Genomic DNA, 71,296 nt, shown 5'->3' with positions numbered 1-71,296 from the left:
AGGGACCAAATTCTTACTCTGCTAACCTACACTGAATGTCAGAAGCATACAGATGCATGTTGATAAACAGATTTTCTAATCACTTCAATAGCTGTATAATATTTCATTCATAGTTATATCTCAATTTGCTTAATACTCTATTGTTGGACATTGAATTTGTTCATAATCTTATGAGAATTATAAGAAATGCTTTGATGAGCATCTTGGTGCCTAAGTCTCCTTTATCTTCTATTGAATGATTTCCTTTCAACTTCAAGGAGGGAAAGTGCTGCCTTGCAGGACACGGGAACATTTGTAGTTCTTCTTACGTCTGACGAACTGAATCAACTAACCTGAATTTTAGACAATGACTTCAGCTTTGCTGCTATTAAACACAACTGTATTAGTGGGTTATTTTTTTATTTTAATATTTTCTTAGACAATCCTTTGTTCAGTTTTGTCTGCCTTAAAACAGCCTCATTTATCTTTCTCACAATCACAGAGAAGGAGGCATTTTAAAACATTTAGAAGAAATATATATATCTACATCTCATATTTAAATTCAGATGAAAACGACTTATCACCTACCAGCTCACATGGTAAATATCACAGAAGTCAGTCTATATGTGCCACTTTCAGTAATCGATTTTTCTCCTTGCGCCAAAGGAATGAGTTTTTGTATCCAAATGCCTCCCTCCCTGACTTCATAGGCCTAAAGGAAGGAAGTATGGCTATTGAGACAAAAAATTTCCAAGCCCCGTTGAATCAGAATCTCTAGGAAGGGCCTGGGAATCTGTTTTGTGTGGGTTGGAGTTGGGTTGAATTTTAAATAAGTGCTACTTGTCCTCAGGGGAGTGTGAAAACACCTGCATTAGACCTTGGGTCAGTGGGTGAAGACCGCGGGAGACAGATTTCTGCTCATCTGAGAGAATTCATGAACAGTCAGACCCACCTAGTGGTGAAAAGGCTGCCTGGAGTCATTCCCTGTCCCTGAAGGTGTCTGCAGTCCAGACAACCAGAGCCAGCTCCCCCTGAGGCTCCGGAGTGCCTCACAGAAGCTCTGGTCCCCCCCGGAACCTGGGAGCCCCCTCCCGGCACAGCTCCAGGGCTCCTGCAGAGCGCCTCACAGGAGCAGTAGGACTAGGGCTCTTTAAGCACCCTTTCCAACCTAGCGCGGCTCGGTTCTGCAATTTTGACTAATAGAATAAATAGAGTACAAATGCAGCTTCAATATTTCCCTACGCACCCTTCCAAGAAGACACACTACAGACTTTATTGAAATGGAACTGGAAAGTGAGGGCTCCTTGAGACTCACTACCCTCGGCATATTCCAGGTCTCTCCACCGCCCTCCCTTCTGATGCTCGAATCCCCTTTATGACACCTCAGGAGGTGACCCTCCAGCCTCCAGTGCAGACTCGGTGGCTGAGCGCTCCCTGACTTCATGACGACCCTTTCACAGGAACATGAAAATCATTCTTTACCAACACTCTATACTAACCTGGGGGAAACTGAGTCACCGGCCTAGCTGAGGCTAAAGTCCTGGCCTCTTGACTTTTATCTAAGTCCCGTTCTGTGAGTTCGCCATGCTGTATCTGCCCGGGGAGTAAATGGGCTCGAGTCCCAGAAGCTGTCGTCTAAAGGACTAACCGCCAAAGGGCTTTGGTTCGCCCAGCAGCACGTGTAGATTCCAGCTTTCTTGGAAACTTGCTACGGAACCATCATTCGTTACTCTCACTGCTCAGCAAAATGTGAAGACCTGTAAAACGTGGGGGTCGGGGGGCGATGAAAAGCAAGGACACGGGTCACAGCTATCCACTATCACTTGCTTCTTCGGAGCCGGGCGTGGATCAGCAGCATCCCCTAGAGAAGCAGCACCTCCCTCACCGCCCTCCCCCCACCCCAGCCCCGATGAATCACAACCTGCTGGAACACGCTCCCAGGTGATTTCTAGGCAAAGCACGTTAACATCTGAGAAGCCCCGCTCTGGAGCACTCATAGAGATAAAGAACGTTATTTAATAATTTTTACAATAAAAGTAACAAAAGCCCATTGTAGAAAATTTGGAAAGCGCCCCCCTACCCCACTCCCATTGTTTAGGGAGGAAGATGGAGGCAGAAGGCAGCTTGACTGGGAACACGAGGCTCTTGCCCGTGTTGAGGGCAAAGCCTCTCCCAGCTCCTTGTGTAATAAGGGGGCACCCATCCTCAATCCAGAGCCGCTGGCCTGGGGCAGGGTGGGCAGCGATCGGTGAGAGGGGTGGAGAGAGTTTCTGAGACGACCTTGACTAAGGACACGCAGCACTCCCAACTTTGATGACAGGAGCAGTTTGTAGACCCGGGGGCAGGTAGGGAAACGTGTCCCTTCTTCCCCGTGCCTGCGTCTGGACTGAGTCCGGGGGTCCTCTGGGAGCCGCCCAGACCAGCGAGCCCCGCCGAGGAAGGGACGTGACCCTGGAAGGGAGGACGGCCCCCCGCCCGGGGTTCCCAAGACTGTGGAGATTCTGAGGGAGTTGCTAAGAGATGAGGGGGCTTTTCAAGACGAGAACAAGGAACAACAAGGTCAGGATATGAGATCTGTTTACCTGCCCTTGAATATGGGAAAAGCAGATGCCGGGCAGAAGGGGATTCACCCCACACTCGGCCTCTCGCACCCCCCTTCATCCTCCAGAGCCCAGAAGGGTTTCAGTCATAACCCAGCCTCCAGTTCTGCCCCCAGTGTCGCGGTACTTCACTCCATTAACAGCGTGACACCAAAAGTCTCCCACATGGTTAAAGATTCTTTGAAAACATCATTTAAAGACAATATGATGACCACATTTTTGGGGAAGTATTTCCCATTTTGGACTGCTATATTATTTCTATCTTCACTATTATACGTAGTGTTGCCATAAAGATCTTCATTCACACATCTTTATCTATATACCCAATTATTTCTTTTTTTATTTAAACTTTTTTCTCATTAAAGTGAACCATACATATAGAAAAATGCATAAATCAAAAGTGTACAGTTTAATGACTTTTCACAAAGTGAATGAATACTCCCTAGAGCCACCACCCACATCAAGAAATAGATTATCAGAACCCCTGTTCCTCTTGTACCCCACATCCCATCACGACACCACCCGCCGGTTGCATTATCCTAACCTTCAACACCAAGAGATTGAATGTTATTTATATAAATGCAAATATTTACATAATACCATATTTATATGCTGCATTTATATAGTATATAAAACATTATATATTTCTATATTTGCTTATTTCCATTGTATAAATAAAAGCATATATTTGTATGTTTACTTATATTTTTGTACTCATACATCTTATGTATATTTATATCTTATATATTTATATATCATCTCTATATAAATTTATATTTGAAGGTATATAAAATTCAATATGTATTCAATACAGTATATTTTATATATAATATATATAATTTTATATTATATATAATATATTTTTATTTATATATTATATATAATTTTATATATAATAAATTTTATATAAAATTCACATGTAAAATTGTACAGGCCTCACATCTGGTTCCTTTTGTCTAGCACTGTGTTTGTGAGATTCATGCACGTTTCTGCTCGTTGCAGTCTCTCATTTGTTTCCATTGCTGCATATTATTCCATTCAGTGAATAGCCACAACTTTTCTTTTGTATCCTATTCAGTGTTTCTAGTCCTTAGCAGCAAAGCTCCTCCGTCAGAGGTGGAAGCTGAAGTCCACTTCGTTCTTTTTGTTAAATTCTAAGAAGTAGAATTCCTAGGCAAAAAGCAGCAAACATTTTTTAGGCCATTGCACACTGCATACTGCTAATTACTTTCCATAAGAGCTGTGACAATTTACACTCAAGGAAAAACATCAAATCCTTTTGAGGGGTGGGTGTCAGGAGGCCTCCTAAGGAGAACAACAATTTGTAAAACCTCGTACTATTTCATAGTATAAGTATAACTGGCATGTAAATTATAAATATTAAAATGCTGATACCACATTTTATAAATCCCTATGTGCTAAATTATCTTTTCATGCTCACGGTCCTCTGAGAGGTAAATGCTATTAGTGTTCCATTTTATTTTATTTTTTTAACTTTCAAATATGCAATACAGTATTATTAACTATAGTCGACATGCCGCGTCTTAGAACCCAGGTAATTGTTTCATAACAATTTTTGATCCCCTTCACCATTTCACCCACCCTCACTTCTGGCAACCACTCCTCTGTTCTCTGTCCAAGGTTTTTTGGTTTTTGTTTTTAAGATCTTAGTGTTCCATTTTAAAGATGAGGGAACTGTGGCTCAGAAAAAGCCAGGGGCCAAGTCACATGGTTTAACAAACAGTAGAGCCTGCGCTTGGCCCAGTTTTTCTGCCTCCACGGACAGTCCTCTTGATCTAAACCAGGCTATATCCTGCCTAAGTTGCTGAAGAACTACATTCCTGACATGCAGGATGAAACTGGATGCCTTAGAGGGGGGCATGTCACCCTCTGGTATGGAAATGAGCATCTTTGAAAGACCAGTTCAAATGTCACCCCCTTCTGATTGGGACCCTCCCCCATTCACCAAAGTGGAGCCACACCTTGTACCAGGAAGGAGCTTTTGCCAGCAGATCCCTGGAATATCATTGCTGGGATCCTTTAGACCAGAGATTGCAAGCAGGGAGCACACATTAGCACCACTCTTCCCTCCCATGCCAATAGCAGACATAACTAATCAATCACCAACCAGCCACTGTCTCCCACTCTGAGCCCACCTCCATCTCACTGTGACCCCGGCCCTGCCTCTGTTCCTTGGACATGCCCACTTCCATTCTGCCTGTGCCCGGAGCATTTGCTGCAACCAGATGTCCTCTGGACGGGACCTCTTTTTGTCATTCAGGTCTCGGCTCAAAGATTACTTTCTCACAGAGGTTTTTGCTGACCCCTCCCATACCCAATCTAACATAGCATTGCTTTTTCTGATTTATCTTCCATAATATCAACATTTTTAAGAATTTAATTTATTTAGCTGTCTTTGTGGCTGTTATTGTTGCTGTTTCCTGAAAGCCGAAGCCTCTTCTGATGTGTTCACTTATTCCTAGTGACTAGAAGAGTCCCCAGTACTTAGTAGTTGCTCAGTTAATAGTTGCTGAATGAGTCAGTTAATCAAATGCATTTTTCTGCTGAGTCCAGGTATGGCATTAAAACCCTTACCATCACACCATTATGGCACTCGCTACCAGTAATCAGAATTGAGACAAGGGATAAAAATTTTTTCTAAGCCTAACTCCCTTAACTCCCCATTTTATAGATGGGGAAACTGAGACCCAAAACAAGAGATATGCCTTTCCCAAAGCCACAGTATGAGCGAGGGCCAAGGTGGGACTGATACCAGCTCTTCTCAGCCCTCCATCCTCCCCACCCACCGCCACCCCTACCCCACTCCCACATAGCCATGCCAGAAAGAGCTGTCGTAAACTGTCAGCCTCAAAGCAGAAGAGCAGACCCATTGTGCTCCAGGAGCTTGACTATGAATTACGCACCTAATTACCAGCTGCCTTTTTTTTTTTCCCCATTCTGCGGGTAAAAGTCTGATCACATATAAGATTCTCCCTGTGTTTCCGTGGATACAAAGTGATCCTAATTTCAAACTCCTTTGCAAATGGCAAATGAGTGAACTTAATTTTAATAAAAACAAGGAAAATCATACGTGTGAGCTTAATAAAATCTAATTTGGGCAATTTGGAGCTCATAAAATAAAGCCTTTATGTAAAAACTAGCAATTAGCTTCATGAAACAATACAATAAAACCTTGGCTTTGGGGAGGGTTGGGGGCCAGAGGACTCCAGGGATAAGGAAATGTGGCAATAACGTAGAAAGGCTAAAGAGGCAGAAGTGCAGGGTTCTTGGTGTCAGAGGATTTGGGTTCAAGTCCCCAAGCTACCTTTAGTTCTATGACCTTGAGCACGTCACTTTCCCTCTCTAGACCCCAGTGTCCTCATTTTTTAAATGAGGTTAATAAAACCTACTTTACTTCGTAGGATGGCTGGACAGACAAATAGAAAGTGAATAGAAAAGGGCTTTGTGAAAGTGTCCAACAATTACTGTTCTATCGTCTCGCTCATCTGCATTCTTCCCAGCAAGGAGGCGCAGGGACCACGTAAGCCAGGGCACGGGCTACGGAGTGGAGTGGCGCTGGAGGCCACGTGTGGGACCCTCCACATTCACCTTGCGCTAAAGCATCAAGGACCCAGAGAGCCCGCAAGAAACAATGCCCAGAGGTGGTTCACGGGAACCAGAAGCAAATCCACAAGTCCAGTGAGCCTGAAGACATCCTGGGTCTCTCAGCAGGCAATCACTCTGCACTCGCAAATCTGCTCCACCGAGAGATCCCTGCCACGCACAGATCTTTGCAGGCAGACTGTGTTGTTCCCATTTTACAGGTGAGAGAAATGAACCTCTGGGAGGTGCTGGGGGTAAACTCAAGTTCCAAAACCAGGTGACCCAGTTAAGACTCAAGCCAGGTGATCTGATCTGATTCACCGCCCCCCCGCCCCCCCCCCATCTGCTCATCACCACCTCCCACAGCTACAAAAGCAACTGACCCTGAGACTGAGAACCTGGTCTCTGTTTTGTCTCTTCTTCTCCAAGGGCCCTGGCAGCTTCTATCAGAGCCGCTGGGACCCACATGCCCAAAGAGCATGGACTTCATCACAGAAGCTCTAGCAAGCAGGGGCTTTTCCCCGTCTCTCTCCCAAGCAAACACTACTCCAGGCAGAAAGCAATTTCTTCTTAGTGCCTTCCCAGAAGCAAAGTGGGTAATTAATTGCACTGAATAACACATTAAATGTACTAATAATTGGGTAGTCACAGCAAAATGATTACTTTGAAGAAATATTACCAATTCCCTGTTGTACTTAACATTTCTCCTTATTTATCATTACCATTTTAATCAATAATAGTCACAATACTAATAAATCCATCTTAATTTTAATTGTGTTCAATTGGATATACCAGTCCTTGAGTATTCTGAGCATACTTCATTATTTATATTAGTTTAAGATCACTTAAAGGCAAATTACGTAGTTTGTACTTTCAAGGAGGGAGGTAATTATGACAAAGTTTCTCCAGATTCAGCATTTTCAAGCACAGAGGACTGTGAGGTGTCAGACACCTGCCCTTTTCTGTTAGGCAAAAGGGTCACGGATGGAGAAGATGAAGGAAGACCCTCAAAGACCCCACTTGAATTAGCATATCCTGGCCTTTTTTAAAAGGCTTGGGTCTCTGAAAGTATGATTAATAGCTAGGCGGCTTTGTCTTTACTTATGCGGCCCCATCATTAACACGGCATCCATCCATTCATCCAGCAGCACCAAGGGCCAGACTCCATGCTCCGGACCAGGAGCCAGGGAGATAAATGAGTGAGACGAGGTATAAAGCACCAGAGGCCCCAAAAGAGATTCAGGTAAAGAATGTCAGCAGTCAACAGGCAGAAGAGGTCAGTGATGTGGAACTGGATGCGGGGATACTTCCAGGGACGGAGGCACTTTCCTAGGTCTTAAGGGTTGGGTAAGAGTTGGCAGGGAGCCAGCTAGGAGGCTCCCAACAGACTGAGGGTTTCCGACGTGGTAGTAAAGGACCGGAAGGAAGAACATGGCAAGGGTAAAGTTGACCCCCAGGCATAACTTTGATTGAACGATTGGGGGTGAGTGATGCCTCAATGAGGGAGGAGGGAAACTAGGAAGAAGCAGCCAGGTTTAGGAAGTAAGAAAATGGGTTTTCTTAGGGACACACTGAGTTTGGGGGGCCATGGAGCGGCCAGGTGGAGACAACTAGCAGATGAAGTGGAGAAGCTGGCTAAAGCCCAGAGCAGTGTTTAGCACTGGAGAAGGAGGTCTGGGGAGCTCGGGAAGTCAGTCCCCTGGGAGATATGGGTGACAGTCGGAGTCCTTGCCTCTGTGGGCTTCCACGTCACGGGTATGGACATGGTCATGTCCGTGAGTCCCTCAGAGGGCCCCGCCTAGGAAGCTCCTCTCCGGGGCCTGACATACAAGGCATATCTTTTAAATCAAATCATATTGAATTGAAACTACACAACAGCGATGCCCTCCCTGGCCGCATTTTGTCAGGGCGTCTGAATGCCTGAGGGAGTAGGTACAGGAGTGACCTGCCCAGACCCGTGGTTCTGGGAGCCAAGGGTGTCGGCGGCCGTGGGCGGGTCCCTGTCTCCAAGCCGCTCTGCCGAGCTGGGATTCTGAGTTCCTGCACCTGCAGTGATTTGCTGGGGTGACTGAGACAGATGCTAATGATTTCTAGAAAACTATGAGTTGTAGGAGGAGAGGAATTTAATGTGAAAGAGGCTCCACCTCCTGGTAATATTCAAAACCAACATTTCTTCAGCACTTTACAGTTTATAAGCTAATGTCGGCTTCTAAAGTCTCATTTAGCTCGGTATCTTGATCTGGGTGGTGCTTACCCAGAGTACACGCAAATGTAAAAACAATGACCAAACTTAGCTAAGATTCCGGCACTTCATTGTATGGCTGTAAAAACCTCTAAATAACCTCTCATTTCATCCTTGCAACCATCCGATGAAGTCAGCGTGCTCGTTAGCCACAAGTGAGGGGACTGAGGCTGGGCAACTCACCCTAGATGCAGGGCACCGCCCGGCCCAAACGCCCCAGGTCCGATCTAGATACCGCGGATGATAATGACATTAGTAGGGCTTGGAGGGACCGAGGAGGGGGCCGTTGTGGTGTCAAAAGGGGCTGAGACCTACTGTCTCCATTCAGGCTTCTTCTTCCCTGGGACCCAGGTTTGGCCTGGGAAGACATTTTTGGCGGGGTGCCCATTTCTGCTTGGACAGAAGCTCAGGATGGACAAAATGCCTGGAGCCTCTGCATCTCAGGAGTCCTCCAAGTTGCTCCCCACTGATCTCTCAAAGCTCCCTTGGGAATTTGTACAAAATAAATAGTACAACAGAGATGGCCAACAGGTTAGATGTCATGGCTTACTGTTCATTCAAAAAGGAGCAGCGAGCAAAAATCAGAATCTGCCAGGTCCTTGGGCCTCTGGGAGGGAATAGGGCTGGCTGCTCCTTTCTCTGCCCAGTGTGGAAAACAGACCTGAAAAGAAAAGAAAAGAAAGAGAAAGGAAAAGAGAAAAGAAAAGAAAAGAAAAGAAAAGAAAAGAAAAGAAAAGAAAAGAAAAGAAAAGCAATAGAATGTGAGAAGAAGAAGAATACACAAAGTGCTGTGGAAGTTCTTGAGCACAAATTAACCAGCTCTGCCAGGAGGTGTTCAAACCATGGGGCTTGAGCTGGGCTTCCAAGTCTAAGTAAAAAGCTTAGTGAATGGAGAAGGATGTGCACTCCAGGCACAGCATGCACAAATACCCAGAGGTGAGAAGGTAGGAAGGAGGTCAACCAAAAAGGGCCCAGGAACCTGGTTTCTCTCTCTCTCTCAGCAAGGACCCATTCAGGGTACCCCATGCCTCTCAGGTGGAGAAGAAGTACCTGTGGTCTCAGTGGACCTTTAAAAATGTTTGCAATGCAGGTGCAGCAAGCCTCTGTTCTTGTCCTCATGCAACAGCCAAGCCATGAGCTGGCACTCCCTGATGGGGAAGCTGTGTCGTAGCGCCATTTGTGTGGTTTATGATACTGCCTTTGATACTTGGGAACTTTTCCCTCTGGAGTTTGAGAAAATTAGTCCCCTCCATTTATCTCCAAGTTTCCAGCCTCAAGATGAGATTGAATCTCTGTCAGGTATCAGCTTTCATTGTGATGAATGGGCTCTTGGTTTCTGTCTTCATGTCTGCAAGGGCCGGATTCCCAACTGGGGTGACAGATCCACCTGGGGAAATAGCATCTGATAGACATGAGGGACAGAGACTGACCCATAACTCCCCGGGGATCAGCTTGCAGACAGGGCTCTGACAACAAGAAAAAAAAATTGTCATCTTTTTGCCCAAGCTAGATGCTCTCGAAACAGTATTCTCCCAGCTCTCTAGACCACGGATTTATTAAGATATCAGCAACTGACTGAAGTAAACCACACCCACGGCTTTATATTCTCACTTGTCCTTCCACCTTTCCCCCCACCCAGCCAGCCTCCCCCCAGTTAATCTGAGGCACTCCAGGGAGACCACAGACCACTGGGGTCCTATGGTTTGAAAACCAGAGCTCCAGTCTCTTCTCTGCCAAGTTTTTAAGGCAAGACTCTCCAAGGAGCCTGCTTTCCCATCTGCAAAATGGGTGTGCAAGCAGCTCCCCTAAGTGTTGACTGATTTATTTGTGTATTGTTCATCTAATCCACTGTATGCCTCAAGGCCAGATGCTGGACCAGAGGCTATATAAGCTGCCACTCTAAGCTGCCCCTTCACTCTGGAGGTCCAAGGAGAGAAGGAATGCCCTGTGGCGATGTCAAGTGCACCACCATGCATCGTAATCAACATTAGTCCAGCGGTCTGACGCTCAAAGCGCTCCCGACTGGAAACCACCACAGCGTTTAGGAGGACAGGCTTTGGAGTTCAACCCGGGCCACTTACTGGCTGTCCGACCAGTGCGGTATCCCTAAGTTCCCCAGCCTCGGTGTTCTCATCTATAAAACGGGACCAAGAGCTCTCTCCACAGAGGGCTCTGAAGGAGTTACCGGACTAACGCACCTCAAGTCGTTACCAAACTGGCTGGCACGTAGCAGGTGCTCAACAATGTCACGATGAGGGTCGCCATCGGGATCACATTCGCGAGCATCAGAGCCCAGCAGCCCGAACCACTTTGCTCGCAGGGAAGTGGAAATAGAGGAGTCAGCGAGCCGGCGCCGCGGGCCGCACGTACGTAGTGCCACGGATTTCTCTGTTTATCCCTCGAGGCTTCCTTTCAGCGTCTTCTTCCCCGGCAGCTGCTCTGTCAACAGTCCATATGCCACCTCCGCTACGGAGCAGCTTTCGAGAGGGGCTGCCAACCCTGCAGGAGAACTTTGACGAGTTCAGGGGCGCGCACGATCCATCCCTCCGCCCCCCGCGAGCCTCTGGTTCCTTCCTGCTCCTCCAGCCTCCCCCGAACCCCTCCGGGAGCGCAAGTGGGCCCGGGAGCCGCAGGCAGCCGGGGCTCGGTTCCCAGCAGGGTGTGCACGTGGCAGGGAGGCCAGCTGGAGGAACAGGAGGGGACAGATGCCACGGGGGCCCGGATTTGTTCCTGCAGGAAGAATGCAAGGAGCTAATTGTCTCATTACCGGGGAATCGATCTCTCCATGGCCCCGCCACGCCTCGTGGAAAGATCTCCCGGGTTTGTGCGTGTCAAATGGCAGGTGGGCCGCTCTGGGACGGAAGGGGGGGCGGTCCTTCTGCGCCTGTACGGCAGCCTAGGTTCTACTCTGGGCCCCCGGGCCTCGGAAATACTGCTTCAAAAAACTCCACCGAGGCTCCACATCCTTTCAGCTTAGTGGACTGTTGGAGAAAATTCCACCTTGGTGCCCCTCTCTCCCCGGCAAAACCCTCCACATGAGCGCGCGTGCGCACATGTGCGCGGACACACACACACACACACACACACACACACACACACTCCTTATACCCTGTCACCGGTCATTTACGCTGGTTTCCAATTCATTCTTTAATACATGGAAGGATGGGGGTCCTGGCCTGGCCCTTTTCTGCGCTGGTTCTTAGCCCTTCCTGCTGCCTCGCCTTGGCTGTCCTCCCTACCCCCCCCCCACCCCCGCCTGCCCTTCTGTGTCTGCCCCAGCATGGTCAGCACCATCCCTCAGGGGCCAGGTCAAGATCCACCTCTTCCTTAGGCTTTTACTATATGTATTCCCTGCCTCACTAGCTTAATTTCAGATTTCCTGGTATTAGAAGAAAGGTAACTGACCTTGGTGCCTCTCCTTAGTTTTTATTTTTATTTTTTTTTAAAGATTTTATTTATTTATTTGACAGAGATAGAGACAGCCAGCGAGAGAGGGAACACAAGCAGGGGGAGTGGGAGAGGAAGAAGCAGGCTCATAGAGGAGGAGCCTGATGTGGGGCTCGATCCCCTAACGCCGGGATCACGCCCTGAGCTGAAGGCAGACGCCCAACAACTGAGCCACGCAGGCGCCCCTCTCCTTAGTTTTTACAGAATTCCACTCACACTCTCCCGTCACCTCTTCATAGGTGAGGCCCTGTGAGGTAGGCACGATGGCACAGGGCCATGGAATGGAAGATGGGAGGAATAGTTACAGCCACTCCCACGTGCTGCCTCCCCTGGGGAGCCCTTGAAACACAGCAGACTAGACCCTGCTGTTCTGGCCAGCCCTTGCAGACATAATTCTGGAGTCTTGTCGGTGGACCATGGCTGGGATCGCCCCTCCCAGACTCCTAGCTCCCATTCAGAAAATTCTTGCCTCACAATCTCACATCGAAGGCACGAGTGAGTTTATCAGTAGGAACTACATTTAAGAGAGTCAGTTATGCTCTGTTGAACCAAAGAGAAGGGGCTTACTTTTCTCACTTAACAATGCCTCAGGGGCGCCTGGGTGGCACAGCGGTTAAGCGTCTGCCTTCGGCTCAGGGCGTGGTCCCGGCGTTATGGGATCGAGCCCCACATCAGGCTCCTCAGCTATGAGCCTGCTTCTTCCTCTCCCACTCCCTTTAAAAAAAAAAAAAAAACAATGCCTCATGGCCACGCTGAAGCTGCAAGATGGCTGCTCCCTCCCAGCCTCACCTTCCCATTCCAGAGGGAAAGAAAAAAGAAAGGAAGCCGCAAGATGGAAGGAACAGCACCCACGTCAAGAAAGCAAAGCCTGTCCACGATACCCAATAGCTTTCCACTTACGTTTCAGCAGCCAGAATGTCGCATGGCTACCCTCGGCTGCAAGGGAGACTGGGAAGTAAATTTCAGCTGGGTGTATTGCCACCCCAAACAATAGCAGGATTCTATTACTAAGAAGAAAAAGGAAAAGGACACGGATGTGTGACAGTGACTTAAGATGTGTCTCCCTCACTAGAGAATAGGCTCTGTGAGGTCAGGGAGCATGTGTGTTTAAGCCCACAATTGTATCCGCAGAATCAAGCCTAGTGCCTGACACACTGTGGGGACTCCATCAATAGGCAGAATGAATGAATGAATGATTGAGTGAAGTGACTGCTAAAGTCATCGTTTTTAAAGCCTTTTTAAGACCTAGTTGGGCTCAAATGCAGGCGCTAGAACTCCTGTCCATCTTTCCACACAGGCTGTATTTGCCAGAGTTCAAAGCCTCTCCCTCCTGCAGCTGCTGGTGGCGTCCCCCTGAGTTCTCGGGGCATTACTGGGATGACCTCTAATGCACATCCTCAGATCACAAACAATCAAATCTGCAGCGGTTCATTCTGGGTTACCTGGGACATCGACTCCATATTTTAGTTCATAAATCAACAGCTGATTATGAAGCACAGGATAAAAAATATCCAACACTGGTACAGATCATCTGTAATTACAAAGACAGGATCAGGTGTGTCTATGCATAACAATTGACTGGAATTCAGGTTTTTAATGCAAATATTTATTGCCAGATACATATCACTTTGAGGAAAAGAGTAGTTTTATGCCTCTTAATAGAAAAGACACCTGCATAGATAAAAAAAAAAATACCATCTTCATAAAATGCTGCAAATTTGATAAATGAATAGAAGCATAAAATTTACCCAGCAGTGCTTTAGGATGAATAAGTTTTAAAATAGCTAAAATGGGTTTTTTAAATGACAAAAAAAGAATAGGGCACCAAATCAGAGACAGAAACCCTTATTAAAAGATCACATCTTGGATGAACTGTTTTTAGAAAAAAAAAAAAGGCACTAGTTTAATTATCCAGAACCTCCAGGAATGGGTTGTGTAGGCTCTGGGAAGGCTAGGACAGCCCCAGCGCCAAAGACGTCAGGGGTTCTGATGGCCTCTTCTTTTCCCAGTAGACTGCTGAGTCTCAGGTCAAGGTCAGAGCTGGGGGTTCCATGGACGCTACTGATGCCAGCAATGTTTGTTGACTATACACACTAACAGCACTTCATTTCAATGCATGTGGGATTTCATTGATTCCTCAGACTCTTGGTCCTTTGAGAAAATAAAAGGGCAGCCGTATGAGCCTAACTTAGGAGCCTCAGCTTCTTCGTCTGTACCATGACTGAAAGTAACCATCCCGTCCGCCTTCTCAGTGCGGTTGTGAGAATCACATAAGAGGAAACACGTGAAACCGTGGTGTAGTGGGTCACATGCTCTATCAGTGAGGGGGCGTTCAGGGTCAGTAATGATTCACGGGGAGCATCTTAATGGGATTCTTTGCATTGGGGATCACATCCCCAGCACCGGATGCGGACTATTTACCTATCAGTCATCAGTGGTGAGCAGGTTTACAATCATTCAGGCTCACAGAAGGAAGGACTGTTTCACACTAACAGAAGCTACGTGGTGGCCAGGAGTCTGGAAATCTGAGCTCTCGTTCGCAGCAGACCCTCTTGCCCCATGACTTTGAGCTACTTACTTCCATCCTGTAAACCTCAGTCTTCTCATCTGGAAAATGGAGCTAACTGATCTCTGACCTAGCTCTGACTTCTAGCTCTGACCTAGTAAACCTGGTAGGGCAGAATCCAGAATCCCAGTGTGGGATGGGGATGGAGTTGGGAATGGTTCAGATGTCCATCCACCCTGAAAGCCTCTGGGACCCCTTCCGGCTGCCCCTGCCATGCAAGTGTCAATATTTCTTGGAGGATTATCGCAAGCTTCTCGAGGGTACTCCTCTGACTCAGAACCTTCCAGGTCGCCCGGGAACAGCTAAGTTCAGGGTCTCAGGAGAGGACAGAAATGCCTCTGCTTCAAGCTGTGTGGGAAGATTGCTGCCCACTGAGAGTGTGACTGAGGGATAGCAAGGTGACATTCCTAGGCTTCATCAAAGCAGTTCCAAGAGTCTGCAAACAGGTGCTGGCTTGTTAAGAGAAATAATTTCTATGGCTCCCCATTCTGACCACATTAGTCATTCAAGTGCTGAGGAACAATATAAATTCCTGTCATCCCAGTTTATGTGGCCACTAAGATTTATTCCAAGCGACAGGTCATTAAGGTTTCTTCTCTTTTTTTTTTTTTCCCTCAGATTCACTGAGAACTCATATTTCTGCTCCATGTTATGGACTGCTAACAGCTATGTTTTTGGTCAGGGAGTCAGCAATAAATCTGAATTTAATAAACTGACAAAAGATCGCTATCCCAGAGACAGTCTGAGCCCCTATTCTTCGTCTCCTTGTATAAAAATGCTTTTGTATTGAGACATCTTCCACATAAAAGTCACATTTGCCATCTAACTATTCGCCTCCCCCAGGAGATGACTTGCTGTACCGAGGCTGACCGAATAATTACGGATTGTTCGAGTCGGGAGGCTTGGTCACAAAAACCATGGTGGGTGGAGAAAGATCTGAACTCCGGGATCTGCCCATTCCTGAGGGTGAGACCTTGGTGTGTCATCAAGGCTGAGCCTCAGTTTCTCCATCCATAGAACGGAAGGTGTCATCTCCGTCCTGTCTACTTCCCAGGGGTGCTGGGAAGGTTCGAGTTAAGTAAGGGCAGGAGGAAGCTCTATGCGGTTGGAGAGGATTGTGACCGCTTTGTTTGTTTTAAATTTTCAGCATGCTAGAGTTCACTTTCCGTGGAAAAACTGAGCTAGCAGCAAACGGACATCGACCCCTAGAGCACCGACTCCCCTCCCTGATGTTCCTTCAGTTAAACCACACCGCTCCCTCAAGACTCACCCACTTTCTCTTGGTGCAAGGTTTAGGGGAGCAGTTCCCTGAAGTTTTCTGGGAAGCTTCAACCCACTGCAGACAGCTTGGTCACAGGGAGGCTTTAAGAACTTTCTGGCTAGGACTTGAGTTAGCACCAACCTGTCTTTGTCCACTCTCCATGGAAGCTGATGTTCTGGCTAAACTCCACAGAGCATTCTGGGTGTCTGGAAGGCATCTCCTAAGATTCTAGCACTCCTTCCAGAAGGCAGCAAAATTATCTTAGGAGCAGAAGGTCAAATCCTTTTCTTACTCGGGCTTTCAAACGCACCCTCACAACTTTGCTCCCACAGCTGTGGAGCAGAAAAGAACTTTTAGAAGATTAGCATGCAAACAAATACATCAAGCTGTCTATAAACTACTGTCTTCAAACCCTCTATAAACTCCTGTCTGGGTTTGTAAATAACAACCATATAAGGATTTTCCCAGTAAACAGCACAGGCAGAAATGTATAGACATTTCCGAGAGCTTGTTTCTGACTAGTTGAGCGGAGCTTATTAAAGTTATATTGTGTGCTTTGTCACTCTTTTTACTGTTGTGTAACCTCAGCCATAAATCCTGAACAATTCTTATTTACCAGCTTCTCTCTGCATGTCTCTGCAGTCTCCAACCAAAACTTGATGCAGATGGTGGAAAAATTCATCCTATTGACTAAAATTAGAAAATTCTAAAAATGGAACTGTTTTAAAAAGTAACATGTGCTGCTCTGAGCAATAGTGAGTCTCTCACCACTGGAGGTAAGTAAGCAGAGACCGGAAAAATATCTGCTTCAGGGTCCAAGAGGAATTCCAGGAACTGGGTGGGCAATCAGGTGAGACAGCCTACAAGTTCCTGCAAGTCAGAAATTCTGGAAATGAAAGACGTCCATTCCCCTAAAGCTCTTCTGAAGGCCTAGTCGAGTCTGTGCCAGGCTGCGTGCTGAGAGCAATGAAGTAAACGCATCCCCAGTAACCCTCCGCAGGATACCAGCTCCATGAGAAGACTGACAAGCCAGCAGCTACCCAAATGCAAGGCAAAATGATGCAGTGTTGGCAAGAGGAGACCAACAGTCAGCTGTAGGGTCGCAGCGGTGGCTGGGAGGAAGAACCACATGGCACTGGAGAAAGTCCCCCATAGCTGCTTCCTCGGGTGGAGGGCTCGGACGGCAGGAAAATTGTCTAGATATAATAACACATTTTACTTAGTGCCATGCACTTAACAACTTGTCATTTGATCTGTATAATTACCCATTGAGGTAGACACTGTTGTTTTCCCCCATTTTTTATGTTTTATTTTATTTTATTTTTTTAAGTCAGCTCCACACCCAGCATGGAGCCCAAGGCAGGGCTTGAACTCATGACCCTGAGATCAAGACCTGAGCTGAGATCAACTGCTGGATGCTTAACTCACTGAGCCACCCAGGTGCCGCATTCCCCCATTTTTATGTAGAGGAAATCAAAGGTAGAGAGGTTAAGTGTTGTGCCCAAGGTCACAAACCCTAGTAAGATGTCAGGCCCCAGTGTGGAGCTAGGCTATGTACTTCCAGCCATTGCTGGGCCAGTCTGTTCCCTAGGCTAGTTCTTATCACTCCCCAGGACTCAGTGTCCCTATAAGAACAATGAAGGGCCAATGTCTATTCAAATTTAAAACACATATACACTTTGACCAGCAATAGTATAATACACCCAAGGATGTTTTGTGCAGCAGTATTTGTAGCAGGGAGAAAACTGAAAATAGGTAGTCATTAAAAAGAATGAATGATTTCTGTGCATAGCACAGCCAACTTACCACCTCTCTTGGCTGAGAATTTCGTTAAAGTTTAAAGGAGAAAAAAACACAACAAAACAAAACAAAAAAATAAATACTTCTGTATCCTTGGCCTGAAGGGTTGACCCAATGTATTATTAAGTGGAAAAAAAAACAAAAAAGAATTTGTAGAGAAAGGTTTTTTAATAAGAATCCAGTTTTATAAAAATCACACAAAAAATCTGTATATGGGTATATGTCATTGTATAGGATTATATGAGCAAAGAGAAATGTATGCAAGGATACACATCGGCTCATTTGCATTGGTCAGCTCAGAGAGAAGGAAGATGAAATGTGAGAGAAGAGGAGACAGGGGAAGAAGGAGAGACTGTAGAGAAGTACAAACTGCCAATGGAAAGATCCTAAATATACTTGTCTGATGGTATGTATGTGCATTCGTGCTTATAGTTTCTCCCTTTCAATGGATTACGTTTAACAGAGATTTGTCTGTTTTAAAGTAATGGGCTCTTAGATTTTGGTTCCTAATTTACTGATCCCTACCTCCAACTTCATTATTTACCTCCAACTCGTTTAATACTTTCTGTGTCATTTTAACAAAGTGCAATGTTGCATTTTTCTCTACCTGAAAATGTTTGCTTTCGTATCCACAATTATTTAGAATATTGTACTCATTATTGTTTCAAACAGAAATACACAGGAAAGAATATCTGTGAGTAGTTACTTCAGAGAAGTGTGTATAAGATGCACTTTCTGAGACCTTTTAACGTTTTCAGTTGCTTCACACATGAACATCTTGACTGAGTTTAATTCTTGGCTCACAGTATTTTTCTTTCGTGCTCTATATGGTCAAGTTCATTGTCATCTAGGAAAGTGTTTCCCAGAGTACGTTTGAAGTAGCATGGGTCTTACATCATATTTTTTAGAAAGTGAGTCCAATGGTCAAAATGTCTGAGAAGTGCTTCGTGCATAATGCCAAAAATTTGAGTATTTGAGCATTTGGCATGAACGCACAAAGTCTGAGAACCACTGACCTAGGATGTTACATCTGTGGAATCCTCACTTTGGGGAGTACATCACACCTGCACCACCAGTCTCTTTTCACCTGCGTCATTCCCAGACTGCAATTCAATTCAGTTAGGAGGAGATTCCAGAGAATTCTGAGGACTGCCCTGCACGCCTTCATTTGGAAATTCTGTTTCTCTTTCTGAGAGATTCTACCATGGGTAGTAGACCGAATAATTGCAGTATCTTTGGGGGAAGTGAAATTATAAGTGGCCGGAGTATAACCTGATGAATAATAATTATATATATTTCACCTTTCAATTTCAATGCATTCAATGTTTCAAATATATCTCATAAGTAAATATCTCACTTTTTAAATTGACACCTTTGATCTTTTCTCCAGAATTTCAAAGATAGAGCCAATGAGAGTCAATGACCCTCATGTAGAACGGAACTTTTTTACTCACCTTTAATTTTTTTGCAAAGCCAAGAAAGTAATCTGATGCTTCTACTCAATTTTTCAAATAAAAAATTACTCTCTTGACAGCAGATTAAAATCCTCTCATAAATTGATTATCAGTAATGTCAATATATATCCTAAAAGCAGATGAAAACCTAGAAATGTTTTTCCATTAAAAAAATCTGATTTCAGACCCAGTGTTGCTGGATCACCATCGGGCACACTGTAAGTGTTTTTTTCCCAATTTAGTTCATTGACCTCAAATAATTTTGGCCCAGCCTGAAGGACATCATCAACTTCAGTGACGATCTTCAACACTTTAAAAAATAGCACTTTTGATTCACATGTACCTCTAACCATGTATCACACATAAGGAAATAGCTATACTCAATCCTTGTCCACTGTGGATCTGTCACAACTAAAACCAAAATGAGTTATGATTGGCTTTTTTGTAAAACTTGAAGTTTGATATCTTCAACAAATACCTTATTTGACACTTGACTATAAAACTGAATAGGGGAAAAAATATCCCAGTATTTCATCTCCAAATAGTTTTTGGCAGTATTCCCAATAGAAGGTTGAGGAGAGTGTCTCCATTGGATGAATATATTTAATATCATTTTTTGTGATTCCATAGGCTACTTCATGGCACAATTTCACTTTTGTACATTCCTAGTCCAATATTATGTGTTGCAGGAAAATCCAGTTTGCACAGGAAAATCCACTGTCTCTTTAATTACATCAGTATGATTTTACTTTAATGTTTTTCAATTTGAGAGACTCTCAAGGCATACTTTTTCTTCATTTCTAAACTAGTGGTACTATAAGGAAGCTGGACGTCTTTGCAATATGTAAAAATCCGTATGTATCACTATCTATTGCTGCATAACAAAGAATCTTGATTCTGATTCTCTTGTTCTTACACGTCTTTTGATTTTTTTCGCTTGGTGGCTTCAAGGACTTTTTCTATGACTAAAGTCTAACAGTTGGGCTTCAGAGGGGAAGGGGGTGGGGGAATGGGATAGGCTGGTGATGGGTAGGAAGGAAGGCACGTATTGCATGGTGCACTGGGTGTTATACGCAACTAATGAATCATCAAACTTTACATCAAAAAATTAAAATTAAAATTAAAAATTAAAAAAAATAAAGTCTAACAGTTATACTAGAATATGTCACAGAGTTGATGTTTATGAGTAAACTTTCCCAGGTACCCGGTGGGCCCTTTCGATATGTAGATCCTGATCTTTTATTTCTGTAAAGTCTTCTGGAATTATGCTCTTCAGTGACTCTAATTATATGTATGTTGTTTCTATTTTGCCGGTCTGTCTACCATTCCACCTGCTTTTTCTTTGACCCTTTTGTCTTCTTACTTTATCTTCCTTTATTTTATTAACATACACTGTATTATTAGTTTCAGAGGTAGAATTTACTGATTCATCAGTTGCATACAACACCCAGTGCTCATTACTTCAAGTGCCCTCCTTCATGCCCATCACCCAGTTACTTCAACTTTATCTTGCTTTCATTCTCTTTTTTTTATGAAGATAGAAGCTTTTATATTTTTTTAATTTAAATTCAATTAGCCAACATATAGTATATCATTAGTTTTTGACGTAGTGTTCAATGATTCATTAGTTGTGTGTAATACCCAGGGCTCATCACCTCAGTCTCTTGATCATTTCTTTGACTTTCTTCAATTTCCCTAATAAAAACTTCATTTTAGTCCATTCTTTCTTGGGCACCCTGTAAAAGGACACTTAATAGTGATTTCTGGTATGATTTTGTCTTTTGTTTACATTCCTTTTTTAATTCAACAAATTCTCTTAGATTACTAATGCAATGGTTCCCTTTTGTGCCCATGTATCAATGCATAGTATCTTTAAAGATGGCTTTTATTCTTTGAGGTTGGGGAAGAAATTTTCTGTCTTCCAATTTTTGGGTTCTCTTTTATTTGCAAAACTCTAAATTTCTCCTTTCCTTCTTTTCACCATCACCATCAAATTTCCAAAAACCATCTCTCCCTACCCTTTCACATTCTTTTTCCTCAGAAGCAATACCTTTTCAAAAACTGCTCCCTTAAATAGCATACAGTTTTACATTCCTTTCTTATAGCATATCTTCTGACACACCAGGACTCTTAGAGTAGACTCTGCCTCTCCGTCGGTATCTACCCTCTTCACTCTTCCATATAGCATTTTCCCCTGCTGTCCATGTTCTTTGTGAATGCCAGTGGGCAAAGCATGAAAGTTAATTTGCTGCAATTTGGTGTTTCTTTAATCTAAATGTGGGTAAATTTGAAATGTGTGCATTCCCTTTTTTCTAGTTATGCTGAAGACATGGACTTTGTGTAGTTTTATTTATCCTTCCTGTTCTGTGTTGTTTTTGAGATATTCAGATTTTTTGGCCATCATTTTGGCTACCCTTAGGGCTAATTCAGAATGCTTTAATTTAGAACACCCTATCTTTTGTGTGACCCTATCAACCATGAAGATTTCATCGAGCTTTACTCCCTGGAGTTTTCACTAAGAATCTGTTAGCTATTCTGTGTTTTCCAGACAAAATTATGTGACAATATTGAATATGCTTTTTCAAATTACATGCCCCTCAACCCAGAGATTCCAATATTGCCCTCCCCCACCCCAGGAGACATCCTCCACACAGTTATGGATCTGAACTTCAGGTCCTTGGGTATGAGGGTGAACAAGGCATCCACCTGGATTTTGTCCCTACATTTTCTCCAGTCTCCTTGTTTGTGTCTCAAACAAATAGCTCTTGTCTTTTGACACCCTAGCCCAGAGCAGCACTGAAGCAACCTTCCTACTTGAGAGGTATAATTTATCATCTGACAGGGTCTGGTGCAAAGTATTACTCACCAGACTTAAATGAGACAGAGGGGACTGATGAGGGCCAGTAGGGGATAATGAGAAGACAAAGCATTAGAAAGCAGAAGGCTGGGTCATAGCCCCAGCTCTGCCACTGGCTCACTGTTTAACCTGGAGTAAATCCCTGCCCTGCTCTCTGAGCCTCAGCTCTCCTGTCTGAACTAGATACTGCCTGGGGACATTAGCAGCTCCAAGGAACTCAGGCCTCTCCTAAAAAGGACTTTGGTTAGAAGTTGGCCTCATGGCCTCTAAGAGCTCTAATGGGTACACAAGCAGGAGAAAGAGTAGTCCAAGAGAATGGAGGGCTGAACCCTTACCCTACATTTAAATGAGAGAAGATGAATGAACACTGACAGTCACCTAGCCCCTACTATATCATTCATGCCAAGTGACCAACCAGTCTCTGCTTGCATACCACCAAAAATGGTGAGCTCACTCCCTTTAAAAAGTAACCCTTTTCATTTTATACTTTTAAGGTAGTAGAGATGGAAAGAAGTGGTACTTTAAGAGAGACTCACAGAAAAAAAGTGACAAGAAGGAGATGTCAAGGATGAAGCCTAGTTTTTCAACTTGTGAAAACACTTGGATTAGTGGTGCATTCACTTAGATAGGAAGAGATTAGGGGGGGCAGAGGAAGACCATGAGCTCAGTCTTGGACACACGACTTTGAGGAACCATTAAGACATCCAAGCCAAGGCAAGTGGCCAGCTGGATATTCAGATCTAGAGCTCAAAGGAGACGTTCAGACTAGGGATGAGTAAGTTAGAGTGGCTTTTCTAAAGATGGATAAATGTTGTCACTGAGGAAAACAGTATGAAATGAAAAGGAGGAGAGGGGCCTCAGATGAGAAGTTGAGGGCTACCAACATTGAAAGCAGGGGAAATGAAGAATTGCTTGCCAGTCTAAGAGATGAGGAAAGAACCAGGAGAGTGCCACTTCAGAAATCACTGGAGGAGGCTTTCAGGAAAGATGAAGTTGTCAGTATGTCAAGTGCTCTGAAGAGTCAAGTAAGGACTGAAAATGTCCACTGGATGCAATGTGGTGGAGATGCTTGGTAACTTTATTAAGGATGGTCTTGGTAAATCGATGGGGCCAGAAGTTAGAGTGGAGGGGTTGAGGGCCAAGCGGGAAGTGAGGAAATGGGGCAGCAAGTGTAGACAACTCTGTGGAGGATTAGCTGTAAAAGGAGAGAAAAGCGATGGGCAGTGCAGGTGTGGGATGTGAAGCATTAGATTTTTTCTTAAATAGGGAAGGGTTGATGCTGGCTACACATCAAGGGGATGGTCCGGGTTTGAGACACAATCAGTGAATATACAGGAGAGAAAAGGAGGCTACCGATAGTTCCTTTGAAGGCAAGAGGAGATGGGCTCAAAAGAGCAGAAAGAAGGGTTGTTTCATCAGTGTTTCAAAAATTCTTAGTACTAAGTTTCTACCAAGGCTGTACAAGTAAATAACTGCTGTTGGGGGGTTTGTTTGGTTTTTTTTTTTTTTTTTTTTTTTTTTTTTTTTGCTTTTTTTTTTTTGAAGTACCAGGTCAGTTTTATAAAATTGCAAGTTTACAGTATTCTTTACATAGATATTGTCTTCTTTTGCTCTCTTCACGTCTCAAAGTTATTCAATCACTATGAAACATGTTTAAAAATGTAACCAGTGTCTACAAACATTATGATACCTGAAGAAAAGTATTATTTATTCGGGAAATTAGAACTTAAGTAGTTTAGAGAAAGAAAATCCAGAAAACTGTGTTTTGGTATACTTTTCTAGAATATTCTTTATCTTCTGAGTAACTGAAGGAAATACAAATGGAAAATAAGACCAGGGCACCTGGGTGGCTCAGTGGGGCGCCTGGGTGGCTCAGTCGTTAAGCATCTGCCTTCGGCTCAGGTCATGATCCCAGGGTCCTGGGATGGAGCCCCGCCTCGGGCTCCCTGCTCCACTGGGAGCCTGCTTCTTCCTCTCCCACTCCCCCTGCTTGTGTTCCCTCTCTCGCTGGCTGTCTCTCTGTCAAATAAATTTTAAAAAGAAGAAAAAAGAAAATAGACCAACATTTGTGTGATGATGTGCCATCTTCTTCCTCAAAGCAGAACCGCTGACCTAACAGTGAAGCAGACTGCTGTGGTCCTTGGCCATCACCCACATGGCCGCCCCAACCATCTGACTCCTTACAAAGTTCCTGACTAGTGGTTTTTTACCCCTTATTCACTGGCAGCTTAAACTCATATAAATTCAGAGCCATTCTCATTCCAACTCAAAAAGGGGGAAGGTCTCTCCATGAGGATCCTCACTCAGGAGAGTTATTCCCCTTTCAAGGTCAAGCACCACAAAGCCACTGAGAATCTCACATTTACCTATTACCATGAACAAAAACTCATTTCTCCACAGCCCATTCATTTACAGATTCCTTCTCTATTCACATTTGCTGAGATCTTCAGGCAACTCACAAAGAAAAAGGCCAGAGGGACAAGTGGATAATGAAAATGAATATAGCCCTTCACCGCTAAGTCTTAGATTCACATACTCTAAGAGAATTCTAGGGAACCAAGGGTTAGTGGGATCAACCAGGACAGCCTCTCACCAATGGGGGTTCCCCTTATCAGCTTCTCTAACAACGGCACTGTGGCCTCTATTTGAACCCCTCAGGTGACAGAGGGATTCTACGCCATGAGATTGACACAAGAGAAAACAGGACACTCTCTTTGAGTTTCTAAAATGTTCTCCTTGGGAAGATAGGCCTGACCCCAATGAACCTAGGATACCACAAAAAAAAGCAGATTTCCTCTTCACACAAGGCAGAAGACCTTGAGAGAAAGGGCCATCCAAATAGATCTCACAGACTCATGCTCAGTTAGTCTCTCTCCTTCCTTCTGATACAGAAGGTCCTCCTGCCTAGCGTACTTACGATCCACTATCATTGTTGGAAAAGTCCTCTTGGTACACAGCCCCAGGTATTCTGGGAGATTTTACTGGTTTGTCCTCCTTCTCTCATGGAGAAATGCTGAACATTTCATTCTTTCCNTAGGAAGAAACCCTCAGAATTTGATAATGGGTTCGTGTTCTACCTTAAACCCATTTAACAAGGCAAAGTTAAGTCCACCCAGCAGAATGGTGAGAGGAAGAAGGCTCAGGCAAGAGCCCTCCCCTGACAGTGGCTTGTGAAAGCAGGGCATGATGGGAACTGGGGCTGGCACTCAGCTTTGCCAGCAATGCTGGTTCAGCCTCCATCAGCAGGGCCCCCGCCCACCCAAGTGGAGACACACAGGATTGCAGGGTTCATAGTCTCATTCACATAAAGGGGATCAGATGTCACCTAAAGTCCTGCAATCTACTTTTTAAAGTAATGATTATAGGGGTGCCCGGGTAGCGCAGTCATTAAGCGTCTGCCTTCGGCTCAGGGTGTGATCCCGGCGTTCTGGGATCAAGCCCCACATCAGGCTCCTCCGCTGGGAGCCTGCTTCTTCCTCTCCCACTCCCCCTGCTTGTGTTTCCTCTCTCACTGTCTGTCTCTCTGTCAAATAAATAAATCTTTAAAAAAATAATAAAGTAATGATTATAGACATTATTGTTTTTTATTATTATGCATATCTTTCCGTATCCGTACATACATATCAAGCCCATTCATTTTCTAAGCTGAGTAGTAGTCCATTAAGTGAATGCACATCATTTATTTTCATTATCTGCTCTTATTAGATATCTGAGATACTTCCAAGTCCCTCCAAAACTACAGCGACAATTCTCACGCATACACGTGTGGGCACTTCTGTTAGAGTTCTCTGCAACAGGTGAATCCCTTTTCCTTCACTTTTTTACTACAGTAAGCAATTAACACCTTTTTGCACACATCTCTGTGCACATGGATAGTACTTCTGAGGCTGTATCTCTTGCAGCTAAACTTACCACACCAGAAAGGACGACTATTTTAAAAATTTACCTCCAAATTGCCCTCCTACAGGCCTTACTGATTTATATCATCTCAGCAGTAAGAACATGAGAATGAGTGCTTCCCTCATATCCGCTACAACTTCGGTGATTTCTAACTTTTGATTTTTGTCAGTTTGTTGGGTGGGAAAGGTCCTTTTTTTTTTTTTAAGAATTGCATTTCTCTAATTATTGGTGAGGTTGAGCATCTTTTTACATCTCCGTTGGTCATGTTTATTTCTGCCTTGGTGGTACACCTGCTCACAGCCTTGGCTGGTTTCTCGTTTGAGTTCTCTTTTTTCATATTGATTTGGAGGAGTACTTTCTACAATTAATACTTCATTAATATTCAATCTGTTTGATACACTACAGACTCCTTTTCATGGTCTGTCACTTGTCTTTCAACCTTTCGTAACTTTGCCCATTTTTCTGTTGACTTCGTCATATTTTCCACTGATTTATAAGGACTTTCTCTATCTTAAGGATATCTATCTTTGTCACCAATCTTGCAAATATGTTTGTGTTCGCCATTTTGTTTTGGGCTTTGTTGAGTCAGAGAAGATTTTACGTTTATTTAGACACAGACGTATGCCTGTGCATATCATGAGACTTTAGAAAGTTTTTCCCCACCCTGCGGTGAGATATTCACCGACATCGTCTTCAGGTTTCCCTAGCCATGACTCTTGAATGCATCTGGAATTTATTTGTTGTTGCGGTATGCCAGAGGAATCTCATTTTTTGTTTCCAAAATAGTTGGTTACATTTCTCAATATCTTTCATCAAATTAGTCATCCTTTCCTCTCTGGTTTGTAATCCCAACTTACTCATATACTTTTTATTTGGACTTAAAAGAGATCGAAATGATTAATATCAACAATCTTGACTTCATTTACAAGGGAGAGAAGAATCATTATTTGTTTTGGCTAGGAAAGGAGAGTGTGGTGTGGGATAAAATCGGGGGCAAGCAGTTAGGAGAGTCATGGAATTTGCTGTGAAAAAGGAAAGTTTGAGGAGGGAATGGCAAGAGAAAACTACTGAGTCACAGCAGGAACGTGTTATCACAGAAATGATGGCCACAGGGAAAGAGTATCGGGGAGAGTCTTAAAAAGCAGATGAGGCAAGCAGAATTGAGTTGGCGGCACCGGGCTCCCAGCTGAAGGGAAAAGGGTCACAGTCTGTCCCCTGGCCATAGAGCCGAAGTGGCAGTTATAAAGCCTGGCGTAGAGTGCATGTGAAGTCATGGTTTGCTAATTAATTAACAAATACAAAGAACTGGTGTTGAGGCCATATTAAAAAGCTTTAAAGTAGGGGCGCCTGGGTGGCTCAGTCATTAAGCAGCTCAGGGCATGATCCCGGCGATCTGGGATCAAGCCCCACATCAGGCTCCTCCGCTATAAGTCTGCTTCTTCCTCTCCCACTCCCCCTGCTTGTGTTCCCTCTCTCGCTGGCTGTCTCTCTCTCTCTGTCAAATAAATAAATAAAATCTTTAAAAAAAAAAAACCTTTAAAGTAATACATATTCATTATTAAAAAGAGACAGAAAACAGAGAAAAACAGAAAAACGCCAGCTACCTTTTATGGAGCAACTACTATGGTCCGGCCCTTGATTAGCTGCTTTACATATATTTTATTTTATAAAGAAGAAAATGAAAACTCCTGTAATCCCACCACCGGAGATGAACTACTGTTAACACTCTGCTGTGTTTCCTTCCGGTCTTGTTCTCCTGGTAGGTTCTGTGACAGCTGCTAACATTTATGAGCCCTTACTCCCATGCCCAGACTAATAAAATATTTTGGACTTAAAAAAAAAAAAAACTTTTGTAAGCCTCGTAACAATCCTAAGGGATAGGAGCCATTGTTGTTTAATTTTACAGATCAGGGAATTGGGACCAAAGAGGTTAAGTAATGTGTCTATTCTGTATACTCAGTTTCGTAGATGACTTTTTATCATTTAAGCTGGTATCAGGAGGGTTTTCCCACACCAGTAACTCTCCTGCAGAAGAGAGCATTTATAGCTAGCTGATATCCCATCTCATGGCTGTGCCATTTATTTAACTGTTTCAGTATTTCCGTTCAATCGTTAGCGATTTTTTAATAGAATAAATACTGCTGTTATGAACAGCCTTGCACTTAAACCTTCGAGCATATTTATTATTATTATTATTTTAAAGATTTTATTTATTTATTTATTTGACAGAGATAGAGACAGCCAGCGAGAGAGGGAACACAGCAGGGGGAGTGGGAGAGGAAGAAGCAGGCTCCCAGTGGAGGAGCCCGATGTGGGACTCGATCCCGGTACGCCGGGACCACGCCCTGAGCCGAAGGCAGACGCTTTAACGACTGCGCTACCCAGGCGCCCCCTTCGAGCATATTTAAACACTCAAATTCTTTTTTAAAAATGACAGTGGAATTACTGAGTCAACCTTTTTTCAGGCTTCTTCTCCATATTGTCAAACTGCCTTCCAGAAAGTTTCTATCATTTTACACTCCACCAGAAATAAACAAAAGCACCCGTTTTATGCCCTTGCCAACACCGGTATTGATTTTAAATCTTAACCAATTCTTTTTTTAAAAAATAAAAATAAAAAAGTAAATCCTAACCAGTTTAAATGGGCAAACAATTACATATCATAATTTTAGTTCATTTTTATCATGAGGGAGAACTAAAAGAGACCTCGGTTCTTCCAAAATTCTGAAGGAAGTCTCTCTCAGATGCCAAGCACTCACTCTTCTGGAGGCTAAGGACCGGACAGTGAACAAGACCAACCAAACCCCTGCCTTCCTGGGACTCTCAAGCTAACATAAAAGGTACTGATGGAGTAAATTCCAATTTTAAGTTCTCTATAACCATTTCGTGTTTATCAGCCCCATTTTAAATAAAGCACTAAGGACTCGTTTAATCCTCACAACAACGCTTTTGGGTAGGTACTATTTTTACCCCCATTTTACAGATTAGGAAATTGAGTCACCAAGAGGTCAAGTAAGCTGTGCAAGGTCAGACAGGGAGGTAACAAGGGCAAGAATCAGACCGAGGTGTGCTGAGGGGGTGCTGAGTCACTGAAGGGGTGGACAGAAGATACAGCAAATAGGAAAACTAAAAGAAAATGGGTTTGAACAAACAGAAGAGGAACAGACATAGGAGTTCATTTGGTCCAGAAATATTATCATGGAGTGCTGCACTGTATCTTTCCTCTCCTTTTGTCAGAGGAGCAGGTAAGGATGGCACGCAGCAAAAAGGAGCAGATAGTACATACATTGGATAATAAACCTGGAACAGTCCAAAGACAGAGGAAAGGAATGGGCTAAATTCCTCTGCTATGAGGCAGCAGAGGGAAGAAGGGAGCGTCCCCTGGCTTCCTAACCCTTAAGGAATGGGAATTAGAGAGAGTCCAATCCTAGTAGCATTCAAAACTCAGCAGATGGGGGAGGGGGGCGGGGAATGGAAACTTGTACTTTTCCCGGGCTGCTGGCCAAGCGGTCTCCCAGTTTGGCTTGAGGCTACCGCCTTCTCTGGCCAGACCGGCCTTTTTGCCGGGGATCACGGGGCGCGTTCCCGTGGGCTGCAGCGCCACCTAGCAGATGTGCCGGTGAAATAGCACCGGAACCTCCCGGGCCCTTCCGGAGCCCTGCAAAGACCGCATATCCCGTGCTCAGTGCGGAGGTCACCGTGAACAAACAAGTCATTGTCCTTGGGAAGTTCACCGTCCATCTGGGGAGACAATCACAGGTTCTAGAGCAGAGACTTATGCAAGCGTCTAGGGAACAGGGAGGAACAAGGAGGAGCAGGGCTGACCTTCGCTGGGGTTCCGGAAAGGCCACACGGAGGAAGCCATATTCAAACCAGCTCTCAACAACCAGAAGATGTGTTGTTATTATTAGTCAAGTGGTAGAAGATGAAAGAAACTTCCAGGCAAGGAGACCGGAGGTTCAAAGGGGTTAGTGAGGGTGAGGGGTTAGTGCATTCAGGGAAGGTTGGAAAGTTCCAATCACAAGCCAATAGCAACCTTACAGAGTATCAAGTTCAACTTCCTTGTTTTGCCGACGCCATTCCTGACATTCAGACCAAGGGACTTCCTGCAGATCCACAGCACACTGGAACCCTTATCTCCTGACGCTCCGGCCGGTGCTCTCCTCTGAACCACGGAAGAACAAGACCAGCAGCCAGCTCTCTAGAAAAGGTCACTATTGCCTGCCAGGATCCAGTAGTAAGGCTGTGCCCATGGAAGTTAATCTTTGAACTCAAGAAGACCTGCTTGGGTCCGTCAGTAGCTGTGGGACTTTTATCAGGGTACTTAGTCTTTCTGAGTCTCCCTTTCCTCATCTGTCAGGTGGGAGTCATAGCAGTCCTTACCTCAGTTGGCTGTTGTGAGGTGCCCTTACCTCAATTGGCTGTTGCGAGTTAATCTCATGGGCATGATGCCCAGCATATGCTAAATGCTCAGTCGTCAGTTAGGAAAGACCACAATTATAATATTGTCACTTTTTATTGCAATATTTTTCTTACTTGAAAGTATCCATTATTATTAATTGATCGTTAACGATTTATTATTTCTACTGTTTTAGTACTGAATGCTTCCTGAAGGAACTGGAGCTATTCTATCTGGGTAAGAACAAACACAGAAGCCACAGGCCTATTTTAAAACTTGAAGGGCTGAGTTGGAACAGAAGGAGTGGAGGTGGTCTGAGGGGCCCCAGGGGGCTGGGCCAACAATGGTTGAGAGCTGCAGTGGAAGATTTTACTTCCAAGTAAAGAAAAACTTCCTTACCCTCTGGGTAGCCTTGGGAGGAAGGTATGCACTTGTTTCTGGAAATGTTTCCTCCAAGACCAGATGACCATTTGTCGGGCCCTCACCCCACCTTGCACAGGACAGGAAATCATTCTAGTCCGTTTCACTTTCTGATCCCTTAAACATCAAATTTAGCTCTGCTTTCTAGGGGAATATGATTTGGTAGGTCATCTGGGAAGACAGATGTCTATGTTTATAAATTTCAAAGTCATGAGCAATGCTCAAAGAAGTCGGAATCCAAAATGCATAACCCTGTTTTTCAGAGTAATTCATTAGATTTTAGCTGGAAATGTGAGGAAGAGGCTGAGATGTCCATGTCAGACTGGAAACAAGGGGAATGGGACAGAGGAACAGAAGGCAGCTCAGCCTTGTTCACCAGGTGCTGCCTGGAGAGTGTGTCTTCCTTCTGAGAGGATGGGAAGGGCTTTCGCAGTCCTGCTAGCCACACAGGCTGTAGAGGTATCGTCTTAAAATCATTAAATAACAGAATGCATTGAATGCTCACTGTTCGAATATTTATGTAAAGTCTGGTGTGTGCAAAGCACATGGAATATTAAAGAAAATCGAGGGGTGCCTGGGTGGCTCAGTCGGCCAAGCGTCTGCCTTCAGCTCAGGTCATGATCCAGGGGTCCTGGGATGGAGTCCTGTATCTGGCTCCCTGCTCAGCAAGGAGCCTGCTTCTCCCTCTGCCTGCCACTCCCCCTGCTTGTGTGCTCTTTCTCTCTCTCTCTGACAAATAAATAAATAAAATCTTTTAAAATAAATCTAAAACCAGAGTCTACATGAAGTTAGGAGGTATATATACTCTCGGAAAGTAATAAGCCCTAGGCACAAATAACTATAATCCAAAGCCGAAAGGCCTAATGTTGTAAGTTCAACACGTGAGGTTTCATGACTCTCTATAAGAGGCCTTGGAGGAAGGTTTTGTGGAGGAAGTGCTAGTTGGACTGGGCCTTTCATAACACATAGGATTTGGACCCCAAATGATAGAAGGGAAGAACTTCTCAGGGGAGACAGCAATGTGGGCAGAGCGTCATGGGACTGAAGTACAGGCCAGGGGTGGGGGAGTAGAGCCCCACTGTGGTCCGAGCAGAGGGGGTGGGAAGGGGTGGTACAGGATGTAAGATCAGAGAAGTCATCCTTCTGCAGTCCCACTCCCAGGTATATCCCTAAGAGAATTGAAAATATGCCTCCACGTAAAAACCTGTATACCAATGCTCACAGCAGCATTACTCACAATAGCCAAGAAGCGGAAACAACACAAATGTCCGTCAGCTGAGGAACGGACAAATAAAATGTAGTGTATCTACCGATACGATATTGTTTAGCATTGACAATGGAAAGAATGAAGTGCTGATGACTGGACAACGTGGATGAACCTTGGAAACACGTGCTGAGTGAAAAAAGCCAGACACAAAAAACCGCATATGATATGATTCCATGTATATGAAAGGCCCAAAACAGGCAAATCTAGAGACAGAAAGACTGATGGTTGCCCAGGGCTGGAGGCCATAAATGATGCCATGTTTTGAAGGCTACGGTTCAGATTTTCTGGCTCTTCCCACTGTTAGAGAATTCCTCCCCTCGCAGCTCCCTCCAGGACTCTCCAGCCAAACTCGCCTTCCGGGTGAGCCTGGGAGGCAATCCTGGGCGCCCGCGGACATCCCGGCTGAAAGCTCCCATCGGCGCAGATGTCCAAGACGGACTCACGATGCCTTCCCCAACAGCAGCACCCGCCCCAGACTTTCCTGCCTCTTATTAGTACCAAATAGGGCAGGAAAATACTTTGATAAGTTAACAAGTACATCTTCACTCTCATTTTTCTTTTTTTAACGCACTCCCTTCTCCCATTAAAGCAAAATCAGGAGGCTAAGACATTCAGGACTTACTGCCTCCAAGCAAAGCTGGCATAGCTGAAATGTAAAGAGAAAGCAAAGAATCAGATTCTTGGCTTTTGGAGTGGGCTTTGGAAAGTCATAGCAAAAACAGTCTTGAAAGCCAAGAATGTGGTTTGGAAGAGCCAAGCTTTTTAATATCGAATAAGGCTCTGAGTTCTAGAGGACGGTTTGCGGCATGAGAAGCAGAGTTGAAGGAATTGGGACTTGAATTCCAGCTATCCGTGGCTTTTCCTTCCCTCTTTAAACATCTCCTCATCACGTGGGGCTCAGCCATTCCCACAGCTTCACTCCCTCCTGCCCTGTTCCAGGCCGAGCCCCCCCCCCCCCCCCCGTCTTCTCCAGGCCCTGGGCTCCGCCTCGTGCGTGCTCTCCTGCCCATCTTAGACAGCTGACCACAGTGATCTTTCTGAAATCCTGCCTCAGACCCCCTGCAATGTTTCCTCGTTGCCCACTGGAAATGTTTATTGAATACTTGCTAGATGCTAGGCATTCTGCTAGACTGGGGTCAGCCACCTAGGACCCCTGAGCCAAATCAGGTCTGCCACCTGCTTTTGTGAATAAAGTTTTATTGGAACACAGCCCTGCTCTCATTTACGTATCGTCTATGGAAGCGTTCACGCTATGAGGACAGAGTCAAGTAGTTGTGACAGAGGCAGCATGGCCCAAAAAGCCTCAAATATTTCGTACCACCCCCTTACAGAAAAAACCTTTACTGCCCTGTGGGCTCCATGCTGAGCTTAGCCCAGTGAGCAAAACAGACATAGTCCTCTGCTGCCTATAGACCCAGGCCTTCCACTTGCCGCGCTTTCTTCCATTCCCCCCTATTCATGAGTCCTCTGAGAGTACTCTGGTTCCTAGACTTTGGGAATTCATCCATCAGTAAAAACAATTTTCTTAATGACAGAGGATAGACATAGGTTGTCAGGTGGGTATGTTTTTTAAAAACCAACTACCATCTAATATCGCTAACATTTCATAAGGAGAAAAACATTTTAACATTAAAAGGTAGCAAGGATTTCATTTAAAATGAAGAAAAATTCCTCAAGCCACGTGAGTTTTAAAAATTCACTCCATTGGCTCTGTTTTCCCCATTTGGCCGTGGCTGGTGAACATTCTCCACCAATCATCACAGGTTTGTGATCGGGTGCAGAGGCCCCTTTGAGCAAGTCTAGGCGAACTGGTTTAATTTGTATCACTCAAATGCGTTATGAATCTTCCCACGCAAGTTCGCTACCTCCCGCTCTCCCGCTCACTGCGCGGAGCTGCGCTCACAAGCGGCCAACGTGTAGGGTTCCCTCCCGCCACCAGCTAAAGGCCCAGCTGCTGACATAAGCATCCAGGCCTCTGGCAGCACGGACGAGAGCTAAGGCTGTGGGTATCTGTCAGCAACAGAGCAGGGTGACAGGACAGCCAGACGGGCCACCTGGACTGTGGCCCTGCCCCAGGCACATGCAGATGAATCCATTTGACACAGGCATGCTGACAGCTCCATGGCAAAGGTGGCCTCCCGAATGCTTGGGAGATGAACACTGGCTTCCTGGTAAGTCCCTCACATGACCTGGGATGCCATGAGGGCCCCGGGCAGCCGCAGCCAGCTCCCAGTCAGCAGGTGGTGGCACCCGGCACAGAGAGCTCGCCTTACTGGCAGGCAGCCCTAGGATACCAGGTCCTCACTGCTCACATGAAGCTTCTGGAATCCCCTTAACCATCTCGAGGTCCGTGGAAAAATAAATTATGGCTCCTCCAGGAAGGTAATCCCAGCAGGGCCTGATGCCGAGGGCACTTTTCTGCCTGACTTTCATTCGGGGACAAACATTCTCCTAAAGCCACACCCAGCAGCGCCCCTCCCCCCCGCCCACTGGTGTGCATGTGTGTATGTGAGACAGAGAGAGAGGCCACTCGTGAAAAGCCTTCACCATGGGTGCAATATGAACGTTGAGCACCCTACCTTTTTCACAAATGCGGTGGGCACAGCAATTTTCTATCTGCCCTCCACATTCGAGGTTAGAGGTTTCATTGTCCTGAGCTGGTCGCCAGCCAAAATGTTTCATTTCTCAGACATTCCCATTTAAACCATTTGTGAGACAAAGGGAGGATATACAAGGTTAAATTTCCAAAGGGAAATTAGAGACCCTGAGACAAAACTGGAAAGAAACACCTCACACTACAAAGAGGGAAACTGAGGCTGGAAGGGGTGGAGAATGGCTCAAGACCCCACCAGTAGAGCTGAAACTAGAAATAAGACTTTCTTGGCCCAGTCCAAGTCTCTTCAACTATACACTGAAATGTCCAGATCATTATTCCCCATAATCCAGAATGAAGGGAATTTTCCTTCTAAAAAATGAGAGAATAGGTACCAGCTAGAACATAGGACATGGTGAGTTTGTGGTGAAGAGGGACCATGCCCACTGCCGCAGATAATTACACAGCATATACTTCCTTTCCATAGTCACATTTCCATTAAAGCCTGAAGGAACAGCTTCCCCAAATTATAAGTGAACACACCACAAAATTTGCTCTCTTAATACCTTCATAGTCACCCCAGATGGGGAATCGAGGTCCTGAAGAAGCGCAGGAACCCAGTGAAGGTCACACAGTCATGGGGGTGGGGGTGAGGATTAGGGGCTTGGCCTCAGAGGGTCCATCCAGTTCTCTCCTTGGCAGTGGTTCAGATCATCAGCAATCCGTGTCCTGAGGCTACCAGCCAGTCTTGAACTTGGGACTTCGTCTCAGCTTTCCCTGCAGAGGGTCAGCTGTTCTTAGGCCGCTCGGTGCCAGACTGATACTGCAGTCCTCTCCTTGGCCCTAGGGCCAGGGACACGCTTTCCTGCAGCCTGATGCCATCCCCCACGGCGGTGACTTCTGTGTGGTGGCCCAGGAACAGCTGGCTCGGGGGCTGGCAGGCTGAGGCTCTGAGTCAGGCCTGGCAAAGTCTGTGAGGATCACCTGCCTGCCAGGAGGGCTTGAGTTTTACTGCCCTCTGGCCATGTGTCATAGCAGGACATACTGAACTCTTCCCGTGACTTGAGGACATGGGTCAGGTTGTCCAGGGCAGGTGGGGCAACTACCCTAAAGGGAATCCAGGCAGCACCCCTTCCCTGGAGGTGTCTTTAGGGCATTCGGCAGGGAGGCACCAGTCTCAGGTCCCACCCTCACGCAAGGGGAACTGACAGTTTTGGCCTCAGAACCCCTGGTTCCAGATCTGTCTCCAGCACGCCATCTTGTGGGGCCTGCCTAGGGAACCAGCAGACCTCTGAGTGGATGGAGATGCCCTTCCCTGGAGAAAGAGTCAAGAGCATCAGAAAGTGATACCCTGCCCATGGCCCGGATCCCCAACTTCTGTGGGCCAAAGGACCTCAAAGATCTTCTAGTTTCAAGGCCTTCATGGTCCAGAAAAGAAAGTGAGGCCCAGAGAGGGCAGCCATTTCGAGCCAGGACTGAAACCCAGTCCTGCTGTCCTGTCCAGTGCTCAGCCCACACAAGCTTTCAGAGCATGGAAGTGACAGGCTTCACCCAGGCCCCCCGAAGTGTGATGGAGACACATCTCCAGGAGCCACCACTGTCTTCACAGGACAAGTACCAGGTGCAACTACAGTCCTTGTGCTTTCTGTCATCAGGCATTGCACGTAGCACTTGTTGGCATTACCTTTTTAAACATAGTCAGCAATCCAGTAAGGTAAGGGCAAATATTATTATCATGTACAAGAAAATAAACCTGAAGGCCCTCATCAGATCCTCTCTAGTTATCCCTTGTCCCTGTTTTTCCCTGACTGTCAAGGCCAGTCAATGGAGCAGTAAAGCTAGCCCTCTCTAGAGGACCCCTGGAACAGGGAAGGGAGCCATAAACAGAATTCCAGGTCACCAAAATCCCAAGGAGCACACTATGGACTCTGTTAAACACCATCCAAAACCCTTCTCCAACCACCAAAGAGGAACAGTCTGGGCATGTCTAGCACTTCCCCAAGGTGGCTCACCCTGCAACCAGCACAGGGCCAGGTGGGCTCACCTGAACTGGAGCCTCCTCAGGAGCCCATGCTGGGAAGAAGGCAGAATCAACCCAAGTGTCCATCAATGGATGAATGGATAAACAAAATCTGGTGTGTGTGTGTGTATATATATATCCCATACCATGGGATACTATATATATATATATATATACACACACACACATACATATATATATACACATATATATACACATACATACCATGGGATACTATTCAGCCTTAAAAAAGAGGGAAATTCTGACATATACTACAGCATGGATGAAACTTGAAGACATTATGGTAAGTGAAATGTCAGTCTCAAAAGGACAATTACTGTATGATTCCACCCCTACGAGGTGCCTACGGTGGGCAAATTCATAGAGACAGAAATAGAACGGTGGCTGCCAGGGGCTGTGGGGGGGGGTGGGAGCCATTGTTTAGTGAGGACTGATTTTCAGTTTTGTAAGATGAAGAATTCTGGAGATGGACGGTCGTGATGCTGCACAACAATGTGAATGTGCTTAATGCCCCTGAATTGTACATGAAAAAATGGCTAAAATGGTAACTTTGAGGTTATGTACACATAACACAATTTTTTTAAATAACTCATTTTTAAAAATAAAAGAAAGAGGAGGAAGTGTTCCAAGCAGTCAAGGTTGGGGAGAAAAGTCTAGAGAGAAGAAACAGTTTATACAAAAGCTCAGAGGTCTGGAAGCATCCCTACATGTAAGACTCACAGAGGCAAGGGCAGCCACGGTGGGCTGGAGGAGTTCTCTGAATGTCCCTCTAGGGAGTTTGCGTGCCACTCCGTAGGCTCTAGGGAAGACATGGTCATTCGTTGTAGCTTTGAACAATCAAACTGAGAGGTGCATGGGGAGACCAGACAGGACCTGGGAGATGTCTGAAGAGTAACCTCTAGACAGACATTCAAAGGGAAACTGCTTTCTAGACAGCCCCAGCTCCCCAGCTCTGTGGTCACCGTCTGTGGTCCCGTTTCAGTGCTACAGCGACAGTGACTCAAGCCATTTGCCTCATGAGCCACTGACTGAAGGCAGGAGGGATTCCCCTGAAAAATGAAACCAGGAGTATTCGTGCTGGCGGGGGTGAGTGTAAGAAGCTCCTCTCTGCCATGTCACTTTCCCTGCACCGGGCAGGCCATCTGGGTGATGCCCCAGCAATGATGGGGGGGCTTGTCTCCCTGCAGGCCCACCCCTTGGTGTCTGCCTGTGGTGTCTGACAGCTCACACGGAGGCGAGTTGAGCAACTCGAATGTGAATATGGGCATGAGGAGTGGGAGGGGGCCTCTGTGAAGTCTTTGAATCAAGTAAATGTGGGAAAACCCAACTCAGCAACTTATACTTAGTGACCCTGGGCAGCCCCATGTCTCTGTACGGGTCCCAGTTTGCCCGTCTACAAACTGAAGGAGTCAGACCCGTAACTCCATCGCTAGGCCCCCAATGTGAGGAAGGGAAGGGCATTACTGGATACCTCTCAGTAATTAGGTAATCCAGTATGCACACACGTGGGCCAAAGCATGGGGGCAAATAGATTAACCCATGTGAGAGATGCACATCGCCACCACTCATCTTCAATGGCCTGGCCCTAAGTCATATGTCAACCAAGTCCCTGAGCAGGCAACTCTCCCCAGCGACAATCCTGAGAGCCCGGCAAAGGAAGCTCTTATCTTCGGTGGGGATCCAGCCATCTCGGTCACACAGGTGTTTCAGACACAAAGCTCCTCTCAAATGCTCAACACCCTACACAGACATGCGTGGGTCTCTTCTTATACAGGGCTGCTCCACTGTTTGGCAAACTTGTATTCTGTACCCGCCCCTGCCTCAGACGTGGAACACGTGAATGAGTAGAATTTTCCTTGAACATGGTTCTCTCGTGGTGGCGTGTTTGGCCCCAGCTTTGGCTTCTTCATCTGTGTGACCTTGGCCTCTGCCTCCACCTCACCTGTGTCTGTCCCAGCATCTCCCTCAGCCCTGCCATTTCCCAAATGAGCTTACTCTTCAACACAGACTACTATTTGCACTACTTTTAAAGACTTGTAGCATCACCTCGGAAGGTAGAGCTCTAAGAAGCACAGATCGGAGGCAGAAAGCTTAGCTGTGGAGAATAAGTGTCTGCACAGAGAGGCTCCATTTTGAGTTCTTTGAGGTAACAAAGGAAGAGGGAGCCCTTGCACTTTGAAACTGTCGTGGCCCCTCAGAAATCTCCCTAAACAGACCAAGAAAGCATATCTCATTTAAATATAGAAAACAAAAAAGAATATGGGGACTTCTGCTTCCAGCCAAGAGGAGAATGGGACTGATTCACCCCCCTGCCTGAAACAAGAAGGAAAGAAGGAAGGAAGGAAGGAAGGAAGGAAGGAAGGAAGGAAGGAAACATAAAAGAGTGGTTTTCAGAACACAGGTGGTCACACAGCAGATGGCAAACATGCCTGAGACCAGAAGCACATGAGGGGAGCCCTGTGGTTGCTCCAACTTAGTATCTTATGATTGTCTTCTGGCTGCAGCACAGGATGGGAACTGAGGCAGAACCTGGAAGAACCCCTGAGTTGAGTGGATGGAGCTGAGAGGCCAGGGAGACCATAGCAGCAAGAACTTATAATGCAGAAGACCAAGAGACAAGGTTACTAGGAGACAGAACCTCAGAAATCTGCATAAGGCCCTCTGCACGGCCACCAATAACTTATGCATGAGGAGAAACTACCCGAGATGGAAGAAGGAACCACCCAAAATGATAAGGGACAACAAAGCCTAAGGCCTACATAGGCCTGGGAGTAGTGCCCAGAGCCAGCAGTCAGACTGAAAAACTCATCATTCACAGGGCATGGGGCAAAGCACTCAGGAAGGTCCTTCCTCAGCAGCGGGGAGAAAGCAGCCCTAGACTGCTCTGCTCCAGACCTGCCTGGCAGATCGTAACAGTGAGAACCGAAGGAATCCCAGTTTCCCAAGTACTTAACTGTGTCCAGAATACTCATGATTTGCAAAATATTTAACATCAACAAGGTAGAATGTACAATGTCTGATATCCCATCAAAGCTTACATGCAAAGGCATGCAAAAAATCAGGAAAACATGGCCAATAATGAAGCCAATCAATCGACCGATTGATCAAAACCAGCTCAGAACTAATACAGATGTTAGAATCAGCAGAGAAGGACCTTAAATAGGTATTATAATTGTACTCCCAGTGTTCGAAGAGTTAAGTAAACCTGGAGAATATGCAGAAGACCCAACTCTGTCTTCTAGAGATAAAAACCACATCATCTGAGATGAAAAACACACAGATTGGGTAAATGGTAGATTAGAGAGTGCAGAAAAAAAAAATAGCGAACTTGAAGATGTAGAAATAGAATCTAGGCAAAATGAAACACACAGAGAAAAAGAGACCTTTTAAAAATAAGAAGGGTGTCAGTGACCTGTGGGCCAAGCCCAAGTGAGGATGTACTGGCTTCCAACCCTCCCCTTTATAGCTGGATTATAGCTGAGGGTGGATTTGTCCTCCCACTGTTGCTCTCATTTAAAGAGTGTTTAGGGTTTCTGTATGCTTCACGTTTTAAAAAACATTTTGCTAAGATAGTACAGAGGTTTCTTGTCTGCCTTCACCCAGGTTCCCCAGGTGTGAACATCTCACAAAACTGCAGTGAAAAATGTCAATTTATAAAAGGTTAATTTGTCAGAATTGACACTGGAACATTACTATGAATGAAACTACCAACTTTATTCAGATTTCCCCATTTTTTCCACTAATGCCTTTATTCTGTTCTGGGAGCCAATATAAGCTAGCACATTGCATTGAGTCCTTAAAGTCTTCAAGCTGAAACAGGAAGTACCTATATCGTGAATGTATAGCATGCTTATTTTTAAAAATATTTTTTGGAGCGTTTTATTTTGGAGTAATTTTAGATTTGCAGAAAAGTTGCCATGTACATATCCATCAAAATCAGCTGCCAGTCTATCTTCCTTCAAACCCAAGCTAATGAAGCAGCTTGTATCTGGAACATTGCCAGTCTTCAGGAAGGGAAAAAAAATTAATAGTATGGTAAGTCACATGCTGCTCTTAAAGATTCTGCCTGGAGGTGATATATGTCACTTTCATTAGTTAGCTAAAGCAGGTCCCATGGCCCGCGTGCTAAAGTCAGTGGTGAGGGGAAGTATAACCTTCTCCCAGAGAGGGGCTGCTAATATTTGGGAATAAGAATCAAGCTGTGGTTGGGAATTGGCAAACTGTTTCTACAAAGGGTCAGAGAGTAACTACTTTAAACTTTGCAGACCATACAGTCTCTGTCACAAGTATTCACCTCTACTCCTGTAGCAAGAAAGCAGCCATAGACAGTATCTAAATGAATAAGCATGGCTGTGTTCCAATAAAACTTTATTTACAAAAACGGGCAGTGGCTGCATTAGGCTCAACCAAAGCTGGTCAGCCCCTGTCCTGAACTACCATATTTGCCGATACTAACTTGAGAAGAAATGGAAAACCCTATTCGTTTCATAACGAAGTAAGAACTTGAATGAGTGCTTTTTAAATTTTCCCACAAAGAAACTATAGGTTTCGGATGGTTTTCCAGGGAGATCCTCTAAATTTTCATGGCAATGGTTAGACGTACAAAGTATGAAATAACAAAATCCATGAGTTTGGATTATGGTGGAGAAAAGAAGCCTTGAAAGCACAGATGACAAAGAGCGAGCAGAACCCAGTATGCCTGCTGGTCGAAAAGCAAAGCATACGTCCTGCTCCCAGAAGATGACAATTATTTCCCCAGTGCTGCCCAGTCTTCCTGCCTCCTCACCAACTCATTTTCCTATTGATCATTCTGGGTCATCGTGCTATTTTCACTTGTTCCCCGCTCCAATGACTATCACCACTGCACCCCAACTTAAACAGAAAACTGCTGACGGACCTCCACTTCAGAGGAGAAGGAAGCTGGGGCATTCATGTTTACTTAGACTGAGACAAGGAAACTGGCTCGGCGACTTTCCTGCCCTGTGACCTTGAAAATCTCACATTCCTCATTCTCCAGTTATCTCCTTGGTACAACAGGGATTCAAATTATTTCCCTACTTCCCTGGGAGGTGATTAAGACCTAATCATTCATGACGTGAGAACGTGCTAGTAAATGACCATGCCAGCAGAGACTTAGGTCATCACCGAATAAACAGAGCATCTTGAGAGAGGATTGGGGAGGGACAATCCGGTCTGTCTGCTAGAGGCAGGCCAAGGTCTAAATCATTATTTTTTTAACTTGAAAAATGCAACGAACCTGTATATTTTATTATTTTATTTTATTTTATTTTATTTTATTTTATTTTATAGAGAGAGCACGAATGGGGAGGGGATGGGCAGAGAGAGAGGGAGAAGCAGGCTGCCCACTGAGAGTGGAGCCCGATGCAGGGCTCGATCCCAGGACCCTGGGATCATGACCTGAGCTGAAGGCAGACGCTTAACAAACTGAGCCACCAGGTGCCCCTGAACCCTTTTTTTTTTAAGTCTCCGACTGCAAGCACTGACTTCATGACTCTTACTATAATGTTTCTGATACATGAGGAAACGTAAAAGTAGGTTTTGATCTCTTGTGTTTCCTAGGTAATTCAGAGCAAGAGCATCTTGTAAGGGGCACGTGACTAATGGCATCGAGGAGCAGTGAGCCAGCTGGAGGAAGGCCTGAGGAAGAGAGAGGGGGTGGAGGAGCAGCCTTTTGAAAAAGGTCCTCCAACTTTGTCCTGCTTTGTCTTTCTTGCGTGCAGAATATAACTAGCTGTATTCAGATCGACGCAGTGTTGTGGGCTACCCCGTGCCTTTCCCCCAAATCCATACCTCCAAGTCCTAACCCCTGGACCGTGAGAGAGAACAGGACTGTATTTGGAAACGGGGGTCTTTAAAGAGGGGATTATGGTAAAATGAGGCCATCAGTGTGGGCTCGAATGCAGTGTGACTGGGGTCTTTATAGAAGAGTGGCACAGAGAGGGGGACAACGAGGAGACGGAGGGACCACCTCGTGAGGGCAGAAGGCAGCCATCTGCAAGCCAAGGAGAGAAGCTGCCGGAGAAACCAGAGCTGCCGACACCTTGATCGTGGACTTCCAGCCTCCGGAGCTGTGAGAAGACGCTCCTGCTGCTTGAGCCCGCAGTCTGTGGTATCCATCATAGTAGCCTGAGCCGAAGAACACGATGACATAAAGTTCACGATTTCTCTTAAAAGCCTTTGTGCTTCTTCTTCAGAGTACTGTCGGGCAGAAGCTATTGTTGTAAATAGTTATGATTTGCATATGTGAATATTTATGGCTAACCTCCCATGGACACAGGGTGGGGATTGGGGGGGGGGCGCTGGCAGCAGGGGTGGGGGGCATTTTGCTTGTTTCTATCCTGTGATGTCTGATAGCTGTTGTCAGCCTGATGGCTGTCTGATGGCTACCAGGCCTGAGTGCCCACACAAGGCCAAACGGTCTGATCGCATGTAAGAGGTTTCTGGCTGGTGTGGGCCAGGCCCACAGCGGTGTATTCATAGGACACAATACTCCGCAGCTATGAAAATGAGCAGACCATAGCCACCCAGCCCAACGGGGCTGATCTCACAAACAGAACGAGAGAAAATGCAAGTCACAGAAGAGGAAGTGCGGGATGATCTCATTCATACAGAATTCACAAACGAGTGACTCAAGTCTGCCATCCCGGGACAGATACTTAGGTCATAAAACCAAAAAGAAAAGCAAGAAGATGACTTTCCCAAAAGTGAGGTTAGTGATGATCTGGAATGGGGAGAGGTGGAGTTGTCGGGGGGGACGCAGAGTGCGTGCAAGGGTCCATTTCTTGATCTGCGTGGTGCTGACGCAGTGGTTTGCTTTATAACTGTTCATTAAAGTATACGAATTTTAAAAACTTTTTGTATAAATGACATTACCAAAACCAAAAAACAACCTAGGAGGAAAGCTGAAGCAAACAGGACTAAACATGAACTGTTCTCAGTCCTGGCAGGTCTATGTTGTATTTTAATTATACGTCTATATAATTTGTGTTCAGTGTTTTGTTTTGTTTTGTTTTGTTCCGTATTATTATGCTGAGTGGAGAAGCCAGGCAAAAAGAGCATATACATTATATACACTTGCATGAAGTTTAAGAAAATGCAGAGTCATCTCTAGTGACAGAGAGCAGCCCAGCGATTCCTGGTGGGGAGGCGGATGGTGGGGCAGGGGCACGAGGGGAGGAGAGGATGAAAGTTTTGCGGGTGATGGACATGGGATGCTGATTGTAGCAATGATTTCATGGGTGGATACTTATGTCAAAATGTATCAAATTACACACTTTAAATATGGACAGTTTAGTGTATGTCGGTTATATATCAAGATAGCAGTTTTTAAAATATCCTTTCTCATGCCTTTTCATGTTTCATGTAGTCTTCAATATACATGTATTGCTTTGAAATGAGGTAGACTCGAATAGAGAACTGGGATTCCAGCTCCAAGACCATTGTATGTGCCTTTGGGTCACTCACGGGCGTCGATTCTGTCAAGGTATTTTTGTTCTGCCTTGGATGTTAAAAGACCCTCCACTCTGGGGCGCCTGGGTGGCACAGCGGTTGGGTGTCTGCCTACGGCTCAGGGCGTGGTCCCGGCGTTATGGGATCGAGCCCCACATCAGCCTCCTCCGCTATGAGCCTGCTTCTTCCTCTCCCACTCCCCCTGCTTGTGTTCCCTCTCTCGCTGGCTGTCTCTATCTCTGTCGAATAAATAAATAAAATCTTTAAAAAAAAAAAAGACCCTCCACTCTTCCCCCTTCCCTCTTTTATTCCCTCTTTCTCTGTCCCCACTGCCTCTCCCCTGCCCCCTTGGCTCCTTTTTCCCTTTGGCTCTCACTCCTGCTGTCTCAGAAAACCTGGGTGGCTCGTCAGTTGAGCCTCTGGCTCTTGATTTCAGCTCAGGTCATGATCTCAGGACCCTGGGATGGAGCCCCACGTCGGGCTCCACACTGAGCACAGAGTCTGCTTGGGATTATCTCTCTCCCTCTCCCTTTGCTCCTCCCCCTGCTCTCACTCTATAAATAAATTTAATAAACAAATACATACATACATACATAAAATCTTTTTTTAAAAAAAGAAAAGAAAACCGCTTTCTTCAGCTGCGCAGGCAGCTTTGGGAGACATGACAACACTCACACAGTCCTTCTGCTCTAAGCAGAGTGGTCAATTTCATATCTGGGTCGGGGGGAATAAAGAAATAAATAAATCTCTCCCCTGCCCCTTCCACTTTCAGAGACTGTTAATTGGGACAGCAGATGAAAGATCCAACCATTCCAGCTCCCTCCTTTCAACAGTGTGATGGCCTCTTAGTTTTAATGCAATGAGTCATTGGCTATGCAAAGGGAGGCCCAGAAGGGAGTCGGGAGTTGTGGCAGACATTCCTGGTTTGCCTACCCAAAGTTTATTCCTCTCTTCTTACTTACACAGGGCCCTGATTTTGTTGAAGGTAGCAATGTTCCTGGTTGAAAAGTTAGATTTCCCAGCCTCCCTTCCAGGTAAGAGTGGCCATATGACCACCTTCTGGTCAATGGTATAAAGGAAGAAACTATAGATAAGACTCCTGGAAATGCTTCCTGAAAATGGGGCTATGTTGCCAGGTTCCCTGTTGGTCTTCCATCTTTTTCTACCTGAAACGTGGATGTAATGACTGGTGCTGCAGCAGTCATTTTGTAGTCTTGAGGTGATCTCGATTGAAGACAGTTGGCTAGTGTCAAGGATAGCAAAACAGAAAGACAAGAGGTTAGGACATTGATGAGATTATGGCACGAGCCCTAGGATGCTTATCTCCAAAGTCCTTTCACAAGGGAGAAAAATGTAAACCATATTTAAGACATTGTTTTACAGGCCATTGTTGAGGCAAAACATAATCCCTAAATGATAGAGAATTGAAAGTAATTCTGTGTTTTGAAGTGAGAGACAGGGAACTTCTGGGATGAATCCTACAGAAGGTGTTCTAACAAAGAAGGGAAAACAAGCAACATGATTATGCAAACCTCTCTGTTTTCTCAAGTCTTCTATGAAGTCTGCAACACACGTGTAGAGGCCTTGTGTGTGGGTGAGGGGAAATCCAGGCTCCTCACCAACGCGCCTGAGGCAGGGGCAGCACCTGGGTGATAGCAAATTTATCCGCCAGCTGGATTAATTCAAAATAAACAGGATCTGGAGCTCGAGGGCGAGGAACCGTTATCATCACTAAAGAAGCAGCGTGTCTCACTGCACACCTGCAGAAAGTTCTAAACCGATACCATTCACCACCCGCATCCCATCCCATGAGACAGGTACTGCGGTTAGCAGGAGGGTTGGGGCTGGGGAAGTAACTCTGTTTTGCACGTGAGGGAGCTGAGGCCCAGAGAAGGAAAGTGACCGCTGGCTTTGGAGGCCAGCTGTTCTAATTCAGGGCTTGTCTGTGTGTTATCCCCTGAGCGCTACAGCTGGGAAACAAGAGAGGGAGAGGCGAGAGACCAGCCACGGAAGCACCAGCTGGCCCCCGAGGACCCTGGTGGTCAGTGCTGACACACACTACAGCCAGACGCCCTTACCGTAAACGTGTTTCTGTGTGCAAGCGCCCGCCCCTGTGGGTGTGCCCATGAACGCCAGACGCACAGACGTAGAGCAAGGGATTCCTGCTCTGGTGGAACGAGCGCTGCGTTTGAATGTGTGCGTCTAGGCTGGAATCTCAGCCCTGTGCTTACTACCAGTGTGATCGTGGGCAAATTCTTTAACCTCTCCGGGCCGCAGTGTTTTCATCGGTAGCAGGAAGGATTGGCCACAGTAAGTTCTAAGGCCCAATCCATACCTTCTAGAAGCCTATATAAAATATGTCATTAAAATACAATGAAATCAATTAAGCATTAAATGAGAATACATTCAGCTTTATGTAAACATAGAAATGCAAATACACCGCCGCAGGAATCGTGAGTCTTGGGAGGACAGTGTGGGTCGGCAGTTAAAGGAGCCCCGAAGGAGTACTCGCTCCTCTACTACGCCTTCCTTAAATCGTTCCCCTGCCGTCTCGGTGCATGTGACCGCACGTCTCTAACTCCTCACACTAGCCATATAGACACATTTACATTAGAAAATCTGCCTTCAACGCTGAAAATCATTTCCTTTAAATAAAAATTAAATAGACACGACGGCGATTTAAAATCCATGCTGGTACTGTCCCAATAGCACAAGAGTATGTGACACGAAGCTGGTAACATCAGCCGTGGAAGGATTTTATTAGACAAATCGGGTAGCTCATATGGAACACCCCAGCGACTTGGCTTCATAAATGCAGCCAAGCGGCCCCGGAGTAATAGGGACAGGGCCCCTCGTGAGCTCTACGCTGTTTATTCTGACATTTAATGAGCATGAATAACCAGGAATAGACGGTATCTTTTATGAGTGCTCGCGAACCCGAGAAAAGGGTGATTTCAAAGACTCCTTGGGGATCTTTAAGGCCTTGTCTATAAAATGCGCCTGGATTAGCTGGGCTCCTGCTCGGCCCCAGCCTCATCTTCAGCTGCACCAGAGCCCCAGGAACCAGGTAAGGGGAGAGTCTGGAGTCTGCAACCCTCACTGAAGAATATGTCATTGAGTTACTTGCTAAATAATCCTCCAAACAGCCATTTGGTCCTGTTCTGGGCAGCCTATGTTATTGTTGAACAGGGAAAGGCAACTTGCTCCCTGCAACTGCAAAGTTTAAGCACGTCAGACGTGGACGCAGGGTTCCTACTTGGCATCTACAGAATGACCTAAAGAAGGCAGGGATTCCCAAGGAGCAGTGAGCTCCCCATGGCAGGAGGTATCCAAGCAGAGTCAGAGACCGAACCGAAGACTTCAGATTCAAGTTGGAGATTGGAATTGGCAATGGAATTTTCCTTTCGGTACTAAAAGTTGGGGATTCTACAACCTCTAGGATGAAACGTTACTCATTGTGAATACAACTACTTGTTACTGAAGGCTTATTATGTGCCAGGCACTTTGCTGAACACTTGACTTGAATTCTTTCATTCGACCCTGACATAATGGAAAAGCAGGCCTATATCCCTTTCACACGGTCTGATGTCTGAACATCTGCAGACGAGGGAACCGAGGCTCGGGTAGCAGAGCACCGAGGTCACACAGCTCCTAGTGCCAGGCTGGGTGGGTCTCAGTGCCCAGCTGGGCGGGAGGGGCAGCAACTGGGTCACACAGGAAGCTGGCCACGGCCCCACCTGCCATCGTCCCTCCTCCTCTGGGGGCCGGTTTTCAAGGTTTGCGCACAAAGAGGAGATTCAGGGGTGACAGAGCTGATAAAAACAGAGTTTGAGGGCTGGGGATGTCTCTTCAAGGTCAAAGGCCTGCTGTCCTGAGAATGTGAGGGAACTGTGGGAGCACGGGGCACAGGGGCTTTGGTGTCCTTAGAGCGACGCTCCAGGGAAGGGAAATTCTAGCCCACAGTGTTTCTGTTCCCTTGAGCGACAGCCTTAGTTCCTCTGAGAGACTCCGGCTGGGCAGGACGCTGGAGGCCAGCGCCAGCCCCTGCGGCCCTTCCCCACCATCCCACACCCCTCTTGACAGAGAGCCATCATTTCTGCAGGCTGGGCTGCCTCTCCTGGAGCCCCCGACCTGTTCACAGCCTGAGCCCTTGAGGCGCCTGGGGCTCTCGGGTTACTCTCAGATCCTGAGATTACAGTCAGTAGAAGGTTGAAGAAAAATTTAAGAGACTTCACTTTCTCTCTCTCTCTTTCTCTCAAAAGGCAGCCCCCAGCAGTGTTTGTTCTCAGAGAGGCCCTGAGAAGGATGGTCACTTCCCCTTCTCTGGGAGATAATTGCAGAGAAGTAAGAAAGTACCTGCGTTTGAAGGTGAAATGATGACAATTAATCTCCAAGCAGAGGGCCTCGCCGTTAAAGTCTTTGGAGAAACAACTCTGGGAGCTTAATGACAATCAAGAGAATGAAATTGAATTAAGAGAAGTAGTAATTAAATCAGGAAAGAAGTTTTTGCAAAGGGGATGGTAAAGGAAATTAAAACCAGTAATGCTGAAAAATGTGGTGGGCAGAGCAGGGGGGTGGGAGGCTTGGTGGAGAAGAGGAAGGAGGGATGCAGCCAGCGCGTTGGGAGGGCCAGGGAAAGGAACTGGGCACCAGGAAAAGGAATTTGGAAATTGTTCTCCTTGACAGGCCAGGTGTGCGGCTCTTCCAGTTCGGGGCTAACTATGCCTACCTCCTAAGGGGACAAGCTCTCCTGTAGGAAAATAGAAGTCTCCAGTCAGTAGAAACCAGCGGTAGACTCGAAGTAAGGTACCAAGGTTTGCCCTGGACCACCGCAGTTTCCGTACTCAAAGTGCCATGTCCCAGAAAACACCTCAGGGGAAGGCAAACCAGGATGGTTGGTCACCCTAACACACAGCCCGGGGTTCCCAGCGCTGCTAGCTGGTCAGTGGCTCCATGATGTTGCGTGAGTCACACCATCTCCGTGGGCCTCGGTTTTCTCACCTGTAAAATGAGTTCTCATGGGTCCCTCGAAAGATGGAAGAAGTTGCTATCTGCGAAGATGTCTAGAGTAGTGGGCATGAAGGAGAAGCTTGACAAATGGGAGTTGAACTGATATTGAGTATCGATATTAGCAAACACAATCCAACAGCTCATTAAAAAATAATACATCGTGACTGTTTCAGGGGTCCCCAAGCCCACCCACGTGTTTGCGGAGTTTCTAGAAAGACTCGCAGGATTCAGCATATAGTTGTACGCACAGCTAGGGTTTATTGCAGGGAAAGGATACACGATAGGTTCATCAGAGAAAAAAGACGTGGGCGTGGTCTAGAGAAATCCAGGGGCAGGCTTCCTATACTCTGTCCCTCCTGCAAGGGGCATGTCAAGCACATTCTTTTCTCTAGCAGCGAAGGATGCAGTGATGTGTGCGATGCTTCTGTCCAGGAGGCCCATTAAAGAGTCAGTGCCAAGGACTTTATTGCTAGTGGGGTGATAGGCATCTTCTGTTTGGCAACCACTGAAATTCCAGACTCTCAGAAGGAAAGCCAGTGTACCTGATAAATCACATTGTCAATCACCTTACAAGTTGGGGATTGGCTCAAATGCCAAGTTTCCAGACCACCAGTCAAGGGCCCACCTTGCAAACAGACCTTTCTAAAAATAGCAGTGTCTAGCCTGCGCGGCTCTTTTCATCCCCATGACCAAGCGGAGTTCATTCCAGGAGTGCAAGGAGAATATACGTAGGTGAAAACTTGAATCTAGATCCCCAGCTGTTGTGTCTAAACCTCATCCTGGCTGGCAGTGCCAGGCCTCCCCTGGTCCAGGCATCACTGCTGGTGTAGGAATGCCATCCACTCCGCCAAACAAACTCTGCTCACTCCCAGTTCCCTGCCAAGAATTTACCACCAACCAAGGTCTCCCGCTTGGTGTCTTGGGTCAGAACACTGGGCTTTTCTCAGCTCCTCATGAGATGAGCACGTCTCCAGAGGGGACAAGCTAGATGGAACTACTGCTCTCCTGGGGCATAAACAGAAGCCAGGTTTTTGCTGACGCTGGGGGAGAGCCATGGCCGGTGGCCCAGAACGGGCATCACCTTCCTCAAGATTAGGATCCCAGAGCCATGAATCGGAGCCCGCTGATTTCTTGGCTCCCCAAGAAGGCGGTGTTAGGGAAATAAGTCATTCCGCCTGGTCGTGGGGAAGGGACTTCAGAGTTTAAGACTAGGAAAAGAAGAAGGCGGGTGTTCAAAAGCATTGCTGAGTTGCAGATTGGCTTCCTCTTTAAGACACTTGTATATGGGTTTGCGAGCGCTGCCCTGCAAGGTCCACGACTGGGGCGGCTGTGGGGTCTCACCGTTCTGGAGGCTGGCAGTGCAAACCAAGGTGCCGGCAGGCTTGGTTCTTCTGAGCAGGACCAGACCTGTCTTCGGCTTGTTGATGGATGGTGAAGGATGTCTTCAAGTTCATGTGGCATTCTCCCTGTATGGCTGTATGTCCAAATCTCCCCCTGCCATTTTTTTTCCCCCCAAATTGCCCCTTCTTAAAAGAACTAAGTCTTATGGGATCAGGACCATGCTAATAGCCTCAATTTAACTTGACTGCCTCTGCAAAGACCCTATCTCCATATAAGGTCACATTCTGAGGTGCTAGGGGTTAGGATTTCAACATATAAATTTGGGGCGACACAATTCAACCCACAACAACTTGGAAAAGTATAGGTGAAAATCAGAATTATTTTGTAATAACCCTCACTGGAGGACTGTGTTTCTTTGCACACAAGAGCCCAGGAATCGGAGTTGTGTAGAACAGGAGAGAGCAAGGGGAGGGTGGAAGGGGAGGAGTCTGGGGAGGAAGAGGAGAAAGATGAAAAGGAGAAGAAGGAGGAGGGGAAGGAGGAAAGGAAAGAGGAAGAGCAGTGAGCTGGGTCACAGACTGCCAAGCCTGTACCCGCGTCAGAGGTAGGTGAGGATACGTCACCAGTCACCTAAATTTAATTTGGACTTACTACAAAGGCCACCAACAAGCAAGGCAAAGGATACACGGGGCACTAATACCAATGTTTCAGGGCTCCCTGGTGTGTCTCACAGAGGCGTACCCCCGCTGCAGATTCCAGGGCTCTCCCACAGGGAGGCTCCCTGCCCATGACACCTCCAGAATGGACGAGGGGGTGCCACACCGGTACCTGATGGCCCACCCAGCCAAGATCATCACACACTTGTCCCTTTCATTTTGTCCTGCCTCCTGGAGCCGACCAAAGCCGGTTCCGGCCCGATGAGCTGACTACTGAAGGAGGTCTGACAAGGGCTGGTTCGTGCATTCGGGCAGCCTGTCTATCAGAAGAGGTGCTGCTATGAGACCGAGGGAGGGAACTGAAGGGGGAATCGGGGCTCTGGGCCTCGCAGGGTCTCCCAGCTCGGCAGCCAGCTCACCGTGCACGCTTTGAGGCTGCAAATACACAAATGCAAAATCCCACGAGGCAGGGGAACTGCCCAGCACGGGGCAGAGACTGCAAAGCAAAGGGTACCTTCGAAGGGAAGCTTCGAAGAAGAGAAAGGGGGACAAAAATAAGACTCTTGTGCGGGTGACAGGCCTGCAAGAAACTGCAGGCCCGGCGACCCTGAGCCCACGCTGTGACCCTGCTTTAGAGAGCCGGCCCTCACAGGCTGCTGCCAGCCAGATCTGCCGTGGGGCAGAAGCAGACTCCTTCCAGGTGATTCTCTCTCTCTCTCTCTCTCTCTCTCTCTCTCACACACACACACACACCAACAGGTGAGAACCACTGATTTCAATTCTACAGCCCAAACCAGTGTAGATGGGTTCTAGGAGAAGGAGCTGTAAGTACAGGATTTATTATCTACACTGCCTACGACCAGAGCCAATGAAAAAAAGACAAGTGTGTTTGCAGGACCAGTTTCACCCCTTTCCCTATAATTCGAGTTCTTCCCTTCATGTCTTCACGTGCTTTCTCAGATACAAACTTCTAGATCTTTCCCCAAAATGGAGCAATCTAGACTGCGTATGACTGACTAGTCTCTGCTTCCTGTTCACAGTTAATTTGCACGTTGTACCTTATTGCAATGTCTCTAACACGGGAAAGGGGCCGAGTTGCCAGGAAGAGTGTTCAAGCCGTTTAGCCTCCACCTTAACCCTGCTCGGTCAGCCTCACTGCGTGCTTGGCTCCCCTAAGGCACGTGGGCCCAAGGACGCAGACAGTGCGCTTCCGCGGCCTGCTTCTCCCGATTTTGTCTCCCCATGCCCAAATTTACTAACAGAGTTCATTCTAGTTTGACTAGCTAACCTTGCCACCTCTACTCCTCCTCCTTTGATTCACACTGCCCACTAATCAACGCCCGCCACTCAGTTTACCTAGGTCCACAGCCAAGGCTCTAGAGAGTTCCCCGGCTTAGGCACCGGCCCAGTATAGGGTCACAGCGCAGTTCTGAGGAGGAGCCCCCGCTAGAAGCAGAAAGCCTCGTTCTGGCCTCTGCTCCGCTCCGCACTTGCTGCACGAAGCCTCTGGTCTCCGGCCCGGGCTCCTCGACCGCACAGTGGGAAGACGCAGTGAATTCTCAGCCGCCCCAGCTAGGGGATCTCAGGCTGCCCTGGTTTTCTTCTCCTGGACAAGTGACCAGCCAGTACGGATTTCCTGGGAGGCAGTGACAGTTCCTCGATCCCCGGTACAATTGCCCACACACCCCGAGCAAACTAGTACTGAAAACTATGGTCCCAGCTACTCATTTCACCAAGTCGAGGGGGCTTTGATAGGGCTCCCTGTCGGGTTTCTCCATAATCACGGAGCTATTTAGAGTCCGTTCGCCCAGGTGCGACAAGGAGCCGAATGCCCAGCCCTCTTAAACGGAGAGTGACCTCACCAGGTCATTTCAAAAACCCCAATAGAAGGGCATGGCACACAGTGGTCTGTAAATGTTTGTTGAGTGAATAAACACTATGCTTTCTCTACAAACACGAAAGTTCCATATGATGAACAAAGCTCAGGAGGGCAGTTCCTAAGAAACCAGCTTCTTCTGCAGAATCCCAAACCTCAAACTGAAGCTATGCGATGCTCGCAGTGCGCCGAACCACAACGCGTCAGACTGAAGCTACGCGATGCTCGCAGTACACCAGACCACAGCGCGGCACGGTCTCAGAACTGTGTTCTTTTTAAAAGCTGTATTGCGGAAGCTCTGTTGTGATACCCTTCTGTCGCCCTCACCTCAAATACTTGGTAATCCTGTCTGTCGGACTCTAGTGGGGAAGTCCCAGACCCGGAGTTAACAAGCTGGGTGGTTGGACCTTCCATTTACTATTATGTAAAATAGGGCAGATGGTAAATTCACTCGCTTGTGGATTAAATAAGAAACCTCCGTCTCTGAAATTATTGAAAAAAATACTCGTTGGGCCCCTGGGTGCCTCAGTCAGTTGGTTAAGCATCTGCCTTCTGCTCTGGTCATCGTCCCAGGATCAAGTCCCACATTGGACTTCCTGCTCAGCAGGGAGTCTGCTTCTCCCTCTGCCTCTGCCCTGCTCCTGATATCTCTCTCTCTCTCTCATGTTCTCTCAAATAAATAAAATCTTTTAAAAAAAAGAAAGAAAGAAAAGAAGCACTTGTTAGCCATCAGCTAATTAACAGAGCGCTCGGATCTTTTCTCTCATTTAATCCTTTTTGGTGGGAATCATCACACCTGATGTGGTTGTGGAATACAGGTGAGGTTCGGTGGGGTGAAGTCCAGAGCCGACGACCGAGAAAGAATTCTTGAGACGTCTTTGGTGCAAAATGGTAGTTTATTAAAAAGCACAGGGACAGGGGCGCCTGGGTGGCACAGCGGTTAAGCGGCTGCCTTCGGCTCAGGGCGTGATCCCAGCGTTACGGGATCGAGCCCCACATCAGGCTCCTCCGCTGGGAGCCTGCTTCTTCCTCTCACACTCCCCCTGCTTGCGTTCCCTCTCTCGCTGGCTGTCTCTCTCTGTCGAATAAATAAATAAAATCTTTAAAAAAAAAAAAAAAAGCACAGGGACAGGACCAGTGGGCAGAAAGAGCTGCTGCGCTGGGTTGGGAGGGATGACTGCTGATATACCATGGGGTTGGGGGAGGTAGGGGAAAAAGAAGGTTTCAAAAGGACTTTCATATGTTTAAGACTCAGGATCCCGGAGGCCCTGCCATTGTCAAGTTAAGGTTGTTTTCCCTCTAGCAAGGCCTTAACATGAAGATAGTTGGGAGCTTCTGGGAGGAACATTCCGCTCTGCCCGCTTCAAGTATCTGTCAATGGGCTGCAGGTTATATGGACATTTAATTGTATCTACATTCCTTCTGGAAGCTAGGTTACTGATAGAAATGCTTAGTTCTTGTAGATTGCTAAGACATTTGTAAACCGAGGGAGACTCAGGTCTTGCAGGACTGTGATCTCAGTAAGTTTAACTATTTGTCTTTCCTTTCCTTAGCTTTAGGGCAGCCAGGAGCGCCTGAGGAATGTCCCGTATATCCCAGCTGGGGGCGGGGAGGGTTGTGGGGTGTCAGCTTCTGCTTTGTCCTCAGCTTGCCTTCCGTTCCTTCAATACCCTTCATGGGCATTTACACAAAAGACAAACGAGAGGAGAGCAGAGGAAGGAAGGGAGTCAACCAGGATCTCACAACTGGTAAACTGCAGGGCCAGCAGGTGGACCCAGGGGGTACACTTCCACGTCTGGAAGATGCGGTAGTAAGTACACTAACTTTGGACGTCCGAGTGTGGCCCCAGAGTCAAACAGACTTGGTCCTGGCCTGAACCCTCCTCCTGCAGCATTTGCAGTGAGGGGTGATGTAGTGCTTTGCGGCAATCAGGAGCAGGACGCCGGGCACGTAGAACTCCACATACTGTACGGGATTTTCTGTTTAATAAAGCCAGCTCTGTAGACGTTTTCCTCCATTTTAACTTGATGCCACCATTTGTAACATTTCAGAATGGAATGTCTTTTTCAATTCTTTCTAGGAGGACATCGGCACCTGGAAAAAAACTGAAGTCCAGACCGAGCCAGGTGTGAAACAAAAGCTCTGGCATGTTCCCCTTCTCCCAGGAACAGATCTCTCACCCAGTTTTACTGGAATGTGTTCAGGCTACTATTGGACCCAGGGATCCTTGTCTTTCCACCTCTTGCTAGTCTCAGGGACTCTTGGGCCCTTTCCCCAGTGACCTAAAAGGCTCAGCCCAAACGGCAGTTACAACGTCATTCATCTTCCCAGTTCTAATCACTTAGCACTTCTGCTTCGCATGTGCTGGCTCGCAGCCACTCGGGAGTGGCTAGAATTACAGCCCATAGTGAAGCGGGTTTGAGAACTCTCTGGGCCTGGGCAGATTTCAGGCAAGTAAAGATCTAATTTGTTAGGCTTTCAGAATTACTATGAATGGCTTATGGTCCCCTTGGGCTCAAGAAATAACACTCTAGAAATCTCTGTATTAAAAGAAAGGAAGACAAAAGGTGGTATAGACATACACTGGAACGTCATTCAGCCTTAAAAAGGCTGGCAAAGGGAACCCTGACGCATGCACAACAGGGCTGAACCCGAGGACATGATGCTAAGTGGGCTAAGCCAGTCACAGAAGGGCAAAATACCGTAGGACCCACTCCTCTGAGGTCCTGAGAGTCAAATTCAGAGACAGAAAGAACGGGTGGTGGCCAGGGGCTGAGGGGAGAAGGGAAGGTGACGGCGGGGTTAGAGTTTCGGTTTTGCAGGATGAAAGAGTTCTGGAGATGGCTGGTGGGGACGGTTGCACAACATGCCCGCGCTCAATACCCCCGACCTACACGCTGGAAACGGGTTAGGATGGCGCATTTTACGGTACGTGTCCTTTAGCCCGGTTTTTAAAGCTGAAGAAGAAAAGAGAAAGGAACAGCTTGAACGCTGAGATTCTCAGCTACGCTATTAGCATTGTATCATCGGAGCCAAAAGCAGCTACGTAACATCATAGATGTTGTACATTTTTATGCCCAACCACCAATTTTCTTTCTGCTGAATGAAGCCTCTCCCTGCTCTGCCACAGAAAACCAGCATTTTCTTATAAATCGCTAGCTCCAAAACCCCCGTGACTTTCGGCCATCAGTGCACTGGAGGCCACTGCAAGGCAGACGGGGCCAACAGGCAGCATCTTGCGGTGAAGAGAACGTACCCCTCACAACCAAACAGCTCGTCCGAGTGGCTTCAGCATCTCCCCCAGAAAAAAAGACACCCCAGAGGAACAGATTTCTTTTGCAAATTGAACACCTAACTTTTAGCTGTTACCGGAACCATCAACCTGAACATCCGGGGGGGAAAAAAATCCCATCGAATCTTTAATTTCTTCCAAGTGAAACGGACTTTTCCCCCTGAATTTCAAAATGAAGACAGATGCTGCATTTTCATGCGATGAGCAGCGCCCAGTATCCAAGGGAACCATTTTTCATCATTTTCCCCCAATAATCTGCCATTTGTTCGGATTTGTAAGCGCACACTCACCCATATAATGCCTCAGGAAATCTGTTTAAAAGATACTTGTCGTCATTTAAACCTGGTTCCCCAGACCTAAAATTACTCCGCAGACAGGGCTCAAGAAATACACTTATGAAGCTGCTTAACTGTTCTAGGAAGTTTTCCTTAAATAGACTTGAGAAAGAGGTTTTTTAAATTATCTATTTTTTAACTAATACACCTCTTCATTTTGTGATTCTGCTCGACAACTAGGGCATTTCAAGTGGATCTCTGACTCTAGAAATCCTGGCTTAGAGTCCTGGGCTATGCGCTCTGAGCTATTCTGGGTGTTTCCTAGGGTGGACGAAAAACTGAATGCTTATACCCAGAAAGGCGATGTTGGCTAAGTGAAACTTCAAACTTTTTATTTTGGGTTGGAATTGTATCAACTCAGTTTAAAAATGCTGGTATCTCACTCTGATTATTAAGGTCCCTTAATTATTATCCCTGATTATTACAAATTAAAATTTTCAAAATGAAAACAAAATTTTATTTGATAAATCCAATTTACCAAATAAATGCTTTCAAAACAGTTTTAACGACTAGTGAGAAATCAATGGAAATCTCTGGTCTACACTCACAGAATTAAGAACTGAGAGAGACAAGAGGCAAAAATATCAACTACAATTTCAGAGACAAAGAACAGAATGAACAAACATTTTATCCAAGATATCTGGTTTATGATCCCTATGTCTCTTTCCCTGGGTACCAGCTGCCTCTGAACACAGATCTTCCTGATGGAGTCACAGGCACGGTCATTAATAATCACAGCACACATAAAGTAACAATCACCAGGACAGAAATACCTAGAAGAAAACAAGCCATGGCCAATTACAGTATCTTGGATTTGGGTGACTACATGGTCATAAAAGGAACGGTTAATCCAACAAAGAAAACAATCTTCCCCTAATGTTTTCTCTATACTCACTTGTAAATCTAAAGGCAGAGAGACTAGGGCCCTAGTAGTCAGGTATCGGCAATGAGACTTGGTATAAATGAATTAAAAAGTTTATTAGCCATAGAAAAAAATCGATTCCTTAAAATCAATTCATGTTAAGTTCCCTGTAAAGCAATAAGCTTACAGAGTATTTCTTTCTCACAAACAGAAAATCACTATGCTTTTGGTCCAAGATATGTTGGGTTTTTTTCCTTCTTGTTCGGATGACAGACAGATGGATGTAGCTGAATCTATGAACGAGTGTACTTGCCCCAAATGTGCAGCATAAATACAGAAGCGATGAACAGAAGACTCATAACCAATACTGGAACAGGGCCACTGCAAGGAGAAGAGAAGGCGCGCTTACTTTTAGTAATAATACGTGTCATAGTTGTAACACTGAAGGTTGCCGAGGCGATAAAGCAGGGGGAGTACCTAAGATTCATCCGAGACTATGATTTACAACATTTAATATTCCCCAAATTATTATTATGGATATTTTGAGGGTGTGGGGATGGCACTGTGATTACTTAGAAGGAATCCTTATCTTTTAGTAAAACGTATTAAAATATATACAAATGATTTGATGTCTTGGAGATACTAATTTCATATATTTGATATTTTCCATAATAAAAAGTAGTAAGAAAAATTTCCCCAACTCTTTAAGTGAAAATAACCTAATTACCAAACTATTATTTCAAATTAATATTTATTAAAGACAACCATTGTCTAACTAGAATGTACTAGTCACACAAAGACACATATCACATTGTACGCTACAAAGTGTTTTCACTTGATCAGCAAACTCATGACCCAGGACAAACAAATATTAATCTCATTTTATAAACAAGGAAAACAGAGGCTCAGAGATTATTTATTACGTGCCTAAGAACACATAGCCAGAACAGAAAAGAGAGATCTGAACTCCGGTTTTCTGATTCGATACATATTGCTTGCCTCTCTTTTTTTTTCAAAAAAGATTTTATTTATGTATTTGAGAGAGACGTGCGCGCAAGCGGACAGAGGGGCAGAAGGAGTCAGAGAAGCAGATTCCCCACTGAGCAGGGCACTTGTCTCTTTGAGGTTCCCATCTAGTTCCATGTACGAGTTTATGAAAGGAAGGAAATAGGTTTTACTCATCATTCCTTCCCTAAATCAAATGTTTCTCAAGTTGAGAATGAGTCCACGGGTTTCTTAAACCCCTCGATCTCACACAACCTGTGAATGCTGACTTTAATGATATGTGACGGGCCCCTCCTTTGTGACTCTTCCTGCCAACACGGGTTTTGGAGAATTCAAGATGTCACTTCACCTCCCAGATACAACTGGGGAGTGGACATCGGAAAAAAACCCAGAAATCTTTACAGCAAAGGCAGTAGAGTCATGCAATGGAAGAGTGGAGTAGGAGAGTCCACTAGTGGCCGAGAGACAACACACGGAGTTCGAAGTCCTCGCTCACTATTCTGTTCTTCCAAAATCTGTTCAACTACGGAAGTAAACAAATTTAAAAGTACGTGGGAAGGAATCTTCATCGAGTTACACTTAGTCACACCCCCCCACTTTGGTGCAACGTTTGAGCAACATGAAACACAGCACGAAGCTGAGAGCGCAGCTCCCAGACAGCTGGAGTTTGGGAACCAGCTCTGTCACCCATGAGCTGTGACTGTGGCCATTACTCACCTTCTCCAAGCCTCATTTTCCTCATCTGTAAAATGGGGACAATCCCAGTGCCTCTCCCACAGGGTGGCTGAGGTACTAAATAAGTTAATATGAACACAATGCAGGCTTATAGGAGCTCCCAGGAGCTGCTATTATCAGCCTGAGAAAAAAAATTCTCAACTCCTAAGAAGAACCAGCAACAAGCTGCAAGGTGTGGCTCTGTGGATATAAATTCCCAACTGTGTCTTCTCATCACAAACATCTGTCTCTTACTGATGATAAACTATGGTTTATGGCACTCCGGAGTCACGTCTCTCCTCGGAGGGCTCAAGCAGTAAGTAGCAGCACGCAAGCCTGGCTGCTCGCCAGCACGAAGCCGCGAGCTGGCACAGGCCGGACACCCCCAGAAGAACAGGTCCGACCACCCTCTCGAGAACAGCATAAAGTCAGTCCCCCGGAGACCCTGAAGAGCAAGGGGCTTCAAAATTGCTCTCTGAAATACTCACAAAGATTACCTTTGAAACAAAGACCAAAAGGTTTTTCATGCCACCAACTGACATACCCCAACCCCAGGAATGATTCCCTAAACCCATCCTCGCCTTCCAAGTCTTCAACAGAACGGTAAGAAATCACTCGATAAACCAAATCTCAAGAATTCTAGGGAAGTCTTCGTCAACTACATTTGCCACCCAAGTCAAGCTACGAGTTAATTTAACTAATCCAAATAAATCTAAGTTTGTCTCTTTCTACCAGACAAGCAGTGTGGGAAGAGCATGGGATCGAACAGTCAGCAGACGGAGTTCAGCCCCGGCTGGCTGCCTTCCCCACGTAACTGCCTCTGTGAGCAGGGAGTGCGTCCTCACTCCAAGTCCTCAGCCACTGGGTTTAAGCAGGAGACAGCTGTGAGCAGGGGTGTCCGGAGCCTCACACGAAGGGACCTGTGCGACAAGCTCTGCCACGCGGTACCAGAAACCACGGAAAAGTGAGGCGAGCAAGGCCTGCAGACCCTGGATGCCCATGTCCCATCACCTACTGAGCACTTCCGGACTGAAGAACAGTTCACCCTCCAGGGTCACCCGCCACCCACCAAAGACAAAGGGGGCCAAAGAACTTTTGGTAACACAGCCTAACACAGACACTCCCGTTAGGCTGTAATAATGCCAGCGTGTGCCTCTGGGAGAGCTCTGAAAAATCACCCAACTCCAGTTCAAGTGGTTACTCCTATTTCTCAGTGGGGGAAAAGAACACCAAACAAAGAGCAATTTCATCTAATTAAGCAGTATTCCCTCCAGTTGTCTCTGTTCCCATCATTTATTCTGACAGAGCTACATGAGGATTTTTCCCTTGCCTTCACTCAATCCGTGATGTTACCCCAGGCTCTAAACTAAATGACTGGTCCACAGACCAACGAACGGGGGCCCACCTTGCACAAATGAAGCTGTTGTGTGCTGTACATCTCATCAGAGCAAATGCCACTGGTGTCTCAGCTGTGTGACCCTCAACAGAAACACAAGCTCTGTTCCCCAACACTTACACCTTGAGCCCAGGTGAGTCTTCCGTGTAGAACCGCCACATGCCCCCAGTGCCTGCCGAGGTCGTGCGTCCCGCACTCCTTGTTCCACAGCTAGCATTTTTTCTGGAAGAAAAATTACAAAAAGCTTTTTCTCGGAAGCCCTTACTATAGCATTATAACATATGCTACCGCTACACTGTTAAAGAACCAAAAAAACCCCCCAAAACAAAAAAAACAAACCTCACAAAAAAACAAAAAACACTTTCTTTGCTGGACCCCCCAAATTCTTGCTTTTACTCCAATGATCGTGATGACCACTAAGGACGGAGGACCTGCCATATGCTAATGAAAACCGCCCCAGAAAGTAGTGGCCGTACCCCATGTATAAATGAACAGGCTCATAAAAGGTTCAGTAGTGCCTAGGACCACACAGCCAGCAGGCCGCCAAGCTCGGCGTGAACCCACTTCTGACCCCAGAGCCCATCCACTTGCCCACACATATGGGTGCCTCATTCGAACAATGAATTTCAGTTTCTCTTCACATGTATTTTTGTGAAGTCAAGTAATAAACCCCTGCCTTAAAAGCCCTGACTCCATATAATCTGATTTTAAAATGACTACTTTAAAATGTTTTTAAGTTACTGTATATATACAAAAGAGACAAAAACAATTAAGCTTTCGCTGTAATCCCGGTCCTAAAATGGAGTATACATTTTATAAAAAATTATTTTGTAATCTGTTTTCACGATTTTTTTTTAAAGGTTTTATTTATTTATTTGACAGAGAGAGAGAGACAGCCAGCGAGAGAGGGAACACAGGGGGAGTGGGAGAGGAAGAAGCAGGCTCCCAGCAGAGGAGCCTGATGCGGGGCTCGATCCCAGAACGCTGGGATCACGCCCTGAGCCGAAGGCAGACGCTTAATGACTGCGCCACCCAGGCGCCCCTGTTTTCACTATTTTGATATACTGGCCATAGATCTTGGGCAGAGGTAGGATGTGAAAAATGCAGAAAACACCCAACCAGAACATGCCCCTCACAAGGGGATCAGGTTCGTAAGCTGAGCCACACGCTGCAGGCAGCCCGGGCGCACAGAAGCAGACCAACGGCACATGTGCCAGCCCCCAGGGCCCACAGGGAGAGACTGTGAGTGAAACCCTACTGCCACCATCGCTTCTCACTGCCCTTCCAGCTCTGCTCATAATCCCCACCTCCCCCTGCCATGGCCTTTACCCCAAACTCTAGTGCAGACACGTTGATTACTGGCTACACAGTGGCCCGGGAACTCATAAATCCATGTGTACAGCTGTTTCTATGAGACAACTGATGGCAAATAGTAAACATAATTCTACAGGGATTTACACAGCAATTCATACACTTAGAATGCATCATTTAAGCTGTGAGGTAGGTATCTGAAATCTTCCTCCTTGTTCATAAAAAGGAACTTGAGCTAGATGGCACACCCAGTGTGGACGTGGTAAGTGATCAGCTAAACCAGGACTGGAACCCGTGCACTTTACTCCGCGGCCTCCCAACTGCAGTGCTCGTTCTCACAGTCTCCTGGAATTACAGGAGCCCCAAAGAAATCAGTCTAGGCTCTTCAAGATTCCTTACACTTGGGGCGCCTGGGTGGCACAGTGGTTAAGTGTCTGCCTTCAGCTCAGGGCGTGATCCTGGCATTATGGGATCGAGCCCCACATCAGGCTCTTCCACTATGAGCCTGCTTCTTCCTCTCCCACTCCCCCTGCTTGTGTTCCCTCTCTCGCTGGCTGTCTCTATCTCTGTCAAATAAATAAATAAAATCTTTAAAAAAAAAAAAAAAAAAGATTCCTTACACTTACTGGCACATGGGACAATGCAGGGGACTTGATAATCAGGGCACCTGGAAATACCAAATGTACTCAAAATATCTCCCATTCCTCCACTAGAAAGCCAGGTAAAAGTTAATAGAGCCCATTTTAATCTCTTAAATTTCTATTAGGGGTCTATTTTACCCTTTCTGGCCACAGTGTAACTGCCTCCCTCTTCCTATACCCTATGGTTCTTTCAAAAAATCCCAAGACTACAGGGTGGCTTGATTCCTTCATTTATTCATCATTTACTCTGTCAGCTCTTATTACAGGATAGAGATGATGGGTCGTTTCTGTCAAAATCTAACAAAAGAGATAAATATGGAAACATGAATGTTATTATAACCCCATGAGCAAAATGCTGTGGGAGCAAAAGAGAAGACTCACAGCCACTGCTGACTTTCCAAGTCAGGAAAAGGCCTCAAGAATCCCTGAGCTTAGTCTTGCAGAATAAACCAAAGTGGGGGGAGGGGTCGTCTAGTGAGTTCCACAGTAATAAGCTTGCTGTTGCTGGATCACAAGCGAGGAGGAGAGGCAGCAGGGCTGATATAACACTAAGAGCATTGGTATCCACCCTTCTTTTTTTTTTTTTTTTTTTTTTTTTTTTTTTTTTTTTTTTGAGTTCAGCAACAAGAGATTGAGGTAAAAACTAAGAAGATGTGTGACAGAATCAGAGGGGAGGGCAGGTTGGAGCGGAAATGACCTGGAGAGAAGACTTAGGATGTAGAATAGTAGTAGTGCCCTACTGAAGTAAGGAAGGTAAAACTGGCGAAGAAGCTATGATGAAAGGAGACTGAGTTTTGCATCGGACAAGTCACGCTGGACTGAGTGTGATGGGACCTGCAGATCAAAATGTGACAGCAAAGCTGAGGTCCAGACACACCAGTTCAATGACATCAGTATTCTCAAAGTTATCTCTGATCCTACTCCACTTTGTTAACTGCTTTTTCAAGAAAGGTACCCCAAATTAAGCAATTCGAAGAAAACATCGCCTCCCTCTCGAGACACACAAGACCTACGGCCACGTCACCTGAGGTTCAGTTTGCCTTTGTGACTCTTTTTATCCCAGGGTCTCCTCCTCCGGACCAGCGAATTCTTGGGCCCCATCTCTCCAGGCCCACAACTAGAGGATCGCGGGGGTCCTTACCTCTGCCGGACCGTGGATCCGGCCGCCCGGGCGGCCACTGCTTTGCTGGGGGAGCGCCCCGACGAGCCCACATTAGTGCCACTGGGGGTCGGACCAGGCTACAGAGAAAGACAAGTAGACAGGCGGGTGAGCGCCCCCGGCACGCCCCCCCCCCGACCCCAGGCCCTGACGGCCGAAACCAGCATCTGCAGGAGAAGCTAGGGAAAGCAAGGCAGCCACAAAAGGGGGGCAAGGCGGAAGGCCAATGTCAGGGCGAAGAGGAGAGGCGGGACCAAGAAGGGAAGGCTAGGGCCGCCCTACCATGCTGGAGACTGGAAGGCGCAGGAGGCTGAAACTGACAGCCAAGAAGCGGTCTGTGGAGTACTCAAAGGACCGGCGGCTGGAGAGGCTGGCTCAGGCCCCGCCCCCAGGGCCCTCGCAGGGTCCTCGCCGGCTCCAGGGGACGCCTGAGCTGTCCCACCATGTGCCTGTACAAATTTTGTAAGAGACGACTTGGTCAGACGCTGTGTGGGAAGTACGGACCTTCCGCCTCCTTTCTCTGAATCGCAGCGTCCTTCATAGAGTCCGATCCCTACCAAAGGGAGGCCATAGCTACGACCAGACGGGAAATTTCTTCTGGCAGACACTGGGCGCCTGCAAATTTGCGCTGATGTGGCCTAACTGACGCCTGCGCCGCGAGGCGTGGTCGGCCCCGCAGAGGCCCGCTGGGAGCCGGGAAGGAGCATGCGCGGAAGCCCGGTAAGGCGGGGGGCGCTGGCTGGGCTTCCCGACCATGGCGGAGAAGCGGGGCCGAGACGAAGCCCCTGGTCCCAACCCGTCGGTGCTGTTCCTGCACCCGGACCTGGGCGTGGGCGGCGCCGAGCGGCTGGTGCTGGACGCGGCGCTGGCGCTGCAGGCGCGCGGATGTAGCGTCAAGGTCTGGACGGCGCACTACGATCCCGGCCACAGCTTCGCGGACAGCCGCGAGCTGCAGGTGCGCTGCGCCGGGGACTGGCTCCCGCGCAGCCTGGGCTGGGGCGGCCGCGGCGCCGCGGTTTGCGCCTACGTGCGCATGATCTTCCTGGCGCTGTACGTGCTGTTCCTCGGCGACGAGGAGTTCGACGTGGTCGTGTGCGACCAGGTGAGGCGGCCGCCACTGCGGCCACGCCCGACCCTCGCCTCGCCTCCTTTTCCCGCTAGGGAGGGCGCACTGCATGGCCTGTGGTGAGCTCTCCCGGCCTGCGGTTCGGAGAGATCGGAGCTGATGTAGAGAGAAGAGAACTGGGAGTGAGACTGGTTCTCGAACTTTAGTGTGGGCACATTAAAGTTGCACATTGTTACAGGGCTCCACCCTCAGCTTTCATTCTGGAGCCCTGAGGTGGGGCCCAGAAATCTGCATTTTCGCTGGATCTTCGGGCGCTTCTGAAGTACATGGGCCTTGGGGCTGCTCTAAGAAACGCAGGCGTTAGAAGTGAACCCTAAGGGGCGCCTGGGTGGCACAGCGGTTAAGCGTCTGCCTTCGGCTCAGGGCGTGATCCCGGCGTTCTGGGATCGAGCCCCACATCAGGCTCCTCCACTATGAGCCTGCTTCTTCCTCTCTCACTCCCCCTGCTTGTGTTCTCTCTCTCGCTGGCTGTCTCTATCTCCGTCAAATAAATAAATAAAATCTTTAAAAAAAAAAAAAAAGAAGTGAACCCTAAGTCACCTTTACTTCTGAGTAACTCGTAGGTCTTCCCTTCTTTGCATTAATTATGGTGACTCTACCTCCAGGCCACATGCATCCCGCTGTTGGTAGCTTTTGCAGACAGGCCACCTCGTTCGTCCGCAGTGTCGTGTTCAAAACACCAAGCGAAACATGTCATGCCCTGTGAAAGCTTTAATATGGCTCCCTGTTAGTCTTGGGAGAAGTCAGAGTTCTTTACCTCAGTAATAATGTCCACCTGCATCTGGGCTCTAGCTATTTTGGACTCTACACTTTTTTTTCTCCCAAAATAATTTATTTTAAAAAGTACCATTTACTCAGGACAAAAATTCAAATAGTATAAGAGAGAGTAATGTAAAAGCCCCATCCCAGTTCGACTCCCTAAAGATAGCCACTGTTAGCAGTTTCTCGTGTATCCTTCCAGAAATTGCCTGTAGCTGCACTAAAATATACATCTGTTCTCAGATGCATCTTATTTGTAATAGTGAGGACCACGACAACACCTACTATTTGATCACGTGCCCTTTTTTCCACCAGAATTCCTGTTTGGGCCATCCTTAATATTAGAGATTCACTTCATGGTTCTCAATGGTTGCTGGAAAAATCTCCTTTTGTTTAAAAGTACCATAATTTATACATACTCCTGTAAAGGGACACTCATTGTGACCAGTTTTTTGCAAATAAATCAGTATTGTAATGGACATCCTTGTACCTTTTTTCTACTTCTGTCAGCATGTCCTTTGAGTAAATTCCTAGAAATAAAGTTGGTGTCCCAGAGTTTAAATGTCAATAGCTGTTGCCAAATTGGCCTTTCAAAGAGGTTGTGTCATTTTGCTCTCACACAATTCCATGCTCTTGTGCACAATGGATGTTATCAACCATTTTAATTTTTGCCAAACCGATAGGTGGAAATGATTTCACATTTGTATTTGTGTTTTTATTATTCCTGAATTAGTTTGATCCTCTTCGCTTGTACAGAAGCTGTTTCTTTTTAAGAAATGTGGACATTTCCAAACATCCTGCATTTGTAGCTAGTCATTAAACATGAGGCAGCCAAGACTAGCGAATAGGAAAAAAACCTGAGCTTGGAAGTAGGAGGAATCAGAGTTTCTCCAGATCTGCTACTTTCCAACCTAGACACTTCTGATAAATCTGGCAGGATTCAAGTGGTAAGTGAGCTAGAGATTAAGTAACTTGTAAAGATTACCCAACAAGAAAGTCTTCTAGTAATGCCAGCATGTAGTTCATGCTTAGTAACGATTATGGTTAACATTGAGCATATGCTATGTGCTAAATTCTTAAGCATTTTACATGTACTGGTACATTTAATAATCACAAAACCGTGGGGTTTTTTGAACTACAGTTGTCACCACGTCATAGAAGAAAAAACTGAGGCACGGAGGGAGGTAAGATTACTTGCTCGTGGTCACATAGCCAGCAATCTTGATGCCAGAGCCCGCACTCCAGTTCCTTAGGAGGAGAAATGTGCTAGCGCTGCCCGGTGCAGTAGGGTAGCCTCTAGGCACCTGTAGCTACTAAGCATCTGAAATGTGGCTAGTCCGAACTGAGATGCGGTGCCAGTGTAAATTACACATCTGATTCTAAAGATTTAGTGTGGAAAAACAGAATGTAAAGTGTCTCATTAACTTTTTTGAGAACTACATGTTGATAATATTTTAGATAAATATTTTTTAAATTTCACCCTTAAAAAATGGTGTCCTGTAGTTATTAGATTTTTATTTCCGTTGGACTGTGCTGTTCTAGAGGAAACATTGGACTTGCAGCTTTAAATACTTAGCACACAGCCCGCAGATGTGTACAAGCCTTCCATACACCAGGCATCGTATTGGGTAAGCGTCCAGGGAAACACAAAGCAGAATCAGGCATGGCCCATGACGAGCCCACGGACCAGCAGGCGGTTTGACTTGGTTGAAGTTGAGTTGACCTGTCTGTATCTGCTGTTGATCGTTGCTTCGCCTAGGTGTCCGCCTGCATCCCAGTGCTCAAGCTGGCCAGACGGCGCAAGAAGATCCTGTTTTATTGCCACTTCCCAGATCTGCTTCTCACCAGGAGAGACTCTTTCCTGAAGCGCTTCTACAGGGCCCCCATTGACTGGGTAGAGGAGTACACCACTGGCATGGCAGACTGCATCCTAGTCAACAGCCGGTTTACAGCTGCCGTTTTTAAGGAAACCTTCAAGTCCCTATCTCACATAGACCCCGATGTCCTCTACCCGTCTCTGAATGTCACCAGCTTTGACTCTGCTATTCCCGAAAAGCTCGATGACCTCGTCCCCAAGGGGAAGAAATTCCTGTTCCTCTCCATCAACAGATATGAAAGGAAGAAAGACCTGACTTTGGCGCTGGAAGCCCTAGTAAAACTGCGTGGAAGATTGACATCCCAAGATTGGGACAAAGTTCATCTGATCATGGCAGGCGGTTATGACGAAAGAGTCCTGGAGAATGTGGAACACTATCAGGAATTGAAGGAAGTGGTCCAGCAGTCTGACCTTGGACAGTGTGTGACCTTCCTGCGGTCCTTCTCAGACACACAGAAAATCGCACTTCTCCACGGCTGTACCTGTGTGCTTTACACACCAAGTAATGAACATTTCGGCATCGTCCCTTTGGAGGCCATGTACATGCAGTGCCCAGTCATCGCCGTTAATTCAGGTGGGCCCTTGGAGTCGGTCGTCCATGGTGTCACAGGGTTTCTGTGTGAGCCTGACCCAGTGCACTTCTCAGAAGCGATGGAAAAGTTCATCCATGAACCTTCCTTAAAAGCCACAATGGGACGGGCTGGGAGAGCCAGGGTGAAGGAGAAGTTTTCCTCTGCAGCTTTTACAGAACAGCTCTACCAGTGTGTCACCAAACTGCTGGTATAATCAGATTTTTTTAAAGGCCTTTATGCTATATTCATTAGTATCATTTTTTGTAGATTGTAGACTCACTTTTGAAACCGAAAAAGAAATCCGGAGTCCATTGCAGAAGCGATTAAAAGAAAAATACACTTGAACCTTGAACCTGAGCCACTTTCCTATGCACCACGCCTTCCTATCTACTTTTTCAGAAAAAAACGAAGTATCTTTCATGCTATAATTATTCCATATCTTACCGTTGTTAAGATATAAAAGTGGTACAATTCCACATTCATCAAAAAATTTCAGTTATATTTTCTCTAGATTGTTGTTTTGCCTATAAATTTCGAGTCATAGTGTGGCTTACTTAGCACACTATAGTTTAAGCATATCATCATTAAAGTCAATTAATTTGGGTTCATAGCATAATGAGAACAGGGTCACTGTAGGGGCACCTGGGTGACTCGTCAGGCGTCTGCCCTCAGCTCAGGTCATGATGCCAGGGTCCCAGAATTGAGCCCCACATTGGGCTCCCTGCTCAGTGGGGAGTCTGCTTCTCCCTCCCCCTTTGTCCCTACCCTCTGCTGGTGCACTCGCTCACTCTCTTAAGTGAATAAATAATCATAAAAAGAACAGGGTCACCGCAGTTCCCAAAATCAATGCACGTAAGCATTCGCTATCCTCTGTTAGGAAATTTTTGTTAGTCATACCTTTGCCTGGATCCATAGGAAGAATGTTCTGTACTTTTTTAGAAAGATGATTTATTATATTTTTGCACACTGAGATGTGACAATAAAATATGTTTATCATAGGAAAAGAAAGCATACTAGATTTGGGCCTCTGTGATCTGTTTGGTATTGTTAGGAGTGTGGACAGCCAAGCCTGAAGCCTGAAACTAGAGTAAACCGGATGTTGCCATAGAGGGACATCATCAGTCAATGGGTGTGCATCTTAACGTATGTTTGCTTTCTTCATGTCTCCGAGTCATTGGCTTTGTTAACAATGTGTTGTGTTAAGTAAGCTTCTACTAAGTGTAAGACACACTTGCTTTGTGTCCCTCAAGTCCTGCCATGGCTGTGAAGCTTTCCTTGACCCTCCTCCCACCTCCCTCCTCCCCTCCTGGCCTTCCTTATCCGTGGACCCTAGCCCTTTTGTGGCACAGACCAGTCTTACAGTTCCTTACTTACCTATTGGCCTAAGTACAAATAAACAAAAAGCACTTTTCAACATATCTTTATAGCTAAATTCTTTTTTTTTTTTTTACCTTTTTCTTTTTATTCCAGCCCAGCGTGGGGCTTGAACTCACGACCCCAAGATCAAGAGTCCTATGCTCTACCAACTGATCCAGTCAGGTGCCCCAGAAGCTAAATCCATTTTTAAAAAAGAGCAATGATCAGTAGCCAAAGGCTCCACATGCATCAATTCTAAGAGTATAGACCTGGGAGCCCAACAGCCTGTGTGACCTCGGACAAATTACTTCATTTCCGTGCCCCAGCTTCTCCATCTGCTGTAATGTTTTACATTCTTCATAGAGTAGTTACGGCAGATTACCACAATATATGTGAAGTACTTAAAAACAGTACTCGGCACACGGTACGGGCTATGTCAATGTTAGCTCTTGTAATCTGGGGATACTGAAAACCCGTAGAAGTTCCATGCGGGTTCATGCTGCAGTACTGTATGGTTCTTTGGGTTTTTTTATAGAATGCAATTTCAGGTTGTAATTTATCACATTAGTCTGTATCACAGAAGTACTTTAATGAAATGACTGTATCAAAAAGGAGTTCTTTAAAACGAGAGTCAAATACATTAAGTCTTTTAGGGAATGAAAAGTTGAATTTGCTTTCCTTTGTCATCGTGAAAGTTTACAGTCCAATAGAGAGGTCATCCCCATGTTGTGGGTTGTGTATTTTGTGGCTGGTGCATGTGTTCCCCCAGGGAACTGCAGCCTTTGCAGAAAGGCCTGGTGGCTCTGACCGCCAGGTTTAGGACAGACTCAGATCCATAACTGTTCCCTACCCATTCAGAGCACGACAACTTTGGCGTATTTGACCATTTTTATGCAGATCCTTCCAAAGTAGACACCAGGGGCTCATGGGCCTTAAGTTTAACTTCCCTTCATTGTCATAAGTCCCAGTAGGTGACACTAAGACCACAGATCTGGGGAGGAGGGCGGGATGCAGAACTCTACGTGCCATGAGTTTACAGCCTCTGCTGAATTAACTCCTGGCTCCTAGACCTAGGATGGAGCTTTGCCCGTAGGAGGTGTTCACAGCTTCCAAAACTAAGCTGAAGCTAGGGAGAACAGAAGCATGGCACACTGAAGTAAACTGTCCGGGACCCTATCAATAGTAATTCTTCCAGCAATTGCTGTGTGCTGGGCATGATACGACATACACAGCAGACAACTCATTTATCCGGAGTTCTCTGAGGTGTACGTGTGCTTGCCTTCGTAGAGGAGAGTGGTGAAGCAGCTTACCTGTGTCACTCAGCCTGGTGGGTGGGCCGTCTCAAAGCTCCAGTTCCAAGTCCAACCACTGCACCACTGCGTTGGCCTTCGCCCTAACCAATCTCCTGTGGCATTTCTTCCGGGAAACCCCCCACCGCGCTGCAGGTGGGCCTGTTGAGGTCCTCAGGGTGAGAAAGGTGTTGTCCGTCGTTTCCCCCCTTCGGCTTCAGAGCAGTCTTGTAAGACGGATGTTTTATCCCCCTTCTCATCAGCAAAGAAGCTCCAGGAGATGAAAGCCGTGCCGGAGGGCACACGGCTGATAAGTGGGCCAGCCAGGACTCAACAGTAGTGACCCCGTCCACCCAGGACAGCTCGTACCAGGATCTCAGCCTGCTGCCCTTCAGTAACTGTAAACATCGCAGCCTCCAAGTTCGCCGAGCTCTTTCCAGGTGATCTCGTTGCTCTTCACGGGATCTTTGCAGGTGGTTCTTGTAGCTGAGCTCACAGGGGGACTCTGAGGCTTCTAGCAGGGAAGCCCGGGAGCCCCGCTCAACTCCAGCCAGCGGATGCCCGATCAGCAGTTGCGTCCGTTGTCCAACAGATGCCTCTTCAGGGATGCTTCGCCACCTCCAACCTGCCCAGTTCCCAGCTGCCCCTCGCTGCCTTGCTCCACCTCTTCTGACATCAGGAAGAGAGCCAGCAGCTCACTGCCCTGCTCTCTGCTCGCCTCCCGCAGTATCACCGACTATCCCGTGACCTCCTCTCTTTGCATTCCCAACTCCCAGCATCCAACCCACTCCGAGCTGAATAGAACCCCAGACATCACCCAG

The 71,296-nt window shown here is 46.4% G+C and overlaps 2 protein-coding genes across 2 annotated transcripts; one reads left to right on the top strand and one right to left on the bottom strand.

Moving 5' to 3' along the window:
- Positions 1-57,368: 57,368 nt before the first annotated feature.
- SEC61B (SEC61 translocon subunit beta) lies at positions 57,369-63,939 on the bottom strand. The gene is made up of 4 exons (XM_008707875.2): positions 63,780-63,939; positions 63,480-63,577; positions 60,507-60,608; positions 57,369-57,652 (listed from the first exon to the last, which is right to left on the bottom strand). Exons 1-4 carry the CDS (start codon positions 63,780-63,782, stop codon positions 57,565-57,567), a joined length of 291 nt encoding a protein of 96 aa, XP_008706097.1. The 5' UTR covers positions 63,783-63,939; the 3' UTR covers positions 57,369-57,564.
- Positions 63,940-64,163: 224 nt separating this feature from the next.
- Positions 64,164-69,248, top strand: ALG2 (ALG2 alpha-1,3/1,6-mannosyltransferase). The gene is made up of 2 exons (XM_040631662.1): positions 64,164-64,599; positions 67,142-69,248. The coding sequence occupies exons 1-2, from the start codon at positions 64,252-64,254 to the stop codon at positions 68,042-68,044; spliced, it is 1,251 nt and encodes a 416-aa protein (XP_040487596.1). The 5' UTR covers positions 64,164-64,251; the 3' UTR covers positions 68,045-69,248.
- The last annotated feature ends 2,048 nt before the right edge of the window (positions 69,249-71,296 follow it).

The sequence above is a fragment of the Ursus maritimus genome, unplaced genomic scaffold (genome assembly GCF_017311325.1).
Source record: "Ursus maritimus isolate PB19 unplaced genomic scaffold, ASM1731132v1 scaffold_17, whole genome shotgun sequence".
NCBI classification, from domain to species: domain Eukaryota; kingdom Metazoa; phylum Chordata; class Mammalia; order Carnivora; family Ursidae; genus Ursus; species Ursus maritimus.
Note: the sequence above shows the minus strand (reverse complement) of the source record. Positions and strands in the feature narration are given on the sequence as shown.

Excerpts from the sequence above, each read along its gene's own strand:
- SEC61B (XM_008707875.2), bottom strand. Across the intron at positions 60,609-63,479 it reads GGATCCACGGTCCGGCAGAG|AAAAAATGCTAGCTGTGGAA; the intron begins GTAAGGACCCCC and ends TTTTTCTTCCAG. Across the intron at positions 57,653-60,506 it reads GACTCACCTGGGCTCAAGGT|TGGCCCTGTTCCAGTATTGG; the intron begins GTAAGTGTTGGG and ends TTCTCCTTGCAG.
- ALG2 (XM_040631662.1), top strand. The coding sequence starts at position 64,252 with ATGGCGGAGAAGCGGGGCCGAGACGAAGCCCCTGGTCCCAACCCGTCG. Across the intron at positions 64,600-67,141 it reads ACGTGGTCGTGTGCGACCAG|GTGTCCGCCTGCATCCCAGT; the intron begins GTGAGGCGGCCG and ends TGCTTCGCCTAG.